Raw genomic sequence first — 72,089 nt, 5'->3', positions numbered from 1 at the left:
GCAAGACATTCTCAACTGTATTTATTTTTTGTCACTAAAAAAATTACAACAATCTCACCATCATCGTCTCTGAACTTTTAAAAAGTGAGACATATTGCCGAGTTATTCATCCATAACATGACCTAGTTTCGCAATCATCTCCAACAGCAAAAGGCATTACTACATCGGAGAACTAAGTACTATTGATACTTCTTGTGCAAGAATCATTATACAGATCACGAATTGACCTTGACGTCTTCATGAATCATATGTTAAATACTAATAGACAAGTCAAGTGTCTACCTAAGTTATTTTAATTTGTACAACTTATAAGTTTTTTTGAGGGATCACAAACAATATTTCCATTCTAGATTAACATATGATACTTCTATATTTTACCGTAGAAGTTGCATCATATTGAAGGTCTTCCTCTGACCAGTGACAAAGGCCAATGCCAATGCATATGGTATAGAGATGGGGTCTTTAGCCATTCTTAAAACATTATCAACACAGTAAATTGACACAATTAGCAGAGTCAATAGAAATATCATAACACCACCGTCGTAATACTTTTTAAATATCTTTTTTTTTTTCATTTCTCACCGTACAATATTTTCTTTTACTATTTGATTATTTTTTAAACTAATTTTTCTATTATTACTTCTAGTTATTGCTAAGAATGATGGAGGCATGGTTTTCAAAAATTTAAGTGCCTTCAATTATGTTATCTTTGGCAAACAAGTTTGGAGTTTATGATAAATTCAAATAATTTGATCAAACATCTATTCAATGCTAAAATATTTTCTTAGATGTGATTTTCTTGAATCAACTATTCAACATAATCACAATTATGTGTGGCGAAGTATTTGAAGTTTTAAGTTTATTGTGGGAGGAGGATATAGGTGGATTATTGGATAGGAAGAATCTATTCTGATTTAGGGGTACAATTGGTTGTATGATAGTTCATTGTTGGAAAGTTCTTAGTCATCCATAGTAGAAAATTTGAAGCTCTATGATTTGATGGATCAGGATGGTAAACAATGAAGTTCTAATTTGATACATATTCTTGTTGGAGAAGTAGAAGTGGAAAAAGTTCTTACAGTAACCCCCTTATTTGAAGTTGTTCACGTGGACAAAATAGTGTAGATAGAAGTTCGTTTGACGTTAAACCTGCACAGTTGATTTAACATCGAACCAAATTTTCTTCATTTCTCTCACCAAAATTCATAAATTTTTTAGTCTATAAATAAAGATTTGGTTTATTTGATTTGGACAAAAAAAAAATCGACTTTTTTCTCTTAGTTTTTCTATTTAGCCTCCAATAAATTTTTGTTTGTAGTTCTAAACATCTTTTTCTCTCTAGTTTTTCTATTTAGCCTCCAATATATCTTGTCGGAAAAAAATTAATTAAAATATAAAATTAAGAAAATAAAATTCAAGTAAGTTATTAAATTATAAAAAAATTAAAAAATTATTTAACTCTTGATTATTTTAATTTAATTTCAATCGATAATTGTTATTAATATATAATCACAAAAACAAAAATATAAAAGAAAAATAAGAACATGAAATAAAAGTGATGAGGTAGGGTGTTGAATTTTATTAAATAAAAAGTGAGTAAAAGTTGAATGAGTGTTGAATTATTAGGTGGAAGAGAGAGAAGGTGATGTTGAGTGTAAAAAGTGAAAAATAAGGGCAGTGTTTTAAAAACCGGACCGGACGTTCGGACCGGTCGAACCGGGAACCGGCCAGGTAATCGGTCTGGTTCAATAGCTGGATCGAGAATGTCATTGAACCGGTGTGAACCGCTAAAACCGGCGGTTTAAATGCATTTTTAATTTTTTTTAAATTTTAAAAAATTAAAACAACATCGTTTTGACTATTTTAAAAATAAAAATAAAAAAATAAAAAAAAATAAAAAATTGTTATAGATGCTGTTGATTTTGTTATCGATGATTTTGATATTGAAGAAGGAGATCCCAACATTGAAATAATTTTTCTTTTTTTGAAATTAAATTTAGTAGACAATGAAATTATTTTGTTATAAATTATTCAATTAGATTATGTTGCGATTAAACATTTGCTTGCAATTATATTTTATAATTATGTACTAATTTATTGTGTGTGATACCTATGTGTAAAATTTGAATTTAAATTATGAACTTGTGAATTTATTTATAATATGATATTTTCAAAAAATTTAAGTGCTAGTTATATTTTGTAGAGATTGAATTATCCGGTTCAATAGATTTTATACATATATAATTTTGTTATAACGATCGGTCTATTCAACCAAGTTATTCAGTTTAACCCGGTTTAGTCACGTGGTTCGACCAATGACTCAGTGGTTCGACCAATAAACCAGTGACCTAGTACTCTCATCAGTTTAATGTCCGATCCAATTTTTAAAACACTGAATAAGAGTGTTGAATCAATAAACCATTATACATAGTCTTTTAGTTAGTTGATTCATGGGCTCTTAGTCCATATTTATTTAGTAATACACATCCTTTTATTTCTAATACATAATCACAATAAATTTCAAATACATTTACATATTTATTTTATTTATTAGTAATTTAAATATTATTTATTAAAAAACTCATATTAAAATATTATCATATTTATAAATTTATTTTTAAATAATAAGACAATAAATATAATAATAACTCTTAATCTTAGTCATTAAATATAATAAAAATGTATTTATAAAATGGCAAAATATCCTTTTTGCTCCCATATGCACTACTACAATTTTAATTTATAATAGCATTGATTTAATAGCACTTTAATGTAAAGTGATATTAAAAAGGTTTAATGAAAGGCCTATGATATCACTTTTATATCGGGCGCTATCATATGGGTCATCCTATTTCAAAAAAACAAAAACGCGTGTTTCCAAGAAACTGTTTGTTAGCGCTTTGGGATGAATGCTATCATAGGCCTTCTAAAAAAAAACGCGTGTTTGTAAGCAAATATTTATAAAAAAAATAACTATGTAAAAATAATTAGAGAACAACTTCCGTTTAAGGTGAAGGAGCTTGTAACCTTGTTCTTTTCCGAAACCATCTCTTCTTCTTCCTAAAAAATTCTCCTTACTCCACACCATCCTTCACCAAGGTTCAGAAAACTCTTTCCTCATCGCTCTCACATTCTTCCCTAATTGAATTCATATTCTTATTCCCCGAATCACAAAACCCTTTTCTTCCCAAATGAAATCACTTTAACCACCGTGCATTCTTTGCTCTGTCGAACTTATAAACCTTATTATCGTCTTCTTCTTCTTCTTCTTCTTCTTCATTCTCAGTCTTCATTCACGAAATCAGACACCCAAAAAACCTAAACCAATTGAACATAGAACTCAAAAATCCCAAAATTTGATTGAAACCCTAAAAGTTAATTGAACCCAGAACTCAGAAATTGATTATTTTTCATCTTGAAATTGATTGAAATTTTGAAAACCTATTCAACAAATTTTGGTTTTCATCACCGACACTCTCCGTAATGTCCTCGACGTCCTTCCCCCTCCTATGTTCATTTGTGTCGGCGGTCCTCAATGTCACCCCTTCACCGTCAGCACAACCACAAGATTCATACCCGGAGAACTCAAATTCGTCTGAATCACATACCGTATTCAGACCTGGGTGATGCCGTCATTCTTAATGATTGACGAGTTTTTCGATTTGCTATGTCAAGAGTTTTCTTCTATTTGCGGTGAGTTTTTCGACTTTTTATGTCCATAGTTTTCTTATTTGCATTGATGATGTAGGTTCATAATAGATTTTCTTAGAATTTGTATTGTGTAGTTAACCCACGAGATTAATTCCAAGTTCAAGATCAAGCACAATGAATTCGTCAAAAGAAAGAAACTAAAATTTTTCAGATTTTGCACCAAGGTTTGTAATACTAAACTTTGTTATGGTGTTATGTTTATATTTAGTAATGGTGAATGAATGCACTGGACAGTGGCCCTTGGATATTGGATAAAACAAATATTTATTTCTATTTGGACGATAATGAATCAACTTCATCCACTTCTTGGAACACTTGTTACATGTCAAGAGTTGCATGTTTGTTAGTACATCTTCCATGAACTAACAATTCAACATATTCATAAAATGGCATGTTTATAAGTGGAATAAGTTCCCTTGAGTTTAAGTTAACTTTTCATTTACTTTTTTTTTAATGTATAAGAATCTTGTAAACTATTTATGTTTCTCTCTTTTTATGTCACAGAAAGAAGACCTCAAGATGGTGGTGTTGTATTTAAGAGAGAACAAACAAGTATCTCGTATAGGTCTCTACTCTCTAGGGAGGATCAATGGGTGCTGCACTTGGTATACATCTTCTAACTTGTTTGATTTTAGGAAAATTTTATGTTCTATATATTTATATTCTAAATTGTACACACATAAAGAAAAAGAGAAGAAAACAAAGTCTCCTATATAAAAGAAGTCAAACTTTGCTCTTTAGAGAGGTTGAAAGAAGAGAGTAAAGAAACTGACATACACACGCATAAATATACACTTAAATGGATAGATTGTAAAAGTTTATGGTTCCAAAGAGGTTTCTAAACCTTAGTCTTAAATGCTGAGCATAAATATACATTTGAATAGATAGATTATATAAGTTTATTTGGTTCCAAAGAGGTTTCTAAACCTTAGAGTCTTAAATATTGAGGCACCTGCATGTGAGATTCTGATGTATAATTGGCTTCTCATTTTTCTTTGGCATGATATAGCTTTTTTTATGGAGTTGTGGGCCCTTTGAAAGAAAAACATGAGATAAGCTATTTGAAATTCTGAAATTCATTTTCTGTACATTCTTTCTCTTGTTAGACAATGAGATAAGCTACCTTTATTTCCTATAATTGCAATTATTTATTAATATGCCTCTTCATTCCATCAGATCTTTTTGTTCCTATAGTGCCCTCAAATTATTAAATAAAAAACACAACTAGCAATGGTTCAAATTCCCACTAGCCTAACTATCACATGGCAAGGTTTTGTCAGTTAATGAAAACCAACACTGTAGTGATTAAAACTATTATATGATATATTAGATACTTTTAATGATTTTGATAAAAGAAAAAGACTATTATAGAAGACAATGTGTAGAAATAATGATTTTTTTACAACCTTTAACTTCATTATATTATTGATCAATGAGACTACATAACTTCATTATTTGATTGCAGGAACTGGTTTTATGCATAGGTGGGTTTGGCTTGAGTCATAAATCTAGTCATTGTGCTGATTATATTTGTGTGAATGGTTTGGATTTTCTACTTGACTAATTTGTTTGTGTGTATGTCTCAGTTTTATCCGCTCTTGGTAATATGTGTCTTTATTGAGCAGGGTGGACGAACACATTGGCCAGCTGAATTCTTCCATTTAAGGATGTTGTTTGCAGGTGCAACATTGTGTTTTTTACTTTTCTAATAGAACGCGATGAATACATTTTGATTTTTTCATTAATATGATTCAAATTCTTGTAAATGAATGAAAAATTTGTAATTAAAATTTCGATTGACACTATTTGGTTGACCATGTAGTTTCTTGTTATGTTTTGTTAATATATGTATTTTGAAAAATTGTTGAGTTATTTTTGTAGAAATAGAGTTTCAAAATCCTATTTGATATTACAAAAAAAAAACAAGGGTGTTTAATAGCGCTTTTTAGAAAAGTGCTATGAAAGATACGTTCTACGAGGCTATAATACCGCTTTTAATAAAAACGCTATTAAAGCCTATTTCGAGACCGTATTAACCATCACAATTAGCTTATGACAGCGCTTTAAAGGAAAACGCTATTAAAATTTTTGCTTTTAATAGCGCTTAAAAAGCGCTATCATTGATATCTAACATATAATAGCGGGGGATTTAATAGCGCTTAAAAGCGGTATTAAATCACAAAAAAAGCGCTATTAAATGTCAGATTTGGTGTAGTGATGTTAACCCCATGGTTCATTTTGGTCCCTTAACTTCAAAAAGTTTCATATTGATCCCTTAACTCTTAAAAAGGTGTTTTTTTAGCCCTTTTTTTATCATATTAGTGACGGAAAAGCTCAAAAATTGATTGTTAAACCAGTCGCTAATATGACAAAAAGGACTAAAATGACACCTTTTGAAAAATTAAGGGACCAATATGAAACTTTTTGAAGTTAAGGGACCAAAATGAATCCCGAGGTAAACATACAAGACAAAAAAAGTATTTTTCCTTATAAAATTAACAAAAAGCAAGTATAAAATGAAAGAAAAGTAATTTTAATATTACTAAGTTATTAGATAATTATTTATTAAATAAATAACTAAAATAGATCAATTATAATAAATAATTAATATATAATTATAGACATAAAATAAATTATTCAATAAGTTATAAAACTTTGTAAACGAGTAAATACAATGCATATAAAAATATTGCGACGTTACATCAACAATTTTCTTAAGGGGTTATTTCCTCTTGGGAAAGTCTTCTCAACCCCTCTTGTCATCCTTATTATACTCGGACAATCATCGCGTAGTCTTAATTAAACCTTTAATTGCATCCTTCAGCTGGATGCAATCATTGGCGTTGTGGCAGTAAATCTTATGGAAACAACAATATATGGACTTATCAATCTATAAAGACTCATTGGCTGAACTTGGGTTCCTTAACTTGACCTCCTTAAACTTCGTGTTTTCATACTCCTTCAAGATCCTCTCCATTGAAGTGTTCAAGGGAGTATAAACGTTGAACCTTGGCAGGGCATTCATTCACTTTCTTTCTTGGACCACCTAAAGTCTTTCTTTGATGGCCAGTTTGGTCGAGCATTCATCAACACCCGAATACCTCTGTAGGCCAGAAGTTTCTCTTCATAGTTAATGTAAGGTTGAACCTTCTTATCAAATCCTTTAGATTGTAGGCTTTTTTGTGCCTTAGCTTTCTAGAAACGCACAATCTGTTCTAAGGCCCTTCTCAAAGTTCCAACACGTTAGACTTTCATCTAAGCCTCCAAAAACTATTGCCAACTTGGTGAAATGGTTAATATACTCGTGCAAGGTTTCCTTTAACCTTGCATAACTCTATGAAGCGGGAACTTGGTGGTAGGTTTCCTCTTTTTGACAGTGACATACGCGGTGAAAGCCTCGCTCATGTCAGACCAATAATATATGTTTTCGTCCAGAAGAGACTTGTACCAAACTAGGGATGATTTTGTTAGGATTAATGTAATGAGCTTGTACTTCACGTCTCTGTCAAAATGATAATAGTCTAACCAGTCAGCAACGTGCTTGACTTGTTCATCTGGATCTCCAGTCCTGTTATAACTCTGGAGCTTCATAGGCTTCTTCAGTGACTTTAGGATCCTGTTGTACAAGATGCAAGCGGACAAGGGGTTATTCTTCCGCAGCTGGACGAAAACATCTTCTTTATACCTTTCTCTTCTCCTAGGACAAAGAACTTTAGGAGGAATGTGTTCCTTTGGGGTAAGGGGAATGAGTATGGTGCATGTGTCTTCGGAGGCTTAGAGATTTCTTGATCTCTTATGGATCCTTTCTCGGGTCAATAATGGTGGTTTTATGCAAAGCCGCCTTTTGCACCGCGTTGTTCCACGGATTGGCGTTGTGTGAACTCACTTCAATCAGAAATATCCTTTCTGCCAAAGCATGAGATTTTTGTATCCAAACCATTTGGTGTATGTTGTTGAATAGTTCGTTGGCTCCTTGCAAGCCAAGATTAACCTGCATGAGTTGAAATTCGAAGAATGTTTCTCGTCCAGAAAATGTAGGCAATAACAGAGTTTTACTAAAGGTTAGGAATGGAGGATGTTGAGACGCTCCTTGATCTACCCTAGGTTGAACACAATTTTAAAACGGGGGAACAGACGGACCAGCTCTAAAGAATTAATCGTCCGTTCCCTAAGGAGGATATGGGTTATTCCTAGCAACTTCGTCTGCTACAAATGCTTGTCATTGGACGGAGAAGTGATTACCTTTGGAAGATGTCATCGTTGACAGATTTGATGGAGGAGAGTTTAAGTCTAAACTTGACATAATTGATTTAGAAACGGAGATCTGCGCTTTAATTGCAGGAGATCTAGATTTCTATCAAAAGGGATTCAATTGAATGGAAAAAATTTAGATCGTGGAAAATCGTAGGAATCAGATGTCGACTTCCATAGACGACACCAATATTTTGTTTTGGAACTATATTCGATAAGAGAGGATGAATTCAATCTATCGTGGTGGTTCACAGCTTCTGATGCGATAACTGACTTGTAAAGCTAGAACTCTAACACCCAAGTCAGTAAGAAAGTGAAGTTTGAATGAGAAAGAATTTGGATACATGTGAAGTGACACATTTTCCTGTAAGTACACGTACATGGAGCAATGTGAGATGGAATCAGCTGTTAGATTGATTTGGGATATTAACATGATATTTTTTAAAGGAATATTCTGGGACATGGGAAAAATAGTCTACCTGCCTCTCATGTGATAATCTCTTACTTTGTAAATGAATCACTATCTTCTAGGTCTTGCGGACGATCCAAAATATTGTTCAAATTTTTAATAAATAAAACCTATGCAAAGGATGAATCATGTTCTAGTTAATCATCTACTAAATATATTTAATGGTAATAATTTTGAATGCAATTAATTGTGATTTTATAGAACATGTATTTGAGTATAAATTGTAGTTAATAAATTTTATTTAAACAATATTAACAATTTAATTTATATCAAAGTTTAGTGTCAAATTTCTGGGTTAAAAGTATAGGAAGGTATTGTTATGAAGAACCAATCACAAAGTGATATAATTTTTTGAAAAGGTTTTTCTTGGCATACAACATGTTACAAGTGAAGTAGGATACACTAAAAACATAATCTTTTCTCTTCAAAACTAACATCCCAATAGCTAAAAGAAAACAAGAGCTAACTAACTCTCACTTACACATCCAATATCATCTAAAAACCTCCTCAAATTCTTATCCGAAGACCCTCCTTCCTTCACAGCTTCCCTAGCCAAACTCTTCAATTTCTTAGCATTCCTTCTAAGTTCCTCTCCTTTTTCTCCCTTCCCCATAACCACATCCAAATACCTCCTAATTTCCTCAGCTTTCACTATCCCTTCCTCATCACAAACCATCCTCACCCCACTCCCCCACACATCTTCAATCAACTTTGCATTAGTAGTTTGATCTGTCCATTGTGGAAACGCCACCATAGGAACCCCTGAACCTAAACTTTCCAATGTTGAATTCCATCCACAATGTGTCACAAAACAACCTATTGAACTATGCGACAGAACCTCCACTTGACAACACCATTTCACTATCTTTCCATTAACATTCCTCTCAAGTTCCTCTCTACAACTCAACTCATCATTATCATCATGTGATTTTGTATCTCTAATTACCCATAAAAATGAAAATCCAGAATCCAACAACCCACGTGCAATTTCCTCCATTTGTCTCTTAGACAAAACAGCAAGAGTACCGAATGAAACATAAACAACAGACAGTTCATCTTTTGAATCCAACCATTTAAGATAGTCATCCTCCGAGTCGACACTAATAACATCACCACCAAACGAAGTATCCAAAGGATCCTTACCGTCCAAGAAAGCCGACGGAATCAACGGTCCGATCGGTATCATTTCAATCTTACCAACATCAACTTCTCTCAGTGCTTCATATTCAAATTCCTCAACTGTGTTCACAAGTATTCTCGGGTTGGTTTCTTCTTCGAGAATCTGAATGTGTTCTTTGACAGATGGAAGAGCAAAAGTGTAAGGACTCGAAGCCAATAAAAATGAAGGAATGTCACATTTCTTAAGAGAGAATGGCAATCCTGGTAATTCTATAGCTTCCTCTGATATGTTTTTGATGTATTCACCATGTTCATGAAAGTAGTGATAGTAGATATCAAAAACTGTTGCTGCTTGAATCCACAGTAGCACCGATGGGAGATGAAGCTCACGCGCCACCTTGGCGGCCCAAGGAAGGAGGATGCTGTAGGTTAAGCAAGTGAATGGATGATTTTCTTCTTTGGCGGAGAGTATTATTTTTTTGAGAAACTCTGAGCCGCGGCGCGTAAGCTCGGATACGTAGGAGACTATGACCTTGTCGTCGCTTGTAGTGAGTCCATCGTCGTAGCCGTCGGAGAAGGTGGCGAAGGAGAGGCCAGGGGTGGTTGGTTTGTTGACAAGGTGACTGTGTAAGTAGATAGTGGTGGCGAAAGTGACGTTTGCGCCTAAAGTAGCGAGTCGTTTGGCGAGTTGGAGGGCGGGGTTTATGTGACCTTGTATAGGGTATGAGATGATGAGGAAACGGTGGTTTGGGTGGGTTGCTGCCATGGTAGTGGCGGCGCGTGAAATGCACCGGCACTAGGGATGGAGAGGAATTGTGTGATGTGCAGTGCATGGATAGGATAGGATACAAGTTTGTTATATATGGATGGTGTGATGTTTGGCGTGACGAATCTGTATCGGACAGTGAAATTTGTTTAATTTTAAGGATTTAAGTTTGGCTAGTTTGTAATTTTCTTAGATACAAGAAGACAAGAAGACATGTGTGAAACGTGAACCCCTTGTACTTTACTTCATGTTAAGATATGAATTATGAACCTCTTGTACTTTACTTCATTTTAATTGTGAATCACTAGATGTCATGTGATGCATCTACAAAGATGCTTTTGGTTTATATTAAGTCAAATTCTTGGGCAACCATTATAAGTACTTGGGTGAATTAATTAAAAATTTAATTTATCCAACTTTTTGAATTGGATAGATAAGAATTCACCTTATTCTAAAATAAAAATAATTTAAAAGATAACATGACAATGAATAATCTTATTTGATTGGATGAGGGTATCAATACCCAATAAAACTAAAGGGTACTGAAGTGTTCACCTATATTAATCAGTTTAATGGAATGTTAGGTTTGGCATTTAAGGTGAATTTAGGGAGTTATAAATTTAAGTTTTAGTTAAACCCCGTTTGTGACAAACACACTATAATAATTTTTGTATCATAGATATTTATAATTATTATCTTTAATATAATTTATTTTTTAAATATAATTGAAATTTTAAATGGATAATATCTTTACACATTATTAGTATATACAAATTTAAAATTTTAATTTAAATAGAATGAAACACTGAAACCACTAATTAACCAAGCATCTAATTAGGCTTGTTTAGCTACGAGTATTATAATTGTGGGTTAATAATAACTAGTCACGGGCCGAGACAATCCTGACATTTAAAGCAATGAGTACTACGTAAATTATAATATTACACACACATTATATATATATATATATATATATATATATATATATATATATATATATATATATATATATATATATATATATATATATATATATATAAAAGGAGAACTAAGTAGGCATGGCAACGGGGCGGGTCGGGGACGGTTTTTTACCTACCCCAAACCCAAACCCGAATCCCCAATCAATCCCCGTTACCCGCCCCAAACCCAAACGTAGATGGGGAATTAAAACCCAAACTCGTCCTTAACAGGTTCGGGTATCCCCGCTCCACCACCATGTATTTCGTAAAATTAATTTTTTTTAATAAAAATATTTACTTTTTCAAAAATCAAATTACATTATAAATAACAAAATAAAACAATCTCAAAAAATTTCATCATATATTTCAAATATTTAAAATAATAAATACAAATCAAATTATTAAAACATTAGCCACATATTTAATAATATAAATTATGAAATATAAATAATAATATACATATTGAAATAAACGGGACGGGTTCGGGGTGGGTACTAATGTCCCGATTACCCGACCCATCCTCATGTTTTCTAATCGGGGAAAACCCAAACCCGAACTCAAACCCATTCAAAGCGGGTTTTCCCCGTTAACTTCGGGGCGGGTTCGGGTGGGTACCCGTGGGTCTGAGTTTTATTGCCATGTCTAGAACTAAGGGTTCTCAACGTCTGTTTACATCAAGAAAGGGGAAACAAAGCCCCACCAAAAAACCGAGTTAAATTACATACCAATTAGTGCTACGAAAGAAATAACAAAGGGTCTTTGTTAAATTCGTAAAAACTACAAATGAGATGTGTAATCTCTCATATAAACGACCACTTCCAAACCAATACCTTGATGCTCCAAATTGTATTATCCACATTTCACACTTCATTCCTACAACAAACCCCATTCCTAAAAAATCAAAGGGTCCATAAAATGGCTAACCAAACTACTCCTACTTTACCTTCTTTAACTTTCTTTTTTTTTACAAAAGGAGAACCAATCCATAAAGCCAATAAAACAATCTTCTTCCACACCGTTAAACGGTTTTCCAATCCACATAGCAATCGCAATCCAAACCGCCTTGACCGAAGAACAAGAGAAGAAGCAATGATTTCGACTTTTCGGATCTACTCCACAAAAAACATAGTTTGAGTTATCTACCGACAAAGGAATACCCCTTTGTAAGAGTAAATCCCTAGTAGGAAGTCTATTAACAAAGATTCTCCACCCAAAGGCCTTAATTTTGAAGGGAACCTCCACTTTCCACACCCAACATAACGCCCCATCATATTTATTAAACGGACCAAAAGGAATACGCGAACCGGCATAAAACGTATAACAAGATGCTACGGAAAAAACACCATCCGACTCCGCCCTCCACACCACACCATCGCCCCTCCACACTACTTGGCCCACGGCCGTCCAACGAAACGCACCAGGATTCAAATTCCAACTTAAGATTTGGCTCGGATAACACCAACGAATTAATCCCACAATTCCCCCAAGTCCAAACTCCGTTCACCCAACCTCCCATACCCGCTACCGCCACCTTTTTCAAACTAGAATTTTCATATAAATCGGGAAATTTCTTCTTCAAACAAAAACTCTCCAACCACGCCGCTTCCCAAAACGGAATAGAATAATTTTAAACCGACAAAATGACTCCATAGGATCACCAACCAAAGATTTCCCAATAGCAATTAAATCCCTCCACCAATACGAAGCAAGAGAAGAAGAAGATGAAGTAGAAAAAGATAAAGGAAGCGTACCTCCGCAAAAAGACTCCATGGTTAAATCGCCATAACGCGGTTTTAACAATTTAAACCAAAGATCATCATCCCCTATTAGAATTCCCCACCTCCATTTATTAAGAAGCGCCAAGTTGAAATCTACAATGCTTTTAATACCTAGACCCCCTTTTTCAACTGGAAGACAAACACTCTTCCAACTCACCCAATAAATCTTCATCTTATCCTCCACCCCTCCACCCCACAAAAAATTCCCTTGAATACTTGAGATTTCCTTAGCCACCGAAACCAGCATCTTGTAAAAAGACATAGTGAAAATAGAGAGAGAACTAAGAACCGACTTCAAGAGAGTTATCCTTCCGCCCAAACTTAAAAAACGATTCTTCCATCCCGAAAGCCGCTTCTTCATCTTGGACACAAGAGGCTTCCAAGACGAAACCTTTCTTGGATTACACCCAATGACAATACCAAGGAAAGAAAACGTCCCTTCTTCTACCTTGCAAGAAAGAACATAAGAAGCCGCATCCATAAAATTCTTACTAACATTATAACCAATCAATTTACTCTTATGATAATTGATGCCAAGACCCTAGACAAGTTCAAACGCCCTAAGCACCTCCTTAATAGCCCACACGTGCCTCCAAGAGCCATCCCCCACTAAAAGAGTATCATCCGCAAATTGAAGAATATCCACCTCACAACCCCCGTTAATGTCAAGAACCTTAAATTCACCAATCTCCACGGATTTTCTCACTAAGCCCGCTAGGCCCTCCACCACTAAAACAAAGAGAAAAGGCGATAAAGGATCACCTTGTCTCAATCCCTTCTCCACCACAAACTCCTTAGACGGACACCAATTCACCAAGACGGACATCTTACTTTGAAAAACCAAGGTATTCATCCATTTCCTCCACAACACACCAAACCCCATTCTATCCATCATATATCTAAGGAAATTCCAAGAGACTTTATCGTAAGCCTTCTCGAAATCTACCTTGAAAAAAATACACCTCCTTCCATTTTTCTTGACTAAGTCCACAACCTCATTTGCAACCAACACCCCATCAATAAGTTGTCTACCCGACACAAAAGCATTCTGAGAAGGAAAGATAATCGCTTGAAGAACCTTTTTCAACCTACTCGCTAGAAGTTTAGAAATGGCCTTATACATACATCTCACCAAACATATATGCCTATACTCATCCAAAGAGACCGGATTTGAAACCTTAGGAACCAAGGACAAAAAAGAAGAAGTTATGGCTTTTGAGACCTCATCCCCCGAATGAAAATAATTGAAAAAACGCACAAAATCCTCCTTAAGAAAATACCAACACTTCTTTATAAATAAAAAAGAATAACCATCCGGCCCCGGACTCTTAGAGCTCCCACAACTCCATATTGCTTCCTTGATTTCTTCTTCTTGAAAATGACATTCGAGGGAATAAGAAGAATCAAAACTTACTCTCTTAAAAGAAACGCCCTCTAAAATCAATCTATCCAAATCTTCCTCAACGAATTTGTTAGAGAAATGCCTTCGAACGTCTTCTCTAACATCATCCACCTTCTCAAGCAAACCATACGATTTAAAATCAATGTCTCAGATTTCACTCAAATTTTAAAAGACAATAATTAATATATAGATTTTGGTTTAAATACGATTTAAAATCAACTCATACGATTATGAGAACACTTGGTTATTATGAGAAAGGAGAATAATGAATCACGACTACTAAATTTTGATTTGTTGATTTTAATGAACTTGATTGATTTCTCCTTCAATGTTGATTTAAAATAAATATAAAGGATCATAGAAAGAGAAACTAATCCAGTCCATTAAAATCAACAAATTAAAATTTAATGGTTGTGATTCATTATTCTCATTTATCATAATAACCAAGTGTTCTCACTTGAGTCGTCCTATATATATATATATATATATATATATATATATATATATATATATATATATATATATATATATATATATATATATATATATATATATATATATATAAGGGAATATTTAGTGAGAATGGATAAGTTATATGAGAATGTGAGAATGAATAAAAACTGTCAGATTGAAAAATGAATGGTTGAGATTAAATTGTGATCTTCACTAAATCAAGTGTCATTAAGAGGAAAGAGAAATTATTAATCAAATTATATCAAGATTAAAATTTTTAACTAATTCTCAGGTCAGCTGATGGTGCATTTGAATAGAGGCCATTAAAAATTCACAATAATTTATTTACCAACAATAGTTTCGAGAGTAACACTTAAACTATATTTGATAAACTTAAAATTTTACAAAAAGAATATTAGTGAAAATATAATTGAATGAGTATATTTTTAAACTTAAAAACCTATGTATTATGGGATGAGTGTGTAATAAATTTTTTTATAAATATAAATGAATTGTTATCTACAAATCACATATAACAAAAAGTAAATATAAATGATATAAAAATATCCAATCATATGTGAATAAAATATCATCTGATAGCACTATTAAAATAAAATATGATATCATATTTAAAATTGATTGAATAGTATAAAACCATCTTAAATTATTTTACTTTTATTTATTGTAAAAAATTGAAAAAATGTCTCTTTTATTAATTGAACAAAAAAAATTTAAACTCAATATCTTTAACATTATAATTTTAACGTTTATCATTAAACCACTATATTCAAAAAAATTTGTATAATTTTAATACCTATAAATGAAATAAAAATTTTATTTTCTGTAATAAATTAATATTAAATATGAACACAATTTTATATTTATCATTTACTTAAATTGATGTTTTAAATTTTATAAAATATTTTAAAGGCATATTTTAATTAAATCCGTGCAACGCACGGACCATAGATCTAGTTAAGTCACATTTAATGTTTCATGAAACAAACCTAATATTCTAAGAACTTTATTATTTTAGAAAAACAAACATAATAAATAAATATCTTTTATTATTAAAAAATAATTCAATATAAAAAAAATTCTAACAAAACTATTGACTTCTAGGACTTACACTAACATATAAGTGGCCATATATAAATAGAATCGTTATACTTAATTAGGAGATAATCACTCGTTTACATATTTTAAAAATCATAGCTAACCTATGATTCTGAATTTAAGTTCTCTCTAAGATTTCCATTCGTTCAGATCTAGCATGTAGATGGAATAGTCTCTCGCTGTAGATTTTGCTCTTGTCAATTAAGTAAAGGTGTGGTCAATTGTGCAACACTCACGATTAATTTGTTTTCATCGAGACATGCCTCATACCGACCACCATATGGAGAGGACTTTTGATACAAGTGAGTCAGTCCTTCACTTTAACCCCAAATTGATGATCCAATAATGATATCATGAGCCGTTAGTTCGAGTGAAGGATGAACTCACTTGTACTGGGAGTCTTCTCTACATGGTGGTGGGTAGGAGGAATATTCCGTCGAAAAAATTTCAAATGCGATATAAATATATGTGGATGAAAAAGCTTCTGCTTGATGGGAGCATAGACTCATACTTAAGTGAAAGTGTTGAGAAAAACAAGTGTGAGTTTATGAAAAAATCTTACATTAATTAAAAAAATAGAAATTAAACATTTTATAAATAAGAGAATTCACATTATAATTTTGAATAAATATGTAGTATGTCTTTAAAAAAAATGTTGCTCTGAAAAAACCCAAATAAAAAAATGTTCCATTTTTCTAATCAATATTTAACTTTCCCATAATACTTCTACCTCACAGTTATTTTTCAAACAATTTTTTGTAGACTTTTGACTAAGGGCTGATCACTAGGAACTGAATTTGTTTTCTCCACTTGATGAACTGTAGATGGCTTATCACATAATAAATCTTTTATTAGTCTTATATTTAGGCGAGAGAAGTACCACCTACATTTCATTTAACATATTTTCTAGATTTATAACAAAGAAAATAATAATAATAAATAATACATGTAAACAAAATACACTACAAAAAATTTTCTCTGCAGCGACATGGAATACACGTCGCAACGTGCAAAATCACGTGGCAACCAAAAAGTAGCGACGTGAGCATATATGTCGCAGGAGCACGCGTAACAACATTGTAGCGACGTGGAGACCACGTCAGAAAGTAGCGACGTGACTCCCACATAGGAAACAGCTCCCTGCACACACAGCAGGTGTGGCAGGTGTGGGAAAGTGTGTTTGTTGACCAATGTAGCGACGTGTTTCCCACATCGCTACATTAAATGCTTTTTTTTAAAAAAAATTTATTCACGCTAGATTTATTTTGTTTTATATATTTTATATAATTAATTAATATATAATAAAATATATATAATAAAATATATATAATAAAATTTATATATAATAAAATTTATATAATAAAATTTATATAATAAAATCTATAAAATAAAATTTATATAATAAAATCTATAAAAACTAATTTATATAATAAATTTGTATAAAATAAATTCATATAATAAATATTATATAATAAATTTGTATAAAATAAATTCATATAATAAATATTATATAATAAATTCAATTAAATAAAACTAAAAATTTAAAATTAATATTTTAATGAATTAAAATGTAGAATATTTTACATAAAAATAAATTTAAAACAAATAAAATACAAAATGTTTTTAAGTGGCATCATCCGAAAAATAATTATCCGGATTAAAATCATCAGCTACCCCGTCATCCTCCGGCTCTTGAGGAGGAGCATTACTGTAATTTATACAAATCTACTAAAAAATCTATACAAACACATATATATTATCTTAATAAATCTACTAAAAAAAATCACATTATAAATCTATACCAAAAATCTATACCATAAATCTATACCAAAAATCATTATAAATTACATTAAAAATCTATTTTATTTACTTACCTCCTTCTTCAATCTACTCTCCTCCTTCTTCAATCTACTAAATCTATACCAAAAAAAAATCAAAAATTAATAACAAAATAAAGAATAAAATTATAAGATAACGTACTGATGCAACCTCTTAATTACCTTTGATATCAAAAAAATATTTGGATTGATGCAGTTGGATTTTTGGAGAGTGAATTTCTGGTTTTGGTTTTGGTTTTGGGGGAGAATTGCAAACGAAAATGGTTGATTTCTTCTTTCTGAAACGAAGGTGTGGTGGAGTGAAGTGAATTGCTTTCATTAATACACAATGTAGCGACGTGACTTAAACCTCACTATTTGCCACGTGCTAAACACGTCGCAACAAGCAAACGATAATATTTAATTAATGCCTCTGCCATAAATGCTGTTACCTAGTCATTTCAGTGGAGCGTAGGCATGGCAACGGGGCGGGTCGGGGACGGTTTTTACCTCCCCCAAACCCAAACCCGAATCCCCAATCAATCCCCGTTACCCGCCCCAAACCCAAACGGGGATGGGGAATTAAAATCCAAAACCGTCTTTAACGGGTTCGGGTTGGGTTCGGGTATCCCCGCCCCGCCACCATGTATTTCGTAAAATTAATTTTTTAATAAAAATATTTACTTTTTCAAAAATCAAATTACATTATAAATAACAAAATAAAACAATCTCAAAAAAATTTCATACATATATTTCAAATATTTAAAATAATAAATACAAATCAAATTATTAAAACATTAACCACATATTTAATAATATAAATTATGAAATATAAATAATAATGTACATATTGAAATAAACGGGGCGGGTTCGGGTTCGAGTTCGGGTTCGGGGTGGGTACTAGTGTCCCCATTACCCGACCCATCCCCATGTTTTCTAATCGGGGAAAACCCAAACCCGAACCCAAACCCAGTCAAAGCGGGTTTTCCCCGTCAACTCCGGGGCGGGTTCGGGTGGGTACCCGTGGGTCTGGGTTTTATTGCCATGTCTAGTGGAGCGTTGTAATTTGGTTTAAATGTTGCGACGTGATAACAACGTCACAACTGAATTTTTGAAAATTTGATTCTCCCCCCCAATCTCCCCCCATGTGAACGTTATAGCTTTTTAAATTTTAATTTATACATTTAATGTAGCGACGTGTAACCCACGTCGCAACTATATTCACGTAACCCAACACCTGACACCTCATTACTTTATGTTTATAAAGTTACTTTAAATTTAAAAGCATGTTGCGACGTGGTTGTCACGTCGCTACAGGCAATAATTACCCACGTGACTTCCACGTCGCTAATTTATGTCGCCGGGGGGCATTTTTTTGTAGTGATATTAATTTATTTTCCAAGTATGACAACCGCCTTTGAGAGTGCATTATATGGTCCTCATTCCAAGGACATGCTTTGGGTTTGGGAGAACTTCTCCATTGTTTTTCTCACACTAATTTAAATTGTCACTTTTGTTTGTTTTTGATTTGTTTTGGAGTAAAACTAATTTTAATATATTTTATTTTTTTGAGAAAAATTAATTTAGTATCAAAATTTAATTATAATTTAAAGAAAGAGATGATAAAATTTTGACTTAGAATTAATTTTTACATTCAAAATCAATTTTAAATATTGTACTAAAAAAATCAATTCTAAATATAAATTATTATAAAATTAATACACTTTTAGAGTGTGTTTGAATAAAGTATTTTAATGAGGTAATGTAATATTTTAAAGAAATTTAAAATGATTTGCACAAAATTTATTGTTTCGATATAAAAATGAAGAATTGTTAAAATGATGGAAATTTAAAGAGTATTTTATCTAAGTTAAATTTAATAATTTTGAAATGACACCAAAAATCAAAGTATTTGAAATTCCTCTCATATTCCATAGAATGTATTTATTACTTTTATTTTTCAAATTTTGTAAATTGGTCCTCATATTTTCCCAAATTATAAAATTGATCCTAAAAATTTTCAAAAAATTACAAATTAGTTCTTAATAATTTTTAAATTTATAATTTGGTCTTTCAATTTTTAAAAATTGAAAATTGGTCCCTACATTTTTCATTTTTAATTTGGTCCAAAAAATTTAAATTTTATAAAAAATAACCTCAAAAATTTAACAACGAATTATCAATTATTGTAATACACTATTCAAATAAAATAATTTAAAAATAAATAAATTTTAATTAAATCATTTAAATTATTTCAAATTTAAATTTTTTTAAAAATTTCTAATTACATCGTTCAAACACACTGTGAAAATTTAATTTTACATAATCCATTAAAAAAAAAATTTGCTTTACATATCGCTAGTATTTTTTCCGTGGCTTTATTTATATATTTCCATTCAAATATGTCAGCATTCCAAAATAGAAATTAAATCCAGCTGTGGCTATGAAAGCTTAAACAAAGCTAGCAGGATCAGCACAACAATCGGGATAACCAGGTCATGCCATTATTGGTGATCTCGTGACTCATGTCAGAAATTTCAAATTAGGGTCAAATATATTAACCGCAAATAAAATTAATTTCAAATATATACTCCCTCATTCTCTTTTTAGGTTTATTGGATAATGGATGTATCTTGAATTTTATGTACATATATATTCGTTATTCAATGAACTTAAAAAGAGAATTTTTGCTTATAAATCAGGCCGGAGTAGTACATAAGTGGAAAAATAATTTATGACTTTTTAAAAAATACACATAAGAATTGAGAATCTTCACTTCCTCTCCGTCGTTAGATCTAACGATGCTTACAGGTTGAAAGTATGTTTAATAGTGAAGAATCTGTCTATATAATCTATCTTAAATGTTTTAAAATAAGAGCAGTGTTATAGAACTTTTTCAAAATTTCCACAAAACTCTTCAAAATATTACTCACTTTTCTAAAAGAAGTGTCTTTTTAGTTAAAAAAATTTGTCTCAAAATTTTACTTTTCCAATATAATATTAATTAACTTTTATCAATTTTATCCTTAATAATTATTGTCTATACTCTTTTCAAATTATAACAATATATAACAACGTAAGAATAATTTTGTAAAAATATAATCTTTATTGATTCAATTATATATTTTTTAATTTGTGTGTAACAATTAATATAATTTTATTTTAAGACGGAGAAATATTTTATTTTAGAGTTTGTCTCTCCAAAATATCAAAATTTAAAATTTAAAATCTTATTAAAAATTATTGAAATATAGGTTCCTTCATCACATCCACATCTAGTTGGCTTCCACCACCTAATTTCCGTTCCAATTTGTTTGGTCCAAATCATATTAAAACTAGGCCTACTCTTATCATAATTCATAGTTAGGACGCTGTGATAATCATCATTGATCAGTACAATTTCATAACATTAGTTCAATGTATAAACCCAAACCATAACTATTAGCATCATTGTTCAACTTGAGTAAATAAAAAAGCATCATTGTTGAAGAAAACAAAAAGTATAAGCATATTTAAAATATCAATGACCAAACAAAATGTTCCAGCTCTCAAAACTTGCAAAGCTGTCACCAGCTTTTGAGGATACTCCCTCCCTTCACGCGTCCCACACCACCCTACATATTATTCTCATTCAAATACATGATACGGCCACCAACGTATATATAAACCCTCTTTCTAACATAATATTATCATTCACATCACAACTATTACTAAATAACAAACACTTTTGTGTCCAATGGCTTCTTCTATTCGCATTAATATGCTTGTCGGAGTTATGATTATCAGCTCCTTGGTAGCTACATGTGCTGCTAATTTCAACCAAGACTTTGATCTAACATGGGGTGATCATCGTGCTAAAATATTCAATGGAGGTCAGCTTCTATCTCTTTCTCTAGACAAAGCCTCTGGCTCTGGCTTTCAATCCAAGAAAGAATACTTATTTGGTAGAATTGATATGCAACTCAAACTTGTTGCTGGAAACTCTGCTGGAACCGTCACTGCTTACTACGTAAGTGCACCAAACTAATCACCTTAACACACTGATTTTGTGAAACTTTAACACTTAGCTTCTTCATGATATCAAATACTTTACTTGTCTCTCTAGCTATGTGTTTTGTTTCTATTTTGCTTCTTTGTATTGTGCATTTGTGCTGTTGTCATTAATAATAGTATATGATTTTCACTGGTTTCAGTTGTCATCACAAGGACCAACTCACGATGAAATTGATTTTGAGTTTTTGGGGAATGTTAGTGGTGATCCATACATTCTCCACACAAATGTGTTTTCTCAAGGCAAAGGAAACAGAGAACAACAGTTCTACCTCTGGTTCGACCCAACCAAGAACTTCCATACGTACTCTATCATATGGAAGCCACAACACATTATGTAAGTAATCAAATCATATTAAATAGTTCGTATAAACATTTCAATTATGTGCTTCGAGCATAAACTAACAAATTCATATAACTAACTGCAGATTCTTAGTTGACAATATTCCCATAAGACTGTTCAAGAATGCTGAATCTGTTGGTGTTCCATTCCCAAAGAACCAACCAATGAGAATCTATTCAAGTCTATGGAATGCTGATGATTGGGCTACAAGAGGCGGTTTGGTGAAAACTGATTGGTCCAAAGCACCCTTTACAGCTTACTATCGCAATTTCAAAGCCACTGAACTCTCCTCTGTGTCTTCCAATTCGTTCTCTGATTCTACACTGCAGAACAACAATGAGCTTGATGCTTATGGTAGAAGAAGATTGAGATGGGTTCAGAAGTACTTCATGATATATAATTACTGCAATGATCTTAAGCGATTCCCGCAAGGAATTCCTGCTGAGTGTAGGCGCTCAAAGTTCTAAAAGATATGTTATGTTTGATAATGAATAACTTATCATATTACTAGATATGTCAAATGTATTTGTTCGCTTCTGTTTTAATTTATTATGATTCTTTCATTTTATATTTTTTGGGTGTGTGTATATTATATAACACATGATCAAACAAATCATATTCTTTGTTATACTTTCATTTCAGTTTTAGTCTTATTGAGATCATATATATATACTCTATTCCTATAAAATGCCAATAATGCTTAATTCTAATTTCAGTTATAGAAAAAAAATACTAACTAACTTAATTGTGAGAGTGCTTGTTATGAACATATTTTTTATCACAAGAGAAACAAATAACAATCTAAGAAAATTTGTTGCTCTGAAAATTACTATAATACTTTTTTGTGATCTTAGTCTAAATTAATATTTTGGGTGAAAAAAATGTCTTTTTTTGATTTCATATATTTTTCTTTCTACTCCCAATGATTTACATTGATTGGTTCAAAACAAAATATTCATTTTCAATTTTTTATAACTTTTTTCAATGTCAGACCCAATTCAAAATTTTTTTTCTACTTCCTCTCAAAAAATGCAAATTCACATTCTTTCTCTTCCGCTACCTCTCTTTCTCTTTTGATTTCTTCTCTCTTTTATTGTCTCTCCCACTTGTCATACCCCAAATTTATCCGCTTTATTTATAACACTTAAACTTATTTTTAACTTTATATTTTATAAGTTTTATTCAAGTTTACTAACGTTTGGTGTTAATATTAATTTTTTCTTATTTAAAATATAATAGTTTATTTTGAATATTTGTATTTAAAATAATAAAGTTGCTCATTCTTCATATACTCTCAAATGTCTTCCTATTTCAAATAAATGACATAACACAATTGGTAAAGAGTAAAATTTGCAAGCATAGGGTCATTGGTTCACTTCTCACTTGGTGTGCTTTGGACAATTTTTTCTTTATTGCCATTAATTTTTATTTTCATTTTTAATTATTCTCAAAAATCACAAAAAATAGTATTTTTTATTATTTAATAATTAATTTCGTATTTATTAATTGTGTATTATTTAAAAAATAGTTATTTTTACTTTTTTTCATCTTTTATTCATAAAATAGGCAAAAATCATAAAAACAAAAACATTTAAAAAGATTTTCACTTTCACGTACAATTTACACAAATTCCCAACACACACACATTTTTAGCTACGCTTTTTTTCACTACTCTTCTCTTTTCCCTCCGAGGGTTTGTCTTGAACAACCCTGTCGTTATCGATTAACTGACAACGACCGACAAACCCTTTCCCTTTTTCAAACTCAAATCTCTTAACTCAAACTCAAACTTTTGGCCGATGATTTCATATGAGGCCTCCCTTTTTTAAAACGTTTTTTTTTCAAAATTTTTGGCCAATGGTGATACTTTGATGCCTTTTACGTTTTATTTTTGCTATACACGGCTTTTGGCCTTTGGCCATTGTTGTCTCGATCTGACAATGACCCTATCTTATTTTTGCTATTTTTCTATACACGGCTTTTGGCCTTTGGCCATTGCTGTCTCGATCTGATAATGGCCCTATCTTATTTTTACTATACACGCATTTTGGCCTTTGATCTTTGTTGACTCGATCTGACAATGACCCTATCTAAGCATTTTCATTGTTGCTACATTTTGGTTTAAATTTATGTTTTTACGATCATAATATTTCTTTTAAACCCTTGGTAATTTTTCCCTTTTTGGACGATGGCTAAAACTCATATTATATGAGGCCAGCCTTTTAATAAAAAAACCCTTTTGAAACCTAAAACTTAAAGATTAAATGGGTCCCCTTAAGTACAAGGGAGGCAAAAGGTGCCTAACACCTTCCCTTTGCCTAATTTACCTACTTACCTAAAAAATTCTCATTTTTTTAGGTTTCCCACTTGCCTAAAACAAAATAGTGGGTGCCGACTCGTTTAAATGTAAATTTTAAGGCATGTTGTTACACCACTTCCTGCTTCTTTCTTCTCTCTCCAAATGTCTCTCTCTCTCTCTCTCTCTCTCTCTCTCTCTCTCTCTCTCTCTCTCTCTCTCTCTCTCTCTTTCCTCTTCTTCTTTCTTCCCTCCTCCCTTTCTTCAACAAAGACAATCGGGTTCTGGGAGGATTTACAAAAATCTGCAAATCAAAGTTTTTCAAGGTTTGTGCTCTTTATCCTTCTCTGCTTAGATCTTCAAAGTTTTTAAGGGCTTATTTTCTTCTTATTCTGATTTTAGGATTTCAGTGTGAGAAAAATGAAATAAAAAACAAGTTACGTTTTATGTTATGCATCTTCCTTTTCTTTCTTCCTACTGCAACTTTTTTGTATTGTGTGTTGTGATTTGTTACCCAGTCATGTTTTTGTCTTTGAATCTCTTCAATTAATTGGTTTTGATTATTCACTTGCGGGGTGATTTGTGTGTTTATTACGTCCATGTGGTAGTTTTGTTTTGAACTAAGTTTGTTGGTGTTGCAGGAATGGGAGGGAAGAAACAATATTCGCATGTCTATTACTGTTACGACATTGATTTGTGTTGTGGAAAAGAGATGGACTACCGAACACTTTCAAAAACTTTATATTTGTGTTGTTCTATGTTTTGTTTTTAGTTTTTTGCTGATTTGATTTCAACTAAGTATTTGTTACTTTTATCGTAGAATACTAAAGGAAAAGGGCAATTGATTTCAAACTTTGCATTAGTCAAACTTTGCATTAGGAAAAAGGCAGGTAAATTTTGCATCTACGTTTTCAAACTTTGCAACTGAAACTTTGAAAGAAGGGGTTGAATCTTAGGGTGGTTCAAGTTCGAGATAGAGTTGGATTAGTGAACCTTTCATTTGATTTCTTGCCATAGATTTGAAATTGAAATGAAATTTAGATATGATAAATTATTGATTGATTGTATATTACATATATCTTACAAGTTTTGATTTGTTTTGTTTTCAAAGATACTTAATCCTTCGGAAAAATTGTCAAGCGAAGGAGCCTCTCTGTCCTATCCCTAAAGAAGTTTGAGGAATATCAATATGAACTTCATGAACTTCAAAAGGAAAAGGTAATTCAGTTGTCATGTCCAATTTTATCTTGATAGTATTTGGTTTAGCTTGTGATGTTGCAATTTTGTGATCGAACCAATATCAATTGGCTTGAATGTTACTTTGAAATTTACCTGGGAAAAGTCCGATCATTCTTTTATATATGACTCCATGCTTGATTAATTTCTGTTTTAGGATGATAGTGGTGGTGAAGCACTTAAATGAGTTTACGAACAAATGGAAGCTATGGACTCATCAATTGAAAAAAACGTGTTGCTGAAGTTTTATTTGATCTTAGTTTCAACAAGCACATGCAGGCAAGAGAGGTTGCTAGTGTAGGTGGAGAAGAATGCTGAAAAAGACAAACGGGCATCAGGTCCTGTTGAAAGTACTTTTTGGAAGCTAATATAAGGTACATCGAAAGACATAAATGTTGCAAATTTAACCTTAAAGAATCAAATTAAAAATACTTCATTGCAAACACAAAGAAAAAGAAACAAAATTTTTCATTGCAAGCACAAAGAAAAAGAATCAAAAAAATTCACAAACCTTAAATAGTAAAAAAAGAAACATAAAACCTATAAAATGAAAGAGAAGTAACAAATTCTGAAAAATATTTGAAAAGAAGGGAATGAAAAATAAGAGAAATAACTGAGTTGAAAAAAAAATTTATAAATTTATTTTTAAAATAGTTATTAACTATTAAATAAGAGAATAATAGCATGAAATATATTTGAATGGTTGAAAAGTTTGTGACTATCCCTAAAAGTAGGGGTTTGATCCCCTATTATAGCTAAAATTTTGGAATTTAGATTATATATATATATATATATATATATATATATATATATATATATATATATATATATATATATATATATATATATATATATATATATATATATTAGGGGTGTCAATTGGATCCATTAAGAAATAATTCATTCAATCCATCCATTAAATATTTCATCCAATCTATTCATGAGGTAAAATGTTAGTTAATGGATTGGACTAAATCCATCCAATATATTCCAAAAATCCAATGGATTATTTAATTTTATATTTTAAATTTAATAGATCATTTTTATTATAAAACATATAAAATATTTTTATTCAATAAATTAAATTATTTTTTAATTTTATAATAGAATATTTAAAATTTATTTTTTATTTTATTTTTAAAAAGTCATATTATTCTAAATTCAATCTCTGATCTCTATTTTATTTAAACAGATAACTTTATTAGTACAGATTCTGTATCAAATTGTCTACATCGTAATTTTATAACTGAAATCATAAAAAAAACGAAAAACGCATTTTGAATTTTAATTACATTATATATAAATGTATAGCGCAGAAAGTAAAAGTAGCAGAAGGATGCAATATAACACACTATTAGTAACTCATTGATTATAAATAGGTGGTTATCCTACATATAATGTTTTAATACATAATTATGTGTGATTACATTTATTTTAGTAAAAGGACAATTTAGATGGAACAACTATTAATAAATTTTGTAAAAACAGAGAATTATGTAATTTTTTAAAAAAATTATTATAAAATTTATTTTTAGAGATATTATAAAAAATTATATTTTTTATAAAATAAAAAAATGAAATTAATTTTATAAATGAATGAATATTCATCCATTAAAAAGTTGTTAATGGATGGATCGGATGAATTATATTCTTATTGGATGGATTGGATTGGATTTTTTAAAGGTAATGTTAGTGGATTATTAATGGATTAATGAATTGTTTAGATCCATCCATTAACAATCCAATCTATATCCATCCAATCCATCCGTATTAGCACCCATTATATATATATATATATATATATATATATATATATATATATATATATATATATATATATATATATATATATATATATTAGACAACACTTTTATTTATTAATAAGCGCTGACTAATGTACTACTTAAGACAACATTTTAATTATTAATAAGTGTTGCCTAATGTACTACTTAACGCAGTGTTTTTATTTATTAATAAGCACAACCTAATGTACTATTTAAGGCAAAACTTTTAATTATTAATAAGCGCTGCCTAATTTACTACTTAAGGTTGCACTTTGATTTATTAATAAGTGTTGCCTAATGTAATACTTAAGGCAATGCTTTTATTTATTAATAAGTGCTGTTTAATGTATTATTTATGCCAACACTTTTATTTATTAATAAGCGTTGCCTAGTTGATTTTTTTCATAGAAATTTTAATGATTTTATGTGTACATTAGACAACACTTTTAGTATATTTTTGGACGCTGTCTAATGAACTACTTAAGACAACACTTTTATTTATAAATAAGCGCGGCCTAATGTATTACTTAAGACAACACTTTGTTTTATTAATAAGCGTTACCTAATTTACTACTTAAGGCAGCGCTTTTACTTATTAATAAACACTGTCTAAAGTAAAAGAGTTGTCTAATATATATTTTTTAAAAAATATTATTTTTATTTAACATACAACAACACTTGTATTACAAAATGCTGTCTATGTGAATACCTTATCCCAACGCTTTTTTTTTAATCAAAAATCGTTGTCTAATATCCTCTTTTATTTTTAACAGCGTTTTTATAAAAAAACGCTGGTAAAGAGGGTGTTGCCCAAACTCTTTTTTGGTATAACATGCTATCACGATCATCAAACTCATGCTTGTTAATAAAGTTACCGCCGACATCTATCGCCTTTACGACAACCCTTCAACATTCGGAGAAAAATCGTTTGTAGGAACTAATTCTTGAGATATTATCGGGGTGCACCATACCTATTTGTAAACAATAACAAAAATAACACAAAATCACAAGAATGCTGGAAAAAACAACACATATATGTTTCGTTGATGTACCTATTGAACATGTTCATCTTCAACATGTTACAGAGCTGTACCTACGAAAGGAACGTTACATTTTTTTCCAGAAATTTAATGCATAATGTGAGCAATGCAATAGATAAAGATGAATGTTTACCTGAAATTTTGTCTTCTCTTTGATATGTTGCACCAAAATGTTAGAGTTTTGAAGTGAAAAGTGATATTGATGATGTAGGATTTTTAGGTTGTGGAGGTTAGTGTTGAAGAAGAAAACCAACAATGGAGGAGTGATTATGCTGGTTCAAACTATATCAGATAGTTCTGTAGGTATATCTACGAAAAATTCTGGCGCTAAGTCATTCACTAGATTGTAGCTACGAAAAAAAATTTCTGAATTGAATTAATTTGAAGTTTTTCCAATGTTTACTAATTTAAAATGCTTTCGTAGATGCACCTCCGAAAAAAACAAATTTTGTCAAAAATAGATACTTTTTAATATATATCTACGAAATCAGAAGACATAAATAAAATTTTGCAAGATGGCTAAAAGATTTAAGGGGTGCATTGAAATTTTCTTAAAATAATATATGAAAAAAGATATTAATTTATATAACTACCGCCTTTGAGTTGGCATTATATAGTCCTCATTCCAAAGACATGCTTTGAATTTGAAGAACTTATCCATTGTTTAGTGGCTGCAGGAACCCAGTTCACGTTCTCAAACTACTTTAAATTGTCATTTCACTATTATTTGTTTTAGTTTTGTTTTTGAAGTGAAAAATAATTTTAAATTTGATTTTAATTTATTTAATTTTTAGAGAAAAAATTAATTTAGTATCAAAATTTAATCATAATTTGAAGATAGATATGGTAAAAAATTTGAGTTTAGAATTAATTTTTACATGGGAAATTAATTCTACATATAAATCATTATAAAAATATACACTCAGTAAAAATTAGTATTTTTTCCCCTGGTTTTATTTACATCTTTCCATTCAAACATGTGAGCGTTGCAAAAAATAAATTATGTACAGCTGTGGCTATGAAACCAGCCAGAGACAAAGCAAGCAGAAAGAGTTATCAGCACAACGATCGGGTTAACCACGTCCATGGTCTAGTGACTCATGTCAGAAACTTCAAATTATGGTCAAATATATCAACTGCGAATAAAATTGATTTCAAACATATGTGAAAAAATAATTTATGACTTTTTCATTTCCTCTTTCTCATCTCTAATGATGCTTACATGTTATAATATTATTATTTTTTATTGAAGTGCAGGTGAAACAAGTTGTTTGAGACTTTGATATCTTAAAACTATGGGTTTTGAGGAAATTAATTTTGTTTTTGTTTTTATAAAAAAATTAGACAAATGTTAAAATACAATTTTATGAGATTTTGTTAGAATTTTTATTCGACCGGAGAGTGTTAATGCAGAAGTAGTTAGGTGAGAAGAAAAGAGAATCCGGAGAATGAAAAGTAAATTGTATTATGTGTATATTCGAATTTAACTACATTATGTATTTATATACAAGTATTCATAATAAACAAAACATGGATTATAACTGAAGTTGTTAATCACAAATTAATCATAATCGATTTGAACTATTCGTATTTTCTTTTTCAAATTCAAAAATCTATCGATCTTCAATCCTTTGGTGAAAACATCGACTACTTGTGTTTCACTCGAGCAATGTCTTACTTCAAGTTCACCTTAATTTACCTTCTTCATCAGGAAGTGAAACACAGCCTCAATGTGCTTAATTATTCCTTTCATGCAGAACTGAATTTCTTACAAGAGTAATGGCTGACTTGTTGTCGATATGCAACACTCATGTTGTCTATTTACTTCAACCTTTATCTCATCCAACACATATTTGATCCAGATTGCTTGGAAGCATATGATCCTGTTATATACCCAGCCTCACATGATGATAATGCCACCACATGTTGTTTTCTCGAGCACCATGAGATTGGAGCACCAAACACTTGAAAGAAATAGCTAGTTGTACTTTTCTATCCTCCTTACCTCCACACCAATCAACGTCTTTTCCATAAGAATCTTATGGAATAGCAATTAATCACTGCTTCTTTGCCCTCAAACTCTTTTGGAAACAGGAATCCACAATTTAGTGATCCTTTCAAGTGCCTCAGGATTCTCCTTGCAACCTTCATGTGTGACACCCTTGGTTCATCCATGTATTTGATCACTAATCTGACGGAGAAACCTATATCGGATCTTCTATTACACAAATACCTTAGAGATCCTACAATTTTTTTGAACAAAGTGATATCAACCTTGTCCTCATCTCTATGCTTCTCAAGTTTGATATTTGGTTCAATAGGTGAAGATCTAGGATTTGAATCCACCATTCTGAATCTCTTGAGAATTTCTTTGACATACTTCATTTGACGTAGCACAATGCCATTTTTGGTCCTTTGAAACTCATTGTTAAGGAAATAAGACAAATTTCCCATATTTGACATTTCAAACTCCGACTTCATTAGCTCTTTGAACTTTGACGGGTTTTCAATGCTATTTCCAGTTACTAGTAAGTCATCAACATATAAGAAGATGATGGTTATGTCTTGTGCCATGGCCTATACATAGACACCATACTCAAACCTCCATTTGATGAATCCTAATTCGACTAGGTCCCACATATTATTTCTTTCGATGTATTCTAACTCTTTGACCATAGCTGGCCATAACAGTCTCTAATCTTTCAACTGGTGCATATACTTTAGAGTAGTCGAGTCCTGCTTTTTGAAGAAATCCTCGTGCTACTAATCTTGCCCAATGTATTTCAATTGATCCATCATGATTATTGTTCAGTTTGAACACTCACTTCACTTTGTTAGCTTATGTGTGTGTTGGCAATTCGACTAGCTCCCACATATTATTTCTTTCGATGTATTCTAACTTTTTGACCATAGCTGCCCTCTATTGTTTATTATTTAAGGCCTCACAATAGTTAATTGGTTTAGCACCTTCAAGTAAAGCAAAATGAGCCAATTCTCCATAAAGTGTGACTTTATCATCACCTACCACTTCTCAGTCTTAAAGTCTTGCTGAGACAACTGTGTTTCATTCAGGTCTTTCTCTTGTGTCTGCTTCACCCTCACGATCTTTTTCTTCGATAGTTAGAACTTCACTAACTACTGGGAGGTCATTAAATAGAAACTCATCATGATCACTGCTTTTTTTTATCAAAGCCATAACTCATCAATGGCTTGTTGGTTGCATCATTTAAGTCCTAATTTCAGGAAGATTTATCATCAATCACAATGTCTCGACTCACCAAAATCTTACCATTGATTATATTGAATATCTTGTATGATCCAATCTTGTGATATCCTACCAAAATCATATATTCACTCTTATAATCAAGCTTTCTTCTCCTAGCATCAAGAACATGCTTGTAGAAGATAGAGTCAAACACCTCCAAAAGACTCACTAATGGTCTCTTGCCACTCCATATTTCTTCAGGAATCTTGTTCTTCAATCTCTTGGTAGGGTACCGATTTAGTATATAGTTAGCAGTGGTGACTGCTTCACCCCATAGGGATTTTGGAAGGTTATTTTGCTTCAATGCATCTAGCTATATCCAATCTGGTTTTATCTATTCTTTCTACTATTCCATTATGTTGAGGAGTGTAAGGAACAATTACCTTATGATTAATACCATGTTCTACACAAAATTCCTCAAAAGACTTGGATTTATATTTGGCACCTCCATATGTCCTTTGAACTTTGATCTTCTTTTTACTCTGGTTTTTTTACAAGTATTTTGAATATTTTAAAGATTGCATATATTTCATCTTTGTGCCTCATCACATAGATCCCTAGTTTTCGACTATACTTATAAATAAATGAGACAAAAAATTTAGTTCCACCATTGGTATGATCCTTAAAGGGGCCAAATACATCTGAATATACTACTTTTAGTATGCAGGAGGACGTCATTGGCATAATTAAAATGAAAGACTATATGAATTTCTTCCCTACCAAGAAACTTTCACAGAGCTTGTCAGACATGATGAGACTTGGTATACCAGTTACCATATCTTAAGTAATTAGTTAATTTAATGACCTAAAGTTCAAATGGACAAACCTCAAGTGCCACAGCCAATCATGCTTATGGCCGACAACTATTTTCAGGCATTGTACCTCAATCAATCGAGTAGATCACGGTCTTAAATGTCATATTCTTCGAAAAAGGAGATTTTAAGAACAAATTATTCTAAGTGTCAAATAATTTGAAGGCTCCATATTTCATAACCACGAAAAAACCTTTTTTTGACCAATTTCCCACACTTAGTAAATTGCAATGCATTTCTACGTATATAGAGTATAGTTTCGATCATGGATTTTGCTCCATTTCTTCTTTTAATAACTATGTTGCCTGCACCTTTTGCTTGCAATGAGAAATTATCTACAAGCCTGACCTTGCTCTTCTTTGATTCATCGAAATCTGCTAACCAAACTCTTCGACCAGTCATGTGGTTCGAGCAGCTTGTGTCGAGGAACCAGTTCCTGGAGTCGACATACGCATTTGAAATTGCAGCTATAAGTACCATGGATTAATAATCATATGAATCTTCACTTGCAAAGTTTGCTCCTTTGACATTGTTCGCCTTTGATAAATCTTTGCTGCCTTTTTTATACCAGCAATTCTTGGCCAAATGACCCCCTTTTTATAGTTGTATCGTTGCACACACTTCTTCTCGAGTTTTTCTTTATGAGTCGGGGTTACTTCTCCTTTTTTGGAGGAATCAGAAGGTCTCTCGTCACTCTTTTGCTAGTGAGAATCCAGCCAAGAACTTTTCTTGCTTAAGGACTTGTCACCTTTGCCTTTGAACTTGGAACCTCCATGTTTCTTCCATGTTTGGGCCTGCATTGCTTGTATAGAATCTTGAACCAATTTTCTCTCAATTATCCTTAACTCATGTGCCTCGAACGAACCAACCAAATCTTTCAATTTCAAAGTTTCAAGATTGTTGAATTCTTAACTAGATATGATAACGTGATCAAAGTGAGAGACCAAAGTTCTCATTACCTTCTCAACTATGTTTCTAGGGCTTCTTGGAAAGCAAACAAGGATTTCATTTGCTTACTTCATCGGTTCCAATTTTTGTAGTCAATAATTGGAAGAGAATTAGAAATTTTATTGCTACCATCCATCTCTATAGCAAAATACAATTCACAATTACTAAAACACAATCACCAATATATAAATCTAAAATTAAAACAAAAAAGAATAAACGAATAGAAACTCTAAATATCAATTTATTAGTGCAGAAGCACTTAGAGAATAAAAAAGTTAATTGTTTTTTTTTTTTAATAAGCAATTTGTATATTTAAAACTAACTACATACATGTATTTATATACAAATGTTCATAACAAATATAGATGAGCTAAACTATAAATGGAGCTCATCAACAATGAGACAAATCTTAAAGCTTTCCATCAAAAGTATCTTCATCCTAGTGGTTAGATTTGAGCACAAGTGTAAAATACAACGTAACTCTTTATCGACCAATTGAACCATTATTAGTCAGAAAGAATATATTTTATTTCTGAAATAAAATTAGAACTTAATGAAAACTTTACTATTAAAGAAAATTTTAATATATACAATGTCTTTTATAAAAAATAGTATTCCTCTAAAAATAAATACGTTAATAACGAGATTATTTGATGGAAAATTTCAAAATCCCTACAAAACTCTTTAAATTAATTCTTTCAAAGGTTTATTTATTTTATCTTAGTGTTTCCTCCTATAGATGTTTTCAAACGTGTCTATCCAAAAAATCAAAATTAGAAATTGAAAATCTTAAAAATGATTGGAATATAGGTTCCTTCATCACAATCATATCCAGGTGGCATTCACCACCTAATTTTGGTTCCAATTTGTTTGGTCCAAATCATATTAAAACGAGGCCTACCAGTATGTATTATAATTCATAATTAGGAAACTGTGGTAATCATCATTGATTAGTACAATTCATAATGTTAGTTCAATGCATAAACCCAAACCATAACTATTAGCATCATCATTCAATTTGAGTAAACTAAAAAGCATCATTGTAGAAGAAAACAAAAGAGTAATAAGCATATATAAAATATCAATGACCAAACAAAATGTTCCAGCTTTCAAAACCTTGCAAAGCTGGCACCAGCTTTTGAGGATACTCCCTCCCTTCACGCGTCCCACACCACCCTACATATTATTCTCATTCAAATACATACATACATACCCTCCAACATATATATAAACCCTCTTTCTAACATATTAGTATCATTCACATCACAACTATTACTAAATAACAAACACTTTTGTGTCCAATGGCTTCTTCTATTCGCATTAATATGCTTGCTGGAGTTATGATTATCAGCTCCTTGATAGCTACATGTGCTGCTAATTTCAACCAAGATTTTGATCTTACATGGGGTGATCATCGTGCTAAGATATTCAATGGTGGACAGCTTCTATCTCTTTCTCTAGACAAAACTTCTGGCTCTGGATTTCAGTCCAAGAAAGAATACTTATTTGTTAGAATTGATATGCAACTCAAACTCGTAGCTGGAAACTCTGCTGGAACGGTTACTGCTTACTACGTAAGTACCCCTCTTTTTTTCCATCTATAAACTCATTCACTTTGATTCTTTTCTTGCCTTCCTCTCATTATATTCTTTGCTTCTTTTCCAAAACAACTTTAACTAACATAGCTTCTTCATGATATGGTGCAGTTATCATCACAAGGGCCAACTCATGATGAAATTGATTTTGAGTTCTTGGGCAACGTTAGCGGTGATCCATACATTCTCCACACAAACGTGTTTTCTCAAGGCAAAGGAAACAGAGAACAACAATTCTACCTTTGGTTCGACCCAACCAAGAACTTCCACACTTACTCTATCATCTGGAAGCCACAACACATTATGTAACTAATCAAATCATATTAAATAGTTCGTATAAACATCTCAATTAAGTGTTTCAAACATAAACTAACATATTCATATTAAAAATGCAGATTCTTAGTTGACAACATTCCCATAAGATTGTTCAAGAATGCTGAATCAGTTGGTGTTCCATTCCCAAAGAACCAACCAATGAGAATCTATTCAAGTCTATGGAACGCTGATGATTGGGCTACAAGAGGCGGTTTGGTGAAAACGGATTGGTCCAAAGCACCCTTTACTGCTTACTACCGCAATTTCAAAGCCACTGAACTCTCTTCCAACTCATTCTCCGATTCTACGTTGCAAAGCAATAATGAGCTTGATGCTTATGGTAGAAGAAGATTGAGATGGGTTCAAAAGTACTTCATGATATATAATTACTGCAACGATCTTAAACGATTCCCACAAGGAATTCCTGCTGAGTGTAGGCGTTCAAGGTTTTGAAAGATGATGAATGAAGAAGAACTTATCATATAGCAGTTAATGTTATGTGAAATATATTAGTTTGCTTCTGTTTTTATTTATCATAATTCTTTGATTTTATATATTTTGTGTGTGTCAATTATATTATATGACACATGATCAAATAAATCAAATACTTTGTACCACTTTCATATCAGTTTTAGTCTATTGGGAATCCTATATATACTCTTTTATAAAATGCCAATAATGCTTAATTCCTTGTACCAACTTATTTTTAAGCTAAATATATTACTAAGGGAAAAGAAGTATAAAAGGAAAAGCCGAATAAGTGAAAACCCAATAAAAAAGTAATGAATCTAAAAAAAAGACAAATCATGTTTATTTTTCATAAAATCATTCTTTATCTCTATAAGAATGGAATAAAAAAGGTGAGGGAAGTTGTTGAGAAACCTATATTAGCAAAAATCTCAGCAAACTATTCTCTTCTCTATATACGTGCGATATAAAAGTTCATATACGTAAGATTCCCAATCATTGCTTAGCTGCCAAGGCACCAAAGTCTGCGTGAAAAATACTTGTGCTACCAAGAGAGAATCTGTCTCTAGCTTACTCCACCCTTTATCTTTAGCAATATCAGTAGCTCTCATGACTGCATAAAATTCAGCATGGATAGAAGAACTCTAAGTAACTTGCTCTGCAAGAGGAAAAAAATCGTGTTAATAAGCACCATCACAATTTTATTTGAGTCAACAAGAATAACAGAATGTCAAATTACCTCTTTAATCATAGGAGAATAGGAGCACAAGAAAGATGAATGCCCACCCTAATTGTTATATTTGACCCAAATTTGAAATTTTTGACATGAGTTCTGAGACCACCTATAATGGTATGACGTGGTTTTCTAGATCGTTGTGCTGCTGATAACTCTTTCTGCTTGCTGTGTCTCTGCTTTCATAGCCACTCACAGCTGCATAGTATTAATTTATATTTTGCAACGCCGACATATTTGAAAGGAAAGATATAAATAAAACCAGGGAAAAAAATACTACAGATTGGAAAATTCTTTTTATTTTTGAATGGATTATGTAGAATTAAATTTTCACTAAAGGTGTATTAGTTTTATAGTGATTTATATTTTGAATTAACCGTGAATGTAAAAATTAATTCTAAAGTCAAAATTTTATCATATCTATCTTTAAATATTAAATTTTGACACTAAATCAATTTTACTTTAAAAAATTAAATATATTAAAATTAATTTTAAAATTATTTATTACTCCAAAACAAAACTAAAACAAGCAATAGCGACAATTTAAATTAGAGCGAGAACGTGAACTAGGTTCTCAAACCCGAAGCATGTATTTGGAATGAGACCATAAAACACACTCTCAAAAATGAGGGTTCACTCGTTTGGTGTGACTCCCCTTTTAGAACTTGTTATTAGGACTTCTTTGTGATCTTTACAGACAACTATGAACAATTTCCTATTAAGTGATTGTTCTTATGTCGTGAGTAGGGGATTTATTAGATTTTCCCTAACTTCGGGCTCTGGTGGAAAGGAGTAGAAGATTCTTAATGGGTGTTGATGTCCTTGGAAAAAGGTGTATTAAATTTATTTCTCGTGTTTAGCAACGTTTTGTAGGCACATCTCAACATGTGTCCCTATGTCGGATTATAATGATTCTTTCTAGTATTAAGAGTTTTGAGTGCTCTTCGAGTAGTGATCACGCAAGGATTATGAGAAGCTTTGTATGTGGTATTTTGTATAATGAACTCAATGTCCTTTTAAGATTAGGGTTAAGGTATTTATAAGAATCTCATAGGCACAGGTCTCTAGTCCCAAGAAGATAGATCCACATTTCCTATTCTCATGAGCATGGAAAGAGGGTAGTTATTTCCCTTGTTTCTTTGGGGAATATGAAATCATCAATATGATTCCCTTTCTCATACTGTTATGAACTAGGACATGTCACCTCCATGTTTTTATAAAAAGACAGGAGATATGGTAAATGGGCCCCGTAACCAAATGACGAGCGCTTGTTTCAATAAAGGGGCGGCTAGGAAGCTGGTGTGGGCAACATGTTACATCGCCTCCCCTTAGTGAACCTCTATGCCGCCTCTTGTGGATCCTATGAAAATATACCAATACATAGTTACTAAAGCACGAGGGTTGTAACGGGCGGAGTGATTTAATTGGCTTTCCCATTCTTATTTGGAAGAGTACCTCAAGCATGTGGCAAGTTCGTCAAGCATGGGGAGTGTTCCTTAGCATGAGGAAATTCCCTCAAGCATGGGGCGAGTCCCTTAAGCATGGAGAGAGAATCCCTCAAGCATGGGATAACCCTCCAAGTGTCAACGAAGTGAATCATCAAATGGTGATTTTTCCTAGGGAAGAACATTTGGCCTTAATTTCTCATGTATGTTATTGATGTGAGGAATATTTTATTATAATTGAGATGCCTAGTAGAAGGTTAGCTGTTGATAACCTCTACGGCTGAACTCCCATTTCTATAAAAGGATTTCATCATTTCTCATTAAACTTTTTTCATACTATCATCTCCCAAGCTTTCACCCATTCGCAATGAAGCTCTACAAGCGCAGAGTTGCACCTGTTCTTAGTTCTTACAAATATATACAAGTCCTTAGACCACCTCCAGCGGTGGTTTTTCCCTTTGGTTTGCCAGCGTGGACATTGACTTTTCCATTGTAGCCGTACCAAAACATTGCCAGCATGGTCATCATGGTATAATAATGCAACGGTTCTTTTAATATTATAATGTCATAATATTAAAAAGAGTCGTTCAACAACGGCTATTTTTGTTTAAGTTATTTTTTTTGTTATAAATTTAGTTTTTTGAAAAACATTACTGACACAAATTTTACCAACACTTTTATTTTCTCTTCAATTTCAAATTTCTCTCTCACAATTTCATCATTTTAACTCAAAATTTCATTTTTTTTACTTCAAATTACAATTGTTTAGGTCAAATGGATCCTAATCATTTTCATTATCAACAAGCTATGTTCAATTTCATGCAAAATTATCAAAATCCTAATCCTCAAAATTCTCAAATTCCACCGATGCCACCATTTTCTACTCAAGTTCCACCATTTTCTACTCAAGTTCCACCATTTTTTACTCAAGTTCCACCATTTCCTACTCAAGTTCCACCATTTTCTACTCAAGTTGGCACTGAAAAAGAAGAAAGGGTTGTTGTTAAAAAAACATCTCGAGAGCACTTTACAAGGGATGAGGATATACTACTTATCCAATCATGGCTCAATGTTTCAAAAGATCCAATTGTGGGAGTTGATCAAAAGGCTGAGAGTTTTTGGGTAAGAGTCGCTGCCAATTATAACGAGTATCGTGGGCAATCGCGGGAAAAGTTAAAGGGACAATTAAAGTGTCGATGGCATCGAATAAATAGCTTGGTTCAAAAATTTGTTGGGTGTTACAAACAAGCTGTTAATGGAAAGAAAAGTGGGACATCGGAGAACGATATCATGGCCGCTGCAAATGCATTTTTTGCTTAGGATCAAGGTACAACATTCAATCTTGAGTACGCATGGCGATTGTTAAAAGATGAACCTAAATGGATGGGAGAATCGATTGGAAGTTCTTCAAAAATAACAAAGACTTATGTTAGTGAGGCATCATCGAATAACCCAGATACACCTTCAAGTTATGAGTTTACCTCATCATCACCAATGGAGCGTCCAATGGGATAAAAAGCAGCAAAAAGGAAGGGTAAGGCAAAGGAAATTCCAAATGCAACGCAAGATGCAAGGAATAAAATATTAGTGTCAATGGAAAGACTAGCGCAAAGTAAGGAGGACGAGATATTAATAAAGGTAGTGCAACTAATGATGAAAGACACTTCTACTATGAGCGATAGTCAACGAGATATTCATGAAAAATATTGTAATAAGATGAAAAAAAATATGGAATGTAGTTAGTATCACTTATGTAAAATGGTCATTAGTACCACTTTAATTTATCAACACCTATGTAACATGGTCATTAGTACCACTTTAATTTATCAACACCTATGTAACATGGTCATTAGTACCACTTTAAATAATAATAACTATTATGTCATTCAAACTAGCCGTTATTCAAACTAGCCGTTATTCAAACTAGCCGTTATTCAAACAAGCCGTTATTCAAACTAGCCGTTATTCAAACTAGCCGTTATTCAAACCATTATATATACTACCACTTATGTCATTGTTTTCTCATTCTCATCTTATTCTTCTCTCATTATTTACTAAAATGGATTCAGACGATTCAGATAATTACGATCAAGAATTTTGGGAGTTGGTTGAAGAAGAATTTATGGACGACAGTGATGAAGAACAAGAGGTTCAAAATGAACTTCAATCTGGAAGTTCCTCTAGGCCAAAGAGAAGAACAACGATAGATCGAGGTCGTGAAGAAGGGCATAATCAATTGTTCAATGACTACTTCTTAGAAAATCCAGTATACACAGATGTTCAATTCCGAAGAAGGTTCAGAATGCATAGGCATGTATTTCTTCGAATTGTAGATGCCCTTGGAAATCATGATGAATATTTCCAAATGAGGGTTGATGCAATTGGTAAAATGGGTCTTTCACCATTGCAGAAATGTACATCTGCTATTCGTATGTTGGCATATGGGTCTGCTGCTGACATTGTAGACGAATATGTTCGAATCGGTGAAAGCACTTCAATTGAGTGCTTACAAAGATTCGTTCAGGGCGTGAATGTTGTATTTGGGGCTGAGTATTTGAGAAAGCCTAACAACACTGATGTTGAACATCTTTTACAAATGGGAGAGTCACGTGGATTTCTAGGTATGTTGGGTTCCATTGATTGTATGCATTGGGAATGGAAAAATTGTCTTGTTGCATGGAAATGACAGTTTTGTCGAGGTGATCATGGTAAGCCCACAATCATGCTTGAAGCAGTGGCATCACAAGACTTATGGATTTGGCATGCTTTTTTTGGTATTGCAGGTTCAAACAATGACATTAATGTGCTAAACCAATCCAACGTGTTTAACGATATTTTGGAAGGACATGCTCCCAATGTGCAACATACAATCAATGGGACACCATATAATGTTGAAAGTATTTTGGGTAAATATTTTCTAATATATCGTATCCACAGAGACTGAGTTAATATTGCTGCCGTTCTATAGTCGAATTATAATGAGTTAGTGAAAAGTATTGGTTTTGATTATTTAATCTCAAATTTCAAATAACAGAGTAATAATTGAATGATAAAAAGCTTAAAGACGAATAACAATGGTGAATGAATATGTTGAGTTTTAGGGTTCATCAACCTATTCATATGCAATAATCAATTAATCCACAGGTGAACATTATCTAAGTTATTATCTTCATTCATCCTCAAAAGAGATATTATGTCTAATGATCACTCTAGAGACACCTCTACCGGTATGATATTCGATCTCTCAGAATAACTATAAAGATAAAGGGAATTAACCGCGATGATTTATGAAAACTTCTTCAAAATCTCATCTCTGAGTATTAATCAACAAGTCAATGTAAAAACCTAGGGCAAAAGTATAAACCCTATCTCTCGATTGATAGTTCAACAATGATATAAAATAAAAGCAAGGTTTTTCATTGATAATAAAGCTTAAACAATTGTTCACAGAAATTAATCAAGTAATTTCATCTTCATAGGTTAACTACTACCTTAAACTCAACACAATGGGGTTTAGCTCTCCATAGCCATGAAGAACACACAAGACTTCATAGAGGGATGCATCTTCATCAAGGGAATGTCTTCAATTGATGTTGAATTTTCCGTCGGATGTTGTTTTCTGCTCTGGAATAGGATTGCTCTCTGAATTTCGCTCACCAAAGATCCCTCTCTTATGAGGATTAGGGCTTCTGTTTATAATAATTCATCCTTGTAACGCAGCCACCGCGCCTCGGCACGTATTGGCGCGGCGCGAACCCAAGTCAGAGGGTTAAGGCGCGTCTCGCCCCTTATTGGCGCGGCTCGGCCTTTGTTTCACCTTCCTTCTTTGTGATTTCTCCTCTCCAGACTCTCTACACCTTTGTGTTTCTTCGTCTTCACTTCTCAACTTCAATATCTGCACAAATAACACCCAAAGTGACATAAGTTGTTCTACAATTAGTGTCGAAACTCTAGAGTTCAATTCTAACCGTAAAATCCTCAAAACTCCTAAGATATACTCAACTTTAGCTCAAAAGGTAGTTAATTTAACACATGAAAACACTACTAATTCACTCCTAACAAACTCTCCCCCACTTAGAGTTTTGTTTGTCCCTAAACAAAATTACTTATCTCAATAAATACAACAAAACATACCAACAATCATGCAACAAGTTTTTCAAAAAGTTTTTCAAATGGTTCAATTCAGTGACCAACTCAGATACTCTTTATCTCCCTGCAAACTCAGAACATGCACATGAAACAAATTTTGAAAAGAAATTACCTCCAGAAGTTCAAAACACTACACAACCGCAGTTGAATCAGCACTAATCACTCTCATCAAAAGATATGATGAATAAAAGAGGGGTTAAACACTCATCCAAACAATTAAATCAACAAATATCCATATCATATGTTCACCATATTGTTAGCATCAAGTCCTGTGGAATCTGAGAATTGAAAGGTCTTTATAGGGTTGTAATGTGGTTTAGATTCAAAGAAAAGAAGATGTTCAAGGGTTGTTCCTATTCTAGGAAAGCATCCGAATCACAACTCATTCCTTTTTCTCTATACCATTAGCTTTTTCACCCGTTCATCTTTTCATTCGTAGCTCGATGTTTCTTTTCTTTTCAACAACTGTCCAAGTTCAAACGTTGTTTTTCTTTTGTTCTTTCTTCTTCTTTTTTTAAGCTACGCGTTTCTTTTTGTTCTTTGCGAATCACCACCTGTACTTACTTTTCTTTTGATTATGAATCTCCCCAACTTGGAGATCAACCTGTATTCAGATTCTATGAATGCTCCCCTACTTTTTATAAAGGTAAAAGAGAAAACACATCACCAAATTTTATGGTTGATGGTCCAAAACAAAACTTTTCATGAGATCAATACCTCACCAGATGTTTTTCTTGGTGCATATTATGAAATTTATCTTGACCTCAGGCTCAAAGAATGGTTAGCAAAGGATCACACTTTCACAAAAAAAAAAAAGTTTTAAGATGGAGTAGGCTCAAAGAAGCTCTCAGATTCAAACAAGTGCCTAAGTCCTTTTCACAGATTTCCACAAAACGATGCGACAAACGGTTTAGCAAAATAAAAACATGTCAAAGTAATCGATGGTGTCCTGCATATAGTAAACAATGGAAAGCTTTCCTCGCAATGGTTAAGGCTAAGCCGATCCAACAAAAATGGTGTACCACAAAGAACTTCTATCAGTATTTACTAACAACCTACGTTTCATGCACACACTAAGAGTTTGAATTCGAAAAGTCATACCTGCCTTGTCACTTTTATTGAAAAAGAAAGGGAAACAATTTTATTTTTTTGAAAAATTTCCACTCACTACCACTTTCATGCGTGTTACTCCATTGTTGGTACTTTCACTGTCTTGCTTGAGCTTTTCGTTATGTTGTGGAACTACTCATTCTAAACTGGGGACAACTAAATAGAAATAAGCTGAAACCCACTAGAAAAAGAAAACTTTTGATTTTATTATAATGAAAGATAATCCTTATGGTCACGCCAAAGATCTTTAAATACAAAAATCGTAGAAAACCTAATGGCATTATGAGCCTCTAATCCAAAACGTAATTAAATGAATAAAACAAATAAAATAGGAATTGCTAAAATTATGGAAAATAGTAAAATGCTATTTTCGGGCCTGCAACTAACTCAAATGGTTTAATATGAGTAGTTCTAACATTGGACGTCAAACTCTTTAGACGTGCGGCTTCTTCTTTAATACGCGCAGCCAACCTTCCTACATCACAAGAGGCCACGAACAAACCAATTTATAGACACCATGTCAACTAAAGAAGTCTTGTTTCTCGTAAAAGTCATCATTGTATTTGGGGATTCCATGAAAATGACCATATCATGCCTAGGGCGCACAAGGAAAAGGGAAGGGATGACAAAGGTCATGACGAGTCCCATCACTGATTGACGATAATCAGGGGTCGTAGTGATTGTAGACTTTGGCCGAACGTTGATGGCTCTTTAAAATTTTTAAAAAAAGCATGACATCTACAACGTGTACTCTAGGAATATTTATGTAAATCGTCTCATCAAGATCATAATTGTGACCACCATCCAAAGAAAACGATCTGACTTGAAGAGCCTTAGGACAAATCCAAAAATTTGGCTCCTACGGACAAGACTTAAGGGATACTATTATGAACTTAGATGATCTAGACTGCAATAAACTGGGTCATCTAAGTTGCACTAGACAAGACAGGTCAAAATATGAACAAGTGCTACAAAAAGACCCGATTAGGGCTGACAAGCCCTTGGAGACCATCAAATGATAAGAATTTTCAAGATCTTTTGACATATATCTTTTAATGCAGTTCTCTATAAAGAAGATTTTATGACCTCTAAATTCTATAATTCGAGTCTAAAACTGTCTAGACTTAAGAACACAATATTATAAACCTTAAATTTTAGATTTATGGTCTTCTCCATCTTGATCGTCAGAATACTCGCCTGCAGGTACACCCTCACTAACCGAATTTGTCAACATCATCACCATCAGCAACTACGGGTAGGGATTCTCTCACGTTTTAGTGGGTACTGCCATCTACCTTCCCCTCTATCTCTCTCCAAAAATCCCCTCTCTCAAGTCACGTTTCCTTTTTTTTTTTCTTCTCTTTCTCAATTCTCCAGCTCTCTAAAATATTGCCTAAAGTCACCAAAAATTAGAGGTTAAAAGTTAGTGAATCCATTTCCATCAACTACTTAATGGAAAACATCTTCCCAGATCATCTATGCTGCTAAATAGATTATTTTTGCCAACTTTTTAGTCAAAAAAATTACCATTTTAAGTTACATTTATTACTTTTTGAAACTTACGTTTTCTTTGTAAAAGAAAAAAAAACTTACGCTTTCTTTTAACTTTATATTTATTTTTGTCATTTCCAAAAGCACAAGTTATCATAAACAATTCTAATATGTTGGAACTGATAAAATGAATGTAGTAAATTATTTGATTTATTTGATCATGTTTTATATAATATAGACACAAAATATGTAAAATCAAAGAATCATAATAAATAAAAACAGAAGCAAACAAATACATTTGACATAACTATATTAACTACTGTATGATAAGTTGTTCTTCTTTCATGATCTTTCAGAACCTTGAGCGCCTACACTCAGCAGGAATCCCTTGTGGAAATCGCTTAAGATCATTGCAGTAATTATATATCATGAAGTACTTCTGAACCCATCTCAATCTTCTTCTACCATAAGCATCAAGCTCATTGTTGTTCTGCAGTGTAGAATCAGAGAACGAATTGGAAGACACAGAGGAGAGTTCAGTGGCTTTGAAATTCCGATAGTAAGCTGTAAAGGGTGCTTTGGACCAATCCGTTTTCACCAAACCGCCTCTTGTAGCCCAATCATCAGCATTCCACAGACTTGAATAGATTCTCATTGGTTGGTTCTTTGGGAATGGAACACCAGTAACGTTCCCCAAGAATTCAAAATCAATTTCATCATGAGTTGGCCCTTGCGATGATAACTGCACCATATCATGAAGAAGCTATGTTAGTTAAAGTTGTTTTAGAAAAGAAGCAAAGAATATAATAAGAGGAAGACAAGAAAAGAATAAAATTAAATGAGTTTATAGATGGAAAAAAGAGGTAGTTACGTAGTAAGCAGTTACGGTTCCCGCAGAGTTTCCAGCAACGAGTTTGAGTTGCATATCAATTCTACCAAATAAGTATTCTTTCTTGGACTGAAAGCCAGAGCCAGAGGTTTTGTCTAGAGAAAGAGATAGAAGCTGTCCACCATTGAATATTTTAGCACGATGATCACCCCATGTAAGATCAAAGTCTTGGTTGAAATTAGCAGCACATGTAGCTATCAAGGAGCTAATTATCATAACTCCAACAAGCATATTAATGCGAATAGAAGAAGCCATTGGACACATGAAAGTGTAATTGTAATAGTTGTGATGTGAATGAGACTAATATGTTACAAAGAGGGTCTATATATATGTGTGTGTATGTATGTATATTTGAATGAGAATATTTTGTAGGGTGGTGGGACGCGTGAAGGGAAAGGAGTACTCCTCAAAAGCTGGTGACAGCTTTGCAAGTTTTCAGAGCTGGAACATTTTGTTTGGTCATTGATATTTAAATGTGCTTATATATTTTTTTTTTGTTTCCGTTCAACAATAATGCATTTTATTTTACTCAAGTTGAACAGTGGTGTGCTAATATAGTTATGGTTTGGGTTTATGTATTGAACTAACGTTATGAATTGTACTAATCAATGAGGATTATCAGTGTCCTAATTATGAATTTATGATACAAATAGGTAGGCCTCATTTTAATATGATTTGTACCAAACAGATTGGAACAAAAATTAGGTGGTGGATGCCAACTGGATGTGGATGTGATCCAGGAACCTATATTCCAATCATTTTTAAGATTTTAAATTTCAAATTTTAATCTTTTTGGAGACCCTTTTGAAAACACCCTACAGGAAACTCTAAAATAAGTGTAAAGATATAAATAAAGCTAGGGAAAGATATAAATAAAGCCAGGGAAAGAACAATAGGGATTATATAAAATAATAATCATTCACATATAAAATTCATGATACCACCAAAACTTATTTTCACTCAAACTTAAGTGTAAAGATAAGTGTAAAGCTCTCTTTCAAATACATAATAATAAATTCATGTATCACTAAAACTCTAAAATAAGTGTAAAGATAATAAATTCATTTTTAATGGAATATATAAAATTAAATTTTCACTAAAAGTATATTAAATTTATAGTAATGTATATTTAGAATTTATTTTTAATGCAAAAATTAACTCTAAAAATTAAATTTTGAGATTGAATAATTTTAACTCAAAAAATTAAATATATTAAAATCAGTTTTATTATTTATTTTTTGACTTTTCACCATCGATATAGTTCCGTTCGAGAGTAAGTTCTGACATCAAGTAATTTTAATTTCCTTCGCATCACAGTTGCGGGATTCAAACCGTGATCATCTCTATCAAGTTTAACCCCAATTTTTACTCCAAACAAAGAATGGTGACATTTAATTTAGTGCGAGATAGTGAGCTGGGTTCCTGCAGCAGCCATCAAACAATGGACAAGTTCTCCCAAACCCAAAGCATGTCCTTGGAATGAGGACCATATAATACACTCTCAAAAGGCGGTTGTTATAAGAAAGTAATTTAGTATTTTGTATCCGCATGACAAAAAAATATAAAATATACTATTACATATTTTATTGATTAATTTAAAAGAATCAATTTTAAATGTGATTCAATTATAAAACCTTAAATAATATAAATAACATGTTTTTAGGAGCCGAGGTTTCATCAACAAACCAATCTTTAGAGGTTTATATAAGGTAAAATATCATTTTTTTTTCCTTAACTTTATTTTGAGATTCTTTTTGATCTTTTAATTTTTAAAATGTTAAAATTGATCTCTTAACTATTAAAATAGCGTTATGTTTGTCCTTCCGTTTGTTTCCGTTAGTAAAAGTCATAAAAAGTTATCCATGTGGGTTAGATCAATGGTGATGTGGCAAAAAATTCACTTTAGATCCTCCTTCATTAATATCTTTTCATATTTTTCTTTTTCCATTGTTTGGTCACTTCAACACGAAGCTGCTCCACATGATAGCACAATACACCTTGCAAATTTCTCACAATTTCACAACACAAACACAATGTCTTGTGTTAACTCTTGATAACATGCAAATAGTGGAAACTTTTTCCAATTCTTCAATCAGTTCAATTGAATTCAACTGAATATTAGAAAGAAATGGAAAAACGGTTAAAGTGAGAGATTATTACTTGAATAGTAGGAATTGAAGGAGAAATGAATAAAGATTGTTGAAACAGTGAGAAAAAGTGAACGAGTGAAGAGATACAGAGCGTGTAACGGAGTGGGAGACCACCCCAAACAGCGAAACTGTCAATTAAGTTGGGAAACACCAACAAATGGCTCTGGTATTCCCATCGTTGTCTCTCTTCTCTTCTTCTTCAACATGGGTTAATGTTATAAAGAATTGGGTTTGAGGATGAAGCTGAAAAAGTGGCGTTGTTCGAAACAGAAGCACAATCACAAAGGGGTTAGGTTTAGAACTGAAAACGACGTCGTGGGATGTAGGATCTGTTTTCTCGATAAATTTAACAATATTGAGTTGAATATTCAAGGGGTTAGGGTTAGGCTTGATATTGTTGTTCCTGATTGTGATGATTTTGGTGGGATGAAGAAGAATTGAGAAAAGTTTTATGTTTTTCAGAAGTTGAATCAGGGTTTGCAGTGTGAATCGGATACAACTGTTATTAGTTCTATGAATCAGAGTTTAATGGTGATTTAAAGGAAGATTATTTTAGATACTAATAGGGAACAAGTGATGGAAGATTTGTTGAAGGTGATTTGCTACAGAGAAATGTCATGGAGGTGATTTGTTGAAGGTGATTTGCAAAGTGATTTTCTGCAAAGAGTTTTGTTATTATTTTTTTTGTCTCCAAATAAAATTTGGAGCCCAAAAAATGAATTTGGATCCCTAATTAAATTTATTGTTGGTTTCTAGGTAAAAACACAATGAAGGTGCAAATAGTATGATGGAAAGGACTAAAGTGACGCTGTTTGAAGATATAAGGGACTAAAATGGTCATTTTAAAATTTAAGAGACAAAAATGGACCCCGAGATAAAGTTAAAGTACGAAAAAGAGTATTTTGCCTTTATATAACTAATACCATTCCTTTTGTTATTAAATTCAAAATATGTAATAAAATATCAATGCAAGTAATGTTTTATGAATAACATCATGATTTAATGAATATATGGAAGAAGAAGAAAAGCTCCTTATCTTCATCGTTATCCATGATTATGATTTTTATGTAGCATTTTTCCCGATGAATAATCATCCATTAGTAGTGGAATGGTAGAATGGGGTATTAGAGTAGTTGAATAAGCTTTCCTTATGAGTGATAAAGGATGAACATGTAACGTTAACACTCCAACGCACAAGTCAGTCATTGAATAAAAAATAGTATGATAATGACTTGAATACCAAAAAGGGTGTCATATAATCTTTATATAGTACGAGAGGTTAAAACAACCAATGCGTGATTCAATGCCTTATTGGGGTGACCGTTAGATTAGATATCAATGATGATAGATGTTATGGAGGTCGTGATCATGTCTGCTTTCCGGAGATAAGGGTTTACCTATTTGGTGTGACTATCTTTTCGGCGCTTGTTATTAGGCATTGTTCATGGGCCTTGTAGACAACCTTTAACTGTTTTCTTATAAGCCCTTGTTCTTACGTCGTAGTGAGAGCTTAAATAGGTTTATCTTCAATCCTGGCTCTGGTGGAAGGGAGCATAAAAGTCTTAATGGTGTTGATATCCTTGAGAAAATATGCATTAAATTCCTTCCTCGTGTCTCTCGACTTTTTGCAGGCATGTCTTAACATGTGTCCCTATGTCTATCTGTAATATTTCTCAATCTCCTCTCAATATTTATCAATTCATGCTTTAGGCATCTCTTATGGTAGAGTATACAACATCAAGGTCATTGAGTTTATCTTCTCAAGGTAAAGTCTGAGTGTGAAATTTTGTTTCTTTTTGCACTTGCTTACTTTATTTGAGTTCATGTAGAAGAAAGTTATAAATTTTATTTTTTTATACTTTATGCTTTGATGAACTCTAATGCTATAGACGATTTTTGGTGTGGTTTGAAATTTGTCTTTATGTTGACCTTGCACTTTTAAAAAAAAAATCTTTTATGCCCTTACATTCTTTTTTAATATGGATAACTTTCAACCTAAAACCTAAAAAGAGACATGGGATAAATCTTCAGTATTGGGGGATCAAGATATGTTTGGCACCATTTGCACCTTTATTGGTAAAGGTGGTTTCGAACATGTCTTTACTAAAGCGGGTCCCCTCTCAAACAGGGGAGTGCATCCTCTTAAAGTGGATAAGAGGATTTGCAACAACTATGATGAATGTTTTGTTCTTCTCTAGAAATGTTTGTTATTTTTTATAGGCTTCCGCCTCCCTTTCAACCACTTTGAAGTGAGCATTCTCAACCACCTAGTCATCCCCCCTTCACAACTGCAGCTACTGAGTTGGACATATATCAAAGTCTTCCAGTACTCGTGTGACTACAAGCAATATGTTTCATCTTTAACACTCTTATTCCAACTTTTTAAAGCCCAATAAAGTTCAATTAATTCATCTCGGGGAAGAGTCTGGTCTCCCTTAAGTAGATTACCAAGATGTTTGAGTTATATTTATATGGCATGAAACACCTCAAGGAATGGTATTATTTGGTTAGCCACCTTATTGATGTGACTCGTGCCAATGTCCAAAACATAGATTCTCATCCACCTCATCAATGTTCAAACAAGTTCTCCAAGTTTTAGCGCTAGAGCCAATTTTTGAAGGATGTTAGGTCTTACGCATATAGACTAGATGACTTGTCCCAACAACAATTTTATATGAAAAGAAAATTGATTTCCTTCAAAGACTCTAGACAATATTGACAAGGTCATCCCTTTGGGAGTGACACCAAAGAAGCAAAAGAAGCAGTTCACAAATACACGTTTGTTGGTGGAGGCCGCTTTGAAGGAGGATGGAAATGTCATCTTTGGTGAGTAATGTGGAAAAATCCCTTTTCTATGGAAATATTTATATGGGCATTATTGATTTGTATTTTAACTAGTATTTGATATGTATATAGTATGAAGTGTTATAACATGATTCTATAGATGAAGAGGACGCCCATGGTTCCTTCATTGCTTACGATCAGTTATATAGGGCTAACTTTTGGGAGAATCTTGCGTATGGAGTTCCCTTCCAGTTCAATAATGGTTACCCTTCCAGTCCCAATTCAAGTGGAAGTTTTGGATTCTCCATATAGAGTTGTGGTAGAAACCACCCTAAGTGTGTCACCTATTGCAACTGAAATGAGCCCCATTACTAGGCATGTTTCTAGGGTGATTCATGAAGAAGAGCGTTAAGTTCGACATTGGCCACTTGATTAAATATTAGGAAACCTTAGTCCTAGTGTCTATATGACATCAAACATAGTTGTGTTGTATACTTTACTTCTGACCTGTCTTGGCCCTCAAACGGCTAGGGAGTATCATTCATCTATTTTAAAGGAGGATTATACATATTTTGCAAACCTGGATGACGCCTTTCATTAATAGGAGTTATTAAAATTGGCGTACAAGACTCGTCGGGTGTCGGCTATATTGGGATTTGGTTAAAACTAAAGGGGAGCTATCTTCTTGCTCGACCATTTTCAGAAGGAGAAACAAGTGCTTCAAGAATGTGTCAATGCTCATACTATTGAGGAATACCAGTACTTTTAAGAGCTTGCCATGATGACTAGCTTGCTGAGAGAGATAAGGGCCAAAGTGAAATTTTTTGGATGCCTTCACTTGTTTGTTGAGAGGGTGCGATCTCGTGTGCAAGAGATGAAGGAGAAAAGAATGAAGCTATAATATATGTCAGGATGGTACTATCCACAAATTAGGTCGTTCTCGTAGATGAAAACAAGAGATTGGAGTATTCTCGTAAGAAAGGAGGACTTGGATTAGTCTCTGAATGAGGCTCGAGAATATGGAAACATAGTTGATAACAAGGCTTAGGTTTCTTTTAAAAATTATCTTCAATAATACCAATAATTGTTCACTATGACTAAAATTACAAGAAGTCTGAAACGTTTGTTCCTTTGTGATTATATTTCAGTAATATAGAACTGGGGTACAACCAACGCAGGTGATGCCCGAGATAAATTTTCTAGGGGTTTTATCGAAGATGCTTTGCATGTCCGACCAAAGAAATGATTTTCCCACAGTGCCTTGTGTGCCTTCAGAATTCAGGGAAGTTGTCGAAGGCCCTTTACACGTCCGACTACGGAAACCAATTCTCTAAAGGGTGCTATCGGAGACGATTTGCACGTCCAAATACAAAATTTAAATACCCCTTTTTCAAAGAACTACACACAATCCTGCGTAGCTGGAGCACCGCCATTTAGGATGTAGCCCATCCAAGGGACGTGATAGGTGGAGCCTAGAGACGTCTACCTCAATTCAATATTTTCCTCTGGGAGAGTTAAAATGATCCTCAATATTTGGTTAGGGAATGAGCCTCTGTGACTTTGAGCACGATTCAAAACATGGCCGCCTCTAGCTAATTTCATGCCCCTCACTTGTAATTATAATTCAAAGCATAACCGTATTTAGCCAATCTCATGCCTTATTCTTATTAATATAATTCAAAGGAGAGCCAAATCTAGGTTGTTCCATCCGAAATCATTACAGGTGAAATTCAAAGCGCAAACACTAATAGCCAAACTCATGTTTCACCATCATAGATATAACGCGCAAACACATCCGGCCAAGCCAACACATTATTTATTAAAACATGTTTTTATTACGACCGCGACCAGCCGATCCAGCATCTTACCAAGGTAACAAATACATATTAACACGAAATACTCACAAACAAAGCGGTCGAACATGGCATAACAAAAAACTTAATGTTATTTATGTTGTAAGCAAATATTATTTGCCGATCTTTATAATGAAAAATTATAAGAACTGCAGGGTTCAAAAGCAAACCTTGGCGCTCCTCGGCTTTTAGTCGGTTAAAAATTATGATTGACAGGATCACAATGCAAAACCAAAGCATAAAGATGCGAAAGATAAATAGTGTAAATACAAACAAAGTATTATTTATAATTAAAGGCGCAAAATCTCCCAAAAAAAGGGGGGAACATGAGACTATTTGAGAATCGAGATGATTTGCCCATCTAAAAGAATCTGACCCGGTCGGATCTGCTCCCTCGAAACAGCCATTGGACGGTGAAAATGCTCCACCATCTGCAACATATTCTCAAAAGACTTTGTAACTTCCTTAAGGCCCATAGAAGCACATTCTCTCAATTTTTGGGTCAAAGAAAAAATTTGACTGTGAAAGAACTCCAACTCCTTCTAGGCCAAATTAAGAGCCTCAGTTTTTCTTTCCATCATTCTTTCTAGATTCATCACCTGACTACACACAATACTAGGAAAATTGAGCGAAGCTAGATTTTTTTATTACCTCTTGTTAAGAAGCGGAAACTTCTTTCAGTTTTCTTAAATATGTTTCCTGTTGGAAACTCAAACTTCTCACTCTCCTCTCTAAGTGTCTCTTTTTGTCATGCACCCGATATGTCCAAAGAACTTCCCAACAACCAGATTTTCCTAGTGTTAGAGCGACGGAGGCCCCTCTAGCAGACCACATCTGACTATTCAACTCATATCTTAGAGCTTGCTCAGAGAGGTTGGTGAAAAATTTCATGTCGTCATTAAATACTAAATCCTAGTGATCACTAGAAGGAACAAGATAAGACCCTAGACCCATTTGCAAGAATGGAGGGGACATCAAAAGAGAAACATTTTGAGGAGTTTCTGAAGAAAGAGAAGAACACAACACAAATAGGCGGATAATATTAAAATCAGAGTCACAACACAGATAGGATGCCATATTTTTTTCAACTTAAAACTTCAACATATAATCGCATATAATACAGATACATAACACATTAAAACTTGGATGAACAAATAACAACAACTTTATGTCTTCTGAAATAAAACAACTTTTAAATTACCACGCAGCGGATTCATAAACTTCAACTCAAAAGCATAAAATGTTTGTCCGACATAAACGACTTCAAAGTAACAAAGTATTTAACAAAATTCAACTTTAAATTCAGCAACAAAAATAAAATCAAAAATAAAGCAACATGCGTTCACCCCCCTGAGTGTTTCATATCAGAGCAATGACATCGACTCGAACTAATGAAGGTAAATAGCCTTCATTCCGGATTACCTGCACGTTACCAACATAGAAGTAACATTCAAACAGAAGAGGTGAGATATCAAACAATATACACAAAACAACAACAACAATTATCAACAACCACAACATAACGATGATAGCAACAATTATCAACAACCACAAAATGACAACGATCGCAACAATTACCAGCAACCACAACATGACAACGATAACAACAGCATAACAACAACGACGCAACAACAATAACAACAACAACTCAACAACAATTCAACAACATCGATATAACCTGCGAATTCACATCTGTAATATACATGTACAACAACTTATACAACTCACTGTCTCGACCAAAATATTCGCAACCCGCTCGGTACAAGTATTCAGGTAATTCGACTATATCTTGCTAATTAATTTTTTTCTGCTACCACTACTTTTCTGCTATGTACTGATATGAACAATTCATTCTAACAATACTATTATTTTACTGTCAACTAGCTTCCACTATTTTTCCTGTTACTCACTGTCTACTACTATAAGATTCTTCTGCTACTCCACTTCCTTACAAATCTTCACTACTAATTTATTGTGTTAGTTACAGTTATGTTTGTCTGCTAATTATTTTCCATTATTGTGCTTGAACCCTTCTTGTGCTTCCATCATGGTTTATCATCATAGTTAATTGTTATTAAAACCTATTTAAGAAGAGTAATCCACTAACCACATGTGCATGAATTGTTTAATGGTTGTTATTAACTACATGTGCATGTGCAGGGATTTATTTATATAGTAAAAAAGAATTGGTGGCACTCACCACCACTAGGGGCCAGCGCCCCTACCTCTTTCCACTCCAGGGGGTGAGCGCCCCCTCCCTCACACTTTATAAGGGCAGCCACCCCTCTTCATGGTGGCAGGTGCCCCCTTCCTATCTTACACACTTATTTTTTTTTTCAAATCATTGTGGCGCTCGCCACTTCGCCACTTAATATTGAGGCACTCGTCCCTGCTATACTGTGTATCATAAATTCACCATTTTCATCCAAAACTCAGTCGATTCTTCCATGGAATTTTCCCTCGATTAATCATGCCCAGTTCGGAACATCACATGAAAATTATTCACTTACAGTTTACCTTAATTTTCCAATTAATTCCTACAACCACACAACAACTCATAATTTTCCTATATCAGTATCAGATTGCTAAATTGAATTTAACTCAAATCTCAAGGCAACATTCTTATCACAGAAATTCATGGATCAACACAGCATAATCACAATCATACAACAGAGCCATCAACTCAACACAACGTACTAACTGCGATTACATAAACAGAACTAAATCCCCACATACCAATCATCATAATTCCCATTATATAGTCAGAACCCCACCCTTACCTTGGATGGAAGGTTGCTCTAACTCTCCGATAGAGAATCTATCTTTGAGCCTCCTTTCCCACTTTTCCTCTTCACAACAACTTCTACGTTCTCTCTCTAAGACTAACTCTCCACAATTAACCTAATTTTCTTTCATTCCTATTAACCATATAATTTTCTATTTCTCTTATTGGGCCTAACATTCACACTCCCACTTTGCTATACACAACTATAAAAAAAGCCCAACTCAATTAATCTCATATAATACTAATATTTATATTAATATATTTATAATATTAATAATACTAAATGATACTACTAGTAATCGACCGACTAATCAACTAAATAATCAACTTAGCAACACAATGCAACATATAACAACTTATTAACAAATAATACGAAAGTAATTTAATTAAATTACAGGTGTTACAGGATACCCCGCTTTAGAGCCTAAGCCCTTGCTTCATTCTTCATTACATCTACACGGAAAAAAGATTGTCACTCGGATAAGCATGGGAAAAACCAACAACAAAAGAATGGAATAAATTTCAAACTTACCGCAGGAAGTTCGACGATCCTCGCAAGAGAGAGCCTTTATCGACAGTGAAACATCTATTATATGCTTTAAACATTTTTTATCAGCTTCAACCGAGGGAACTACACCGCCAATATAATCCAGGTGGTTAAAAAGTCCACCAGCTTCTTCTTCTGATACGAATTCTCGAAAAAAAAATCCTCCTCTTCGTAAGTGTATGTGTCGTTCTCCTTGCAGAAATGCTTCGCTGAGCAACAATGGGAAACAAATGTTTGCACTTACCCTCTGCCTCTAACTCAGTTCCGTAAATGGCCGCATGAGTCAGGGGATGAAGAGGAGTTACCAAGAATAGAACCGGCCTGCAAAGGTCGAAAATTTAAGAAAGCCTTCAAAGACTTGCATCGTCAGTACTAAGGAAAGTAACTCTTGTTCCCTTGGTTGGGTCTAAGTGCCACAATTCAGAGGAAAAGATGAAAAATTGTTGGTGACAGAAGGGTTCTCTTTCAAATATTCACACCAATATTGATAAGCCTTTACATATGCCCAACTTGTTGGGTGAAGTTGAGACGGGGCCACCTTCAAGTAGTTGAAAACACATATCTCAAAAGCGATGAAGGGAAGGAGAACACTCAAGTATGAGAAGAGATATTCATATAGAGGGATGGTACGATTACAATACTCACTGCATATTCTATCATCTTCAGCAGGGATAATGAGACCCCAAAGCGAAGAATCCCTCTCTTCAGAGGAATCCTTATTTAGACTCCCCTCTTTGGCAAAAATAGAAACATTCGAAAAGTATATGGAATCTTCCCACCGAGACATTGGGTTCACTAGGTTCCTTCTCACATTATTCCGCAATTTTTTATCCATGAGGGATTAATAATCTTAAGAACAAGATGACCAAATTTAAGAGGAGAAAAGAAGTAACCGCTCAAGAATAGAATGAAGATGAAAGAGGGGTGTAAAAGGTAAGTGACTATAGTTCTTTCTATACTTATGTATTGGCAATATAGAAGAAAGATGTCCTATCAACAATCACATTTCTCGCACGTAACACTCAAGTGTTTCAGCTCCCAAGAATGATCATAATTACGCCTTCGAATAGATGTTTTCCATTCCAAACATCAGAAGCATTAAGAAGAGTGGTCGGTAGTCGAGAACGAAATTCTCCAAAACCTCACCATGATATTCAAGCACGAGGGTTTTGGGAAAACTTTTCTGGCCGGGCACACATTTCTCAATCGCACTTCTAGATTCTTCTTCTGACTACTCGACTATCACATGTCTCGCTGCAGGAGATGTACACCTCAAGCACATCCAAAGGTTCTCTGGATCCCACGCCTGAAAGATAGCGAGGTCGTTATTCTTCTCCCTTATATATAGAAATGACGCCGTTTAAAATAATAAATTTCAAACACAATTTGAATGCTCTCTACTCTTCCACTTACTTTAGCGTCAGAGTGTTAACTTTGCATGAACACCCCCGCTCTACCGCATTCAAAGCTCTACTCTGCCGCAGCTTCCGCTTCTCATTCTATTTCTGCTTCTAGAACGATATAATAATAAGAATAGTAATAAGAGTAATGCTAACGAGTGCCTCAGGGGCAGTGGTTAAGAGATTAAAAAGGTAAGTTGAACATTGTTTAATAATGTTAAAAGATATGTTTTGTTACCTAAAATATATGTAATCAATGCATGAAAACATAGATAATTAACTTTTTTAAAGAATATTGTATATATTCAATGCATTGAATATACATATTTTCTTTATTAGAAATGCTTAACCAGTGCCCCTGTGGCACTCGTTAGCATGACCCTAGTAATAATAATAGTAATAATAATAATAATAATTATTATTATTATTATTATTTTAATGGTTGATTTAATTTTTATTTTTTAAATAAAAGTCTTTCTAAATTTAGAATTAAATATTTGAATTTTTTGTTAAATATAAAATTAAGGAGTGGATGATAATTTCAAAAGTAACAAATTTTTAGATTAATTGTATATTACAGTAGACAAAAAAAAAAAAAAATATATATATATATATATATATATATATAAAACAAAAATTTAACAAAATTTTAAGCGATTTTATTTGGTTTTATAATTTTAATTATTTGATTTTTCAGATTTTTGTTTTAGATTAATGCATTTAAACTATATTCGAAAGTGTTTTCATAAAGATAGTTCACATCTCTTCTCTTAACTTAACTAGAAATTATGAGTTTGAATCTAGTTTTGATATAGATTCAAAAGTATTAAAAATTTTCAAACAGAATTTTACCATCAGTTATACTTTAATAGCTTCTAGATTTTTTTTTTTGAACAAAATAGCTTCTAGATAATATCTGGTAAAAAGATATATTTAATCTATTCCAAATAGAATTTAATAATGAAAAAAATATTTAATCTATTAGTATGGTAAGTTGTTAGCCAGTAATTAATGTTATATTCTACTCTAATAATATTTTATTAACTATTTTCTATTTACAGATTGTTTACCATATTTCTTTTCATGATCTTTTCAATAAATATTCTCTTTTAACAATAAAATATATAAATTCTAACCTAATCTTATAAAAACAGATACATGTCACTTTGTCATCTTAATCTTAAATGAATGTTAATATAGAAAAATACATTCACGTACAAATCTTAATTGAATGTAAATATAGAAAAAATACATTCACGTAAAAATTTCATTCCTATTATATGAATTCAAAAGAAACTTACCTATTATATGAATTCAAATATTTGGAAAGTTGTTATTTTGAAAACAAAATTCTTATTTTAACAACTTTACCTATTATATGAATTCAAAAGAACCTTACCTATTATATGGATTCAAATATTTGGAAAGTTGTTATTTTTAAAACAAAATTCTTATTTTAACAACTTTACCTATTATATGAATTGATTATTATTTTTCAACCAAAAGATTTTATTTTCAAAAAGAAAAGATTTGTTTTTTCAGTGACACTATTATTATTATATATATATGAAGTCTAACATAACTTTTATTGTCACACACATCTTGCATTCATTTGTTGCTCTTTTTCTTTAGCTATTTTTTGTAATCTTCATATATTTTTCATCTTTCAATTTTTCCATTCCTAGAAAATATGGCAGTCTCTCAAGAAGACATTGCTTATGAGATATTTTCTTGGTTACCCGCAAAAATCATTTGTAAATTTAAATTAACTTGTACTTCATTCTCCAAATTTTCCGAAGAATCTTCTTTCAAAACAAAACAATCTTGTAATTTGTTAGGGATGAGTGATGCGTGCTTCTTCCTTCAACATGATCAAATAAGTCAAAGATATCTAAAAAGGATTGAGTTTCACCATTTACCTAAAGAGCAACAACTTTCTGGTGTTCCTAACAATGTTTTGACGTTCTTATCAAACTCAGCTTGTATTCTAGCTTCTAGTAATGGTTTGCTTCTTTGTCATACCATTAATGAAGATCCAATTGAATTGTTTATTTGCAATCCAATTACAAAGTCTCGCTTTTTCATTCCTTCTCCTGAGTCATTTAGAAAAATCCATAACTTTTCTACTGTAAATGTCATGTTAGATTGTTCTAACAGCTCTTCTTCTGATGACTATTTCATACTTCTTTTAGAAAACACAGAAGAATGGTCACCAACTAGTTATGCATGCAATATATATCATGGAAAACAAGGCGTGTGGAAATCATTGGAAAACAACTTTTTAAGTGGTGGTAGGAATATGAAATTTGACATGCCGGTGTTTTATAATGGAGCCGTTCACTTCATCTCAGATTGCTCGGATTACTTTATGAGGTCGAGTCCTTTTTATAAGCCTTACATAGTGTCTTATCATTTTGAAAAAGGAACTTCAACTATTCTTAAATTGCCAAGGGAAGCTATAAAAGGTTTTCACATCGAGTGTGACATGGGCATATTTAATTGGGGTAAAGTGACAAGTTTCAATAGTTCTATTTGTTTAGTGAAATTAAGAAAGTCTGTTTTTTCCATTTGGATTTTAAAAGATTACAAGTCACGTTCATGGAAAAAGATTTTGAAGGTGAGAGCGAATGCATTGGGGTTAGAAGAGAAAGATGCTCATGTTACCAGATTTACTGTCATGAACGGCAATATTTTAATTTTTTCTACTGAACACAAGATTTATAGTTGTGGTTTGGATGAAGAAACATTCATGATGGTTGAAGAAATAGGCTCACACAATTGTGGATCTAATCCTCACTTTCTTTCTTACTCAAACACTCTTCGTTCGTGTGGGACTAATGCTCAAACCATGCCTTGTTAGAAGCAAATAATGTATCCTATCAAGTTTAGTGGATTAGTAGTATTTCTTGAGAAGTTGTAATATCTGAATTTCATTTAATAAAATTCAAGGCATTAGTTATTAGTTTTGAAATTATTATAGTTACTGTCTTTGATACAATCTCTTAATATATATAGTTATACAAATGATGTATGCTGGCCAAGTTTAGTAGATTATTAGGATTTTTGAGAAGTTGTAATATCGAAATTTCATTTAATAAAACTCAAAACATTAGTTATTAATTTTGAATTTATTATAGTTACTGTCTTTGATACATGCAAGAGTCAATAGGATAGTGAGGACTGCAATTGGAAGAATATACTCACAACACAATAGTGATTAAGTTTATATAAAATCTTCTAAATTAACATTTTAGTTTATGAATTTCATTTACTCATCTTACTGGTTACTGCAACTCAAAAGTGATCAGTTGATAAGGATGCACTCAATGACCTCAAATGAAGACGAGCATGAAAGTTATTGGCGAGAAGCACCGAGTCCTGAATGTTGTTCCTATTCCATCCATCCAAAGAAAGATAGTTCGAAGCAGCTGGACATATATGAATCATAGTTGCCATAAGATTCATACCAGAAATTATGTCATACTTCTTCAGAGCACTTAAAGAGTTGCATAGCTTTCCATTCTGAATTCTGATTTAGTACCTTAAGGCACACATCTTTGTTGAAAATGCTGTTTTTACCATTTCAGTTGGCGTAACCGGTTACAGTGGTTGTCGTAATCGGTTACGAACCCGTGAAACAGAGTTACTGGAGGTGTTGAAGTTGCATAACCGGTTACGCTGTTTGCCGTAACCGGTTACACTGAAGCTTAACTGTTTTTCTGTTTCTGTTTTGGGTGTTTTAATTCATTCCAATTTTTTTGTAATGTGTACTATATAAGGAGCTCACTACTCCTATTTGTTGTTAATGCCAATTTATCATCTCACCCTCAATTACTCTCTCTCTCTCTTATTTTACTCTCTATTCTCTAATCTTCATCTTCTTCAATTCATCATTTTCTCCATTAAAGAAACCTTAATTTGATTCGTATGTTCCAACAATCTTGACTGCAAGATCCTAATCTGCAATATTTTCTTCCACTAAGACTTGAATCTGATTGCCTGAAGTCCCAACTTGAATATGATTGCCAATGTAGACTTGGTTATCTGATGAAGGTAATGGGCCTTTAACTGCCTCAATAAACAGAGTAACCAGAGATGCTCCCTTGGCTCAATCTTCACTTGCTTTAAAATTACCTTCGCCAGCTAAAGATATGTTACAAATATCATAGACACTATATTACTGAATGATTAAAAATATTCACTCTTATCATTTAAAATACATTTTGTTGAAAAATATATATTTTAAACTTGTATTATAAGATAATTTATATATGATGACATATGTTAATATTCACTTCTCTTATCATTTAAAATACATTTTGTTGAAAAAAAAATATTTTAAACTTCTATTATAAGATAATTTATATATATGATGGCATAGGTTATATAACCGAAGATTTTTACAATATATAGAAGTTAAAATTTGAGTAACTACTAAAAACTTCACTATCAATATTTATCTGATAAGGTTATCTCATGAGAGGAGATTCTATTAAAAGTAAAAAAAAAAAACGAAAGAATTATATAATGTAATAAATGCATTGAGTAATTTAATGATATATTTCGATAGGGTTGGTGAAACGGGGCCGGTCTGTTGGATATGTATGTTTTGTCTGTATTTTTCTGCGGGACGTGCCAAGATTTTAATCTTACAACATCTAATACATTTGCCCCGTTTTATTTTTAGTGCATAGACTTTTACATAAAATTTTATATTTTTAGGCCTAATAGGTACAATTCCCGCGATCATTCTCCGCTGTGTCCTATTTTTGACGGAAAAAATTTTAGACACACATCCTTAATTATATCTATCCTGCCTTTTTTTTATAGGTTTTTACGCAACGGAATTAAACAGGACACAGGGATGTCAGTTTGCCACCCATATATTTCATGTTGTTATGCTATCGATTTTCATCCAAATAAATATACAATAATTCTCAAACAATGACATATAAATAATGCTTACTAATTGCATGCACACATGTTACATTCTTTCTTTTCATAGCCAATGTGTGGTATATTTAAAAGTTGTGAAAATTGCTATAAATTTTTAAAATATTTTTAAATATAATATGTATAAAAGTAGTACAAGAACCTAGAATCATATTGTGTATAAAAATGGTAGAAGAATTTAAAATTATTACGACAACAATCTATCATGAAATATCTAGAAAGAATTAAAATAGAGACGTCTCAAGTTTTTGGAGGCTCTGTATAGGTTAGTTATGATTCAACCATGACAAAGATTTATGAGGCCTTATTTAGTTACGGTTTAACCGTAAAATTTTCGAGGCCCTGTGCGGTAGCCCACCTTGCACGCCCTCAAAGACGACTCTGATGACTTGAGCCTATAAATAGGAAATTGATATTTTATAATTCATAATCCAAGAAATCAATGTCATAGCCTTCTTTCTAAATAATTCTCTAAAAGTATCTTATATCAACTATTGAAATACCAACAATGGCATCAGAGCTATGAAATACCAACAGTGGCATCAGAGCTATGATGAAGTGTAGTAATATTACCTACCTATTATTCCAAAATCTTTCTAACTACTTCTAAAAATTTCCCTTATACTATAAATTCACTCCAATAATTTTTTTAAGCTATAAATGACACCATTCAATCATCATACATTTCTCCCAATGTTCAATTGTGAAAATCATGATTTTTGGCGTGTTAAAAATGTGACTTTTTTGATCTCAAGATTTGTGGGACATATAATAGAAGAAGGCTTCTTCGCTCCCGCGGATACTTCAGCTCTAAATGCAGCTCAAGAAAAAGAGTTGAAGAAAACTAACACTACAAAAAAAAACCTTGTTTAGCCAGAGGTATTTTCCAGGAATAAAACCCATCACTAAATTAATAAGTTGCTCAGGGTTAATTCCCCCACAACGCAAAAAACAAAATATGACATTTGCCAGGGGCAGCCCCTAGCAAATAATACATAGTGAATTGTGAATTTCAAAATTAAGCATTTGTCAAGGGCAACCTGTAACAAATTTTTGCTTTGTCAATTTAGTCAGAGACCTTACTACACTTATCTGTTGTGGTCATTATTACTTTGTCATTTGTGAGGGGTAGCCCCAAGCAAAATCTACTTAATTTATCATTTGTGAGTAGCAAACTTTGCAATAAATAATTATCCAATTCTTTCCCCAACTAGTACACAATTTCTCTTTCTCTTCTTCATTTTTATTTCCCTTCTTTTTTCTATTTCTCTTCCAGCAACTCTTTCTCTTCTAGAAACATTTCTCTTCAAACTTTCAAGAACACTAATATTTTTTAGGGTTAAATATGCAAAACACCCAAGTAATGTTAGCAAGTTTTGATTTTAGCCCCGTAAATTTTTTTTTGGATTTCCCCTTGTAATATTAAGATTCCATGTTTTTAGCCACTCGGTTGACTGATAAGAGGCAAAATATCGTTATTTTGAGTATATAATTGTGCCACTTATCAATTCTATTCTTTTGGTTTTTGTAATAAAATCCCAACTTTTGTGTAAATATTCATATTCTTGAGTTTTGATTCATTTTATGTATTGTTTGATAGTTTTCCTTTGTTTTATAGGTATTTATGCATATCGGAGTCTCGAGGAATAAAGTGTCAAAGGCAGGACTTTGATTTCGCAGTTTTGGAGCATTAAAATGAAAATCATGCAGAAGCTCGCTTAGCCACCTTCAAGCGCGCTTGCATAGGCTCAAAATAAGGATGATAAAAGCCATCAATTTGGTTTCCATTTAGTCATTGTTAGATAGAGCATTGAATAAGCTATCCAACACTTCGAACCGGGCGCAATTCGGAGTTACGAATCCAAGTTATGGCGAAAAAAATTTGATTTTTTCTACTACTCGCTAAGCGAGATTGCCTGAGACAGCAGCTCGTTAAAAGGGGCAAAAATCACATTTTTCAGGTTATGTTTTGTGGTATTTGTTCCCAACTCATCAAACTATCATTTTTAGGTTAGATTAGGTTAGAAAACAACTATGGAGCTTGCATTTGGATGATTGAAGGTGGATTAATTGTCAATCGAAGCTGACAAACCGGGAGATTTTTGGTTCATTTCTCTTCCTCCTTGTGTTTTTTCTTTTAGTTGGGTTTTGTATATGTATTTACTTTAAACTCATGTATATTTGTCACCCATGGCGTTATATAAAACTTGCTTTACAAATCCGTGTTGATTGTCATCTTAGATTTTTGCTTTGTGCTTGGGATTTGGGTTGCTTTAGAGAAAAACTTCTTGAATCCTTATCTAGAATGATTATCTGTTAGTTTCTGAACTCTAGAGATAGATTTAGAGCAAAGTCAGACTCAATTAGCAACACGGAGAAAATTCCAATGGGATTCCTATTCTACTTGGTTCACTCCTTTTTCCCACTCTCACCAAGGCTATTTAGTATTAAATACTAGTATTCATTGTTTTAATCCTTTTATTGGTTGTTTGGACTCAAATTTTGGTCTGGTAATTAAATATTTTTGAGGTGATTTTCCAAAGCTTGAGTGTTTTAACTTGAGGATGTATTGTAGGATATTATTTTTGAAGTTGTATTAGTCAAGGTACTCATTTATCGCTTTCTATAGCATAACATGTTTAGAAAACTTTTCATTTGTATAATTATCATAACATTCATTCTTTCGCATTACTTTCTTCTTGATTGAATCAATTTATTTCCCAAACCATTAATGTGAGGAAGCTTTCCATTATATGCTTGAGGCCACAATCTTTGTTTTAACTGGATTTTATTATGTTTAATCTTTTATTTATGTTGATTTTATGAAAGCATGAAAAAGAATCAAGGCATTTTGTTTCATTTTGAGCACAACCACCTTAGCCAAATAGTCAATTCACCTTGTGATTGTGTGAGCATTTGTTAACCCCTTTGAGCTTTTTGTCAACATCCATGTTATTTCTTGAACTTCTATGCTTGCATTTAGTTCACTTATTTTTGTATGGATGTTGATTCTTTTTTCTTAAACCCTCAACTTTGTGTTATTGTATGAATTTTTACCTTGCCTTAGAAAGTAGGGAGTATTCATATTATGATGTAGTTGAATTCAATTTGGGGAGAAAAATGATTGTGCACTTGTGGTTAGTTGCTATGAGGTTGAAAAGAAAAGAAAAGAAAAAAAATGTGAAAAGAGAAAGAAAAGAAAAAGAAAGAAAAAATAGAATAAGTTTTGAAAAACAAAAAAGAAAAGAGTATGGAATAATTGTGCTAACAAGTATGGTGTTTTGGTTGTGACAACTTGGAATAAGGAAGAAGTTTTTATCGGAATTGTGTTGTTTGAACCTGTGTGAATTGATCACTCCCTTAGGTTTAGGCAAGTTTTTGTTTCGATTAGCCTTAGAACTTATCCCTTGTTTGATAACCAAGCCACATTACAACCTAGAAAAGCCCTTGGGGTTCTTGCTTTTGTAGTTTCAATATGATTTTAGGATGAATGTATAATTTAGTCTATCGTTTGCAAGATTGTTGGATGAGTGTCAAAGTCCTCCACCTTTGTGTGTTTTTCATCCATTGATGGATTTTTGCTAGGTGTGATTCTTGAAGTGAGCTTGTATTGTTTTAGAATGTTTAGCATGATTTTTGTACTTAGGATTCGTTTCGTTTACATGTTGTCTTTGTAGGATAGTGGTAAGTATTACTTTGTTTATACGTTTTTGTATTGAGCCATACATTTGTTCTTGGTTTTTCAAAACTTGTTGATTCACGATTCTTTGGTTTATTACTTTTGATTCTTTGATTTATTTAATACTGTTTGAGGACAAACAAAGTTTCAAGTTGGGGAGAGTTTGATAAGTTCCAAAATGTCGTTATTTTGAGTATATAATTGTGGCACTTATTAATTCTATTCTTTTGGTTTTTGTAATAAAATCCCAACTTTTGTGTAAATATTCGTATTCTTGAGTTTTGATTCGTTTTGTATATTGTTTGACAGTTTTCCTTTGTTTGATAGGTATTTATGCGTATCAGAGTCTCTAGGAATAAAGTGTTGAAGGCACGACTTCAATTTCGCAGTTTTGGAGCAATAAAATGAAAATCATGCAGAAGCTCGCTTAGCCATCTTTAAGTGCGCTTGCATAGGCTCAAAATAAGGATGAGAAAAATCATAAATTTGGTTTTCATTTAGTCATTGTTAAAAGGGGCATAGATCACATTTTTTTAGGTTATGTTGTGGGGTATATGTTCCTAACTCATCAAACTATCATTTTTAGGTTAGATTAAGTTAGAAAAAAACTATGGAGCTTGCATTTGGATGATTGGAGGTGGATTAATTGTCAAACAGAGCTGACAAACTGGGAGATTTCTGGTTCATTTCTCTTCCTCTTTGTGTTTTCTCTTTTAGTTGGTATTTGTATATATATATATATATATATATATATATATATATATATATATATATATATATATATATTTATATATATATATATATTTACTTTGAACTCGTGTATATTTGTTGCCCATGGCGTTATATAAAACTTGTTTTACAAATCTGTGTTGATTTTCATCTTAGAATTTTCCTCTGTGCTTGGGATTTGGGTTGCTTTAGAAATAAAATTCTTGAATCCATATCTAGGATGATTGTCTTTTAGTTTCTTAACTCTATAGATAGATTTAGATCTGACAATCACTCGTGTTTGAGCGGCGCGCGAGAGATCGCCTATGCAAGAATACAGATGTTCTCGCAGCTTTGCGTTAGAGATAATCTTGATTGTGAGTTAATCTCGTAGGTGCTCTAGAGATGGACACTGATGTGAGAGATACGTGATGACATAGACGAGTATCGTAGGTTAAGTATAACTGGTCGATAAGTTTAAGTTTGTGAGAAGTAGATTATATGCAATGCTTGATAAATCTTATCTTTCCGAAGAATGAATTCTTTTTATATTTATATTTACTTTTCCGTTTTATATTTTTGTTCATCAAACCCAAGCACGAAATCATAGAAACCGTTGAATGGCATTCTATACCATCTTTGTAGACACGATAATTCCTGGATAAATATTTCCAAATCTTTTGTTGTTTGCCGCTATGCATGCTTCAACATTGACTAAGTAGCATGGAGTCTTCAATTTTGCTTACGTGACATGTCCACATGGATTTTCTTTTATTATTTATTTATTTATTTATTTAAAATCCACATGGACTTATTTATTTTGAATTTTTTTTATTTCTTTTATTATAAGGGGGTAATCAAAATTTGCTAACATTGCAGGGGATAAAATACAGTTCTTTTGTTTTGGATATAAAAACAAGTATCTATTTAAATTATTAAATTATATTATATTTTTGGATATAAAATATTGTCTTTATTTTGAATTTATGTGTTTGCACTGTCTTTTGCCATTCTCTTTTCTTGGCTGTCTTATTAAGCCTCTTAATATTCCATGAAAGTATCATTTATTTAGTAAGGGATTCTTCGAAAGGTCATCCCAAAGTCTCAAGGAGGAAAATCCATTAGAACATGTTACCTGTTACTTGGTCCTCCTTCCATAATACGCTTGCCTGTGTCTCCCAGCCCCCTGTTAACTGTTGTCCAATTGCTTGCATCATCTGGAGTTTCATTCCTATCATTATTGCTTTTGAGGATTTGAATATCATCATTGTCTATGCTTCTTTGTTTGTTCTCAGCTGCTTCAGGGTGTTGTGTGTTCACCTGTTTTGGCTTCCATTCCTTAATAGGCTGCTTCTTCTCTTTATGGTACGTATGATCTATCTTTTGACATTTATCACAATATTGGGGCCACCATTCATACTCCAGATTTTGCTGAATTTTCCTTCCCTCATTGTCCTTGATGGTGATTGTTTTACACAACTCCTATGTCACATCCATTTCAACCAAGATTCAGGCAAAGGTTACTCTTAGTTTACCCGCTGTGCACTCATCTGTGAACATAGGTTTACCAATAGCGTTCGCTACCTTTCCCAAACTCCTAGCTCCCCACAAATGGACAGACAATTGTGGTAGTTTGACCCATAGCTTCATTCCATTCTCCACGTGGATTATGCAAAATAAATTTAAATAAAAGGAAATCCACGTGGACATGCCACGTAAGAAAACTAAGAGTAAATGGTTGATCAAGGAAAAAAAGACATTTTATTACTACATCGAGAGATAATCATGATATTTCTTACAGTTATAAATGGTTGATCAAGGAAAAAAAGACATTTTAAGGAGAGAAATATTTTTCAATTTACTTTCTTTCAATTTTATGACATTTGGTTTGCTTTTGATCCTGTTGTAGTTGTTATACTCATATTTTATTTAAGCCAATTGTTGTTGTCACAACAACTATCTTCCTTTCATTTTAAAAATCTGCAAAACGTATGAATGTTTAACAAAAATTCAAATTTGTATGTATACATCACCATATGATTAAAATAGTAAATTATAAAATATAGATGAATCCTAAAGAGAAAAACATTTGACAATTTAATTTCAATAACTTTTATGGCATTTATTTGCTCATATTTCATTTTAGCCCATTGTTCTTGCCATAACAACTATCTTCATTTCATTTTACAAATCTGCCAAACATATGAATCTTTAACAAAAAAATTCAAATTAGGATTGAAATAGCAAATTATAAAAAAAAATAGATCAATCCTAAGAAGAGAGAAACATTTGCCAATATACTTTCTTCAAATTTTATGGCATTTATTTGCTTGTGATACTCCTGACTTTAGTTGTTATACTCATATTTCATTTTTGCCAACTCTTCTTGCCTTAATAACTATCTTCATTTTATTTTACAAATCTGCAAAACATATGAATCTTTAACAAAAATTCAAAATTAAGATTGAAATAGCAAATTATAGAAAACAGAAAGATAAAAATAATGAAGATAAATTTTATTTGTTTGACAGGTTTGTGTTTTTTGTGACCACTACAAAAAATGCAGTTGAATTACGGGGCTTTTTTAAGCCAAATTGTGCAGGTTTTCATGTCTTGATTAACGTGTTACGTTTTGCTGCTATGATTTTTTTTTAAATGGAGAACAATACTATGATTTGAGTGAGTTATATAAATTGAGAGATGAATGAATATTATTGTGATTTCATAACCGAAAACTAATGACTAATAACTATATATAAAACTTAATAAATTTTTTTCATTAAATGAGTTATTTATTTTTTAACAAAGAAATTTAAATATTAAATGAAAAGTTATTTGATTGAATACTAATAATTGGCAATAACTAATTTTAATGTATTGTTATTCTAAAACGGACAATAAAAATTTGAGGGGTTATCAAATTTAATCGACTTTTTAATGATTTTGTTGTTTGGTATCCCAATGTTAAAATCATCATTTTCTATATTATTAAATAACTAAAATGTATAATCTAATAAAATCCTAACCATATTTACTCATATTCCTATATGTGAATAATTATTCTTAAATTTTTTTATTCATAGAAAATTTATATCTAACGAAAAACAGTTACGATTTTTATGAAAAATATAAAAATATGAGAATGTATATGGAAAGCTAACATATATAAAAGTTACGTAGTATTTATACCATTAAATAAGTTAATATTACGTCTTTTTAAAAGTTATATATACAAATATTTAGGAATGCTCTCATTATATATTTAATCTCTTATTAATTTAATACATAAAAATATTACTTAAGAAATTTATGAAATATTTAGGGATTTGAAAACATAAAATTTATTAAATATTTGAGTAGATTCTTTAAAAAATAATGAAATATAAAATAATTTAAAAAACTATTACATTTCTTATAAAACATATAGGAATATGGAAATGTATATGATAATCTAACATATAAAGAAAATTATGTAGTATTTGTACCATTAAATAAGTAAAAATTGCATCCTTTTAAAAGTTACAAATAGAAGTTTTTATTTATTTAATCTCTTATTAATTTAATATATAAAAATGTTATTTAAGAAATTGATGTAGTATTTAGGGATTTAAATACGTAAATTTTATTAAATATTTAAGTTGATAATTATTTAAGAAATAATTAAATATAAAATAATTAAAATAAAGTAATCAACTTAACATAGAATTGTATAAAATATTAAAATAAATTAAAAGGTGAATATAGAATTGCATCGATGATTATTATTATTATTATTATTATTATTATTATTATAATAATTAATATTATTTTGATATCATTATTATTAATTTAGATTATTATTAGATGAATATTACATTATTATTTATATTATTATTTTATTAATATTGGTTGTTTAATATTATTATTATTATTAATAGATTTGTCTAATTAATGTTTTAAAATATTATAATACAAATAGTTAATTAATATTAGAAATTTTAAAAGATTGACACATCATTATTAGGTTAGGGTTGTTGCAAAAGTTGTCATCATGACAACCTTGCATTTAGATTAAGTAGATAGATTACATTTATGGTTATTTAAAAAAAATAAAAAATAGGAATAAAAATCGAGAGAGTGACACATAAGCAGCATTAATTATAATTATCAAATGGTTAATAGTAATTTACCCCTGTAATATGAGCGTGTTTCGGTTTACCCCCACCGTTGCCAAAGGCAGGTTTTGACAACGGTTTTTTTGAAAAAAAAGGTTGCCAAAAGGTAGGGAGGGTGAAAAAGAAAAATTCACTAACGTTGCAGGGGTGAATTACTATTAATCCCATTATCAAATGCATATAATTGAAATAAGAGTGTAAATATTAATTTTTAACCCTAAAATAAGAAAAATTAAGTCATTTAGTCAGAAGGGTGTATATGGTTTTTCCAGATACTTTATACATGTATATTAGATTATTTGATTTTTCATATTTTTTGTTTTAGATTTGATGCATTTAAACTCAATTCTAAATTGTTTTCATAAAGATAGTTCACATCTCTCCTCCAAACTCAATTCAAAAGTATTAAAATTTTCAAAGAGAATTTTACCATCAATTATACTTTAATAACTTCTGGATAATATCTAACTGGTAAAAAATATATTTAATCTATTCCAAATAGAAGTTAATAATGGAAGAGATATTTAATCTATTTGTAAGGTAATTTGTTAGCCACTAATTAATGTTATATTCTACTCAATAATATTCTATTAACTATTTTCTATTTACAGATGGTTTATTATATTTCTTTTTATAATCATTTCAATAAATATTCTTTTTTAAAAGTAAAATATATAAACTCAAATCTAATCTTATAAAAACAGATACGTGTAACTTTGTCACCTTATCTTAATTGAATGTAAATATAGAAAAATACATTCACTTACAAATTTCATTCCTATTATATGAATTCAAAAGAACCTTACCTATTATATGAATTCAAATATTTGGAAAGTAGTTATTTTTAAAACAAAATCTTTATTTTAAAATTCAACACAACCTTATCTATTATATGAATTCATTATTATTTTCAACGAAAAGATTTTATGTTAAAAAAAGAAAAAGATTTGTTTTTTCAGTGGCACTGTTATTATATATATAAACTATCATAACTCTTATTATCAGACACATTTTGTATTGCTCCTCTCCTTCGCTATTCTTTGTAATTTTTATCTATTTTTCTTCTTTATTCCTAGAAAATATGGCAGTCTCTCAAGAAGACATTGCTTATGAGATATTTTCTTGGTTACCCGCAAAAATCATTTTTAAATTTAAATTAACTTGCACTTCATTTTCTAAATTTCCAGAAGAATCTCCTTTCAAAACAAAGCAATCTTGTAATTTGTTAGGGATGAGTGATGCATGTTTCTTCCTCCAACATGATCA

The 72,089-nt window shown here is 32.0% G+C and overlaps 9 protein-coding genes and 1 long non-coding RNA gene across 10 annotated transcripts in view; 6 read left to right on the top strand and 4 right to left on the bottom strand.

Moving 5' to 3' along the window:
• Window positions 1-8,775: 8,775 nt before the first annotated feature.
• On the bottom strand, window positions 8,776-10,424 carry LOC131632778 (phloretin 4'-O-glucosyltransferase-like). The gene has a single exon (XM_058903507.1). The coding sequence runs from the start codon at window positions 10,314-10,316 to the stop codon at window positions 8,898-8,900; it is 1,419 nt and encodes a 472-aa protein (XP_058759490.1). The 5' UTR covers window positions 10,317-10,424; the 3' UTR covers window positions 8,776-8,897.
• A 10,891-nt stretch (window positions 10,425-21,315) lies between these two features.
• On the top strand, window positions 21,316-22,870 carry LOC131632802 (xyloglucan endotransglucosylase/hydrolase 2-like). The gene is made up of 3 exons (XM_058903529.1): window positions 21,316-21,850; window positions 22,035-22,228; window positions 22,320-22,870. Exons 1-3 carry the CDS (start codon window positions 21,578-21,580, stop codon window positions 22,699-22,701), a joined length of 849 nt encoding a protein of 282 aa, XP_058759512.1. The 5' UTR covers window positions 21,316-21,577; the 3' UTR covers window positions 22,702-22,870.
• Window positions 22,871-30,606: 7,736 nt separating this feature from the next.
• Window positions 30,607-31,164, bottom strand: LOC131632790 (uncharacterized mitochondrial protein AtMg00810-like). The gene has a single exon (XM_058903518.1). The coding sequence runs from the start codon at window positions 31,162-31,164 to the stop codon at window positions 30,607-30,609; it is 558 nt and encodes a 185-aa protein (XP_058759501.1).
• A 3,603-nt stretch (window positions 31,165-34,767) lies between these two features.
• Window positions 34,768-36,189, top strand: LOC131632803 (xyloglucan endotransglucosylase/hydrolase 2-like). The gene is made up of 3 exons (XM_058903530.1): window positions 34,768-35,189; window positions 35,322-35,515; window positions 35,606-36,189. Exons 1-3 carry the CDS (start codon window positions 34,917-34,919, stop codon window positions 35,976-35,978), a joined length of 840 nt encoding a protein of 279 aa, XP_058759513.1. The 5' UTR covers window positions 34,768-34,916; the 3' UTR covers window positions 35,979-36,189.
• Window positions 36,190-36,315: 126 nt separating this feature from the next.
• LOC131632804 (uncharacterized) lies at window positions 36,316-36,898 on the bottom strand. Its single transcript, XR_009293140.1, has 2 exons — window positions 36,733-36,898; window positions 36,316-36,651 (listed from the first exon to the last, which is right to left on the bottom strand). It is a non-coding gene; the product is annotated as an uncharacterized LOC131632804 (long non-coding RNA).
• A 2,047-nt stretch (window positions 36,899-38,945) lies between these two features.
• Window positions 38,946-39,491, top strand: LOC131632789 (glutathione S-transferase T3-like). Its single transcript, XM_058903517.1, has one exon. It carries the CDS (start codon window positions 38,946-38,948, stop codon window positions 39,489-39,491), a length of 546 nt encoding a protein of 181 aa, XP_058759500.1.
• Window positions 39,492-40,230: 739 nt separating this feature from the next.
• LOC131632788 (uncharacterized) lies at window positions 40,231-40,857 on the top strand. The gene has a single exon (XM_058903516.1). The coding sequence runs from the start codon at window positions 40,231-40,233 to the stop codon at window positions 40,855-40,857; it is 627 nt and encodes a 208-aa protein (XP_058759499.1).
• A 4,256-nt stretch (window positions 40,858-45,113) lies between these two features.
• Window positions 45,114-46,342, bottom strand: LOC131632771 (xyloglucan endotransglucosylase/hydrolase 2-like). Its single transcript, XM_058903496.1, has 2 exons — window positions 45,793-46,342; window positions 45,114-45,663 (listed from the first exon to the last, which is right to left on the bottom strand). Exons 1-2 carry the CDS (start codon window positions 46,072-46,074, stop codon window positions 45,274-45,276), a joined length of 672 nt encoding a protein of 223 aa, XP_058759479.1. The 5' UTR covers window positions 46,075-46,342; the 3' UTR covers window positions 45,114-45,273.
• Window positions 46,343-59,019: 12,677 nt separating this feature from the next.
• On the top strand, window positions 59,020-60,189 carry LOC131632787 (uncharacterized). The gene has a single exon (XM_058903515.1). It carries the CDS (start codon window positions 59,020-59,022, stop codon window positions 60,187-60,189), a length of 1,170 nt encoding a protein of 389 aa, XP_058759498.1.
• Window positions 60,190-71,904: 11,715 nt separating this feature from the next.
• LOC131632786 (F-box protein At5g07610-like) overlaps window positions 71,905-72,089 on the top strand; it is a 1,170-nt gene continuing 985 nt past the window's right edge. Inside the window, exon 1 of the mRNA XM_058903514.1 lies at window positions 71,905-72,089. This exon is cut by the window's right edge and continues 985 nt beyond it. Coding sequence (XP_058759497.1) covers window positions 71,905-72,089 — 185 coding nt within the window.

Source organism: Vicia villosa, unplaced genomic scaffold (assembly GCF_029867415.1).
Source record: "Vicia villosa cultivar HV-30 ecotype Madison, WI unplaced genomic scaffold, Vvil1.0 ctg.001020F_1_1, whole genome shotgun sequence".
In the NCBI taxonomy this organism is placed as follows: Eukaryota; Viridiplantae; Streptophyta; class Magnoliopsida; order Fabales; family Fabaceae; genus Vicia; species Vicia villosa.
This window is presented reverse-complemented; position numbering and strand designations above follow the sequence as displayed.

Bases quoted from the DNA above. Each gene is read 5' to 3' on its own strand.
- LOC131632803 (XM_058903530.1), top strand. From the start codon at position 34,917: ATGGCTTCTTCTATTCGCATTAATATGCTTGCTGGAGTTATGATTATC. The intron at 35,190-35,321 runs GTAAGTACCCCT...GATATGGTGCAG, and splicing joins GAACGGTTACTGCTTACTAC to TTATCATCACAAGGGCCAAC. The intron at 35,516-35,605 runs GTAACTAATCAA...TTAAAAATGCAG, and splicing joins TGGAAGCCACAACACATTAT to ATTCTTAGTTGACAACATTC.
- LOC131632778 (XM_058903507.1), bottom strand. From the start codon at position 10,316: ATGGCAGCAACCCACCCAAACCACCGTTTCCTCATCATCTCATACCCT.
- LOC131632790 (XM_058903518.1), bottom strand. From the start codon at position 31,164: ATGGCACAAGACATAACCATCATCTTCTTATATGTTGATGACTTACTA.
- LOC131632789 (XM_058903517.1), top strand. From the start codon at position 38,946: ATGGATCCTAATCATTTTCATTATCAACAAGCTATGTTCAATTTCATG.
- LOC131632802 (XM_058903529.1), top strand. From the start codon at position 21,578: ATGGCTTCTTCTATTCGCATTAATATGCTTGTCGGAGTTATGATTATC. The intron at 21,851-22,034 runs GTAAGTGCACCA...CACTGGTTTCAG, and splicing joins GAACCGTCACTGCTTACTAC to TTGTCATCACAAGGACCAAC. The intron at 22,229-22,319 runs GTAAGTAATCAA...AACTAACTGCAG, and splicing joins TGGAAGCCACAACACATTAT to ATTCTTAGTTGACAATATTC.
- LOC131632788 (XM_058903516.1), top strand. From the start codon at position 40,231: ATGGATTCAGACGATTCAGATAATTACGATCAAGAATTTTGGGAGTTG.
- LOC131632771 (XM_058903496.1), bottom strand. From the start codon at position 46,074: ATGTGTCCAATGGCTTCTTCTATTCGCATTAATATGCTTGTTGGAGTT. The intron at 45,664-45,792 runs GTAACTACCTCT...GATATGGTGCAG, and splicing joins GAACCGTAACTGCTTACTAC to TTATCATCGCAAGGGCCAAC.
- LOC131632787 (XM_058903515.1), top strand. From the start codon at position 59,020: ATGGCAGTCTCTCAAGAAGACATTGCTTATGAGATATTTTCTTGGTTA.